At 36.5% G+C, this 52,091-nt stretch overlaps 4 protein-coding genes across 4 annotated transcripts; 3 read left to right on the top strand and 1 right to left on the bottom strand.

Annotated features, from left to right (window-relative positions):
* Window positions 1-12,331: 12,331 nt before the first annotated feature.
* Window positions 12,332-14,480, bottom strand: LOC115974490 (pentatricopeptide repeat-containing protein At4g14050, mitochondrial-like). The gene has a single exon (XM_031094880.1). The coding sequence runs from the start codon at window positions 14,380-14,382 to the stop codon at window positions 12,550-12,552; it is 1,833 nt and encodes a 610-aa protein (XP_030950740.1). The 5' UTR covers window positions 14,383-14,480; the 3' UTR covers window positions 12,332-12,549.
* Window positions 14,481-20,657: 6,177 nt separating this feature from the next.
* On the top strand, window positions 20,658-21,731 carry LOC115959022. The gene has a single exon (XM_031077317.1). It carries the CDS (start codon window positions 20,658-20,660, stop codon window positions 21,729-21,731), a length of 1,074 nt encoding a protein of 357 aa, XP_030933177.1.
* A 2,762-nt stretch (window positions 21,732-24,493) lies between these two features.
* Window positions 24,494-25,582, top strand: LOC115959011. Its single transcript, XM_031077309.1, has 2 exons — window positions 24,494-24,894; window positions 25,126-25,582. Exons 1-2 carry the CDS (start codon window positions 24,494-24,496, stop codon window positions 25,580-25,582), a joined length of 858 nt encoding a protein of 285 aa, XP_030933169.1.
* A 19,840-nt stretch (window positions 25,583-45,422) lies between these two features.
* On the top strand, window positions 45,423-48,990 carry LOC115958998 (MDIS1-interacting receptor like kinase 2-like). The gene is made up of 3 exons (XM_031077284.1): window positions 45,423-46,116; window positions 47,395-47,568; window positions 48,411-48,990. Exons 1-3 carry the CDS (start codon window positions 45,423-45,425, stop codon window positions 48,821-48,823), a joined length of 1,281 nt encoding a protein of 426 aa, XP_030933144.1. The 3' UTR covers window positions 48,824-48,990.
* Window positions 48,991-52,091: the final 3,101 nt, after the last annotated feature.

Below are 52,091 nucleotides of genomic sequence, written 5' to 3'. Positions count from 1 at the left end.
CATCCACTGCTGTGTTAAGCTGTAGTTCAAGCTTTAAACCTATCTACAAAACTGCTCGGTTTTTCACAAATAGTCTTAGAAGCTTTATTTCAGCCATGCAGTTACTATCCGTTTTCCTAGACCATAATTCATAAGCAAAATTGGTTAATCAGTTACTAGACATTGTTGGTTAAAATGTTGAAATTCATTAGTTTTGCGCTTCCTACACAAAGATGCATATATATGTGCAAGCATGACTATGCCTACAAAAGGTATAGTTGCTTTAAAATTGGCAGAACTAAACCTGTACTAAGAATGGCTGCATCCAACATATTAATGTAAATAATATGTTATTCCTAGGAACCACAATGAATTCCATAACTTGGGTGTGGGTATAATCTAATATATCTGTTTTGTTTATCACTACGAGGGTTGTTGTTAATAGATTTTCTCTGTATCATTGCAGCTTTTTCGGGATTGTGTGCTTCTTCTTTTTCTTTTTTTGTTTAGTAATTGAAATTTAGGGTCAAGATTAAGATTCAATGTCCTTTTTATGGGTTATGACTTATGAATTGGTTAGGTTTTAGAATTTTAGATTCCTATCTACTATTTATTATGCATTTTATTTGTTGTAGGTGAAATTCTGTTTTGTTTATATATTGTGGCTTGATTATGCACTACAGCTTTTTCTTTTTTCTTTTACAATTAAAAAGTTTGATTCAATGTCCCTTTTAAGGGTTATATATTGGTTTGGTTTTAGAATTTGAATCCATTTACTATTGATTATGCATTATTATTTGACTAATATTTGCCTAACTTTCAGTTTCATAAACCTGTAGCCATTTTTCTCTTTTAAACTTTTTGGTTGTAAAATTTTCTCTAATCTCATGGTTTAATTCATTGTGGTTCCTAGGAATGGTAGATTTGGTATTTGAAATTGTCTTGCAAGTTTTAGTTCGGTGTGATTCATTGTGGTTCCTAGGAATAGCAGATTTGCTATTTGAAATTGTCATGTAAATTCTTGCTGAATGCTATATTTACAAAAAGCTATATTTAGCTATTAAACTACTTGAGATGTTTCTTAAAATTTTGAGATATAAGTTAATAAGAAACGTCTTTTACGTTATGCTTTCAAATACAATTTTTATTCAACTTTGATGTTGGTTTTCATTCCCTTTTAGTTTTTATAGAGATATAGGAACACAAAATTTGTATATTAATGTTCAAGCTCATTTTTTCATAAATTAAAAAAAATGAAATTGTTGAATATTTTTCTGATTTTTTATTTTCCTTTGTTTATCTGATAATTCTGTCCATTTTGTATTCGTTGTTTGAATTTCCTCTGTTTTTGCATATTTTAGACAACTGTTTTATAAAAAGAAAAAAAAGAAATGCATTCCATGAATTATTTTTCAACTAACCTGTAAAATTGTTATGTTTCTTTTCTTTGGTGTCATGCTTTGAGATCAACTTCCTTATAATGATTACTTCAGCTTCTTTTTGTAGACTTTGTTTCACCTTTTTCCCTATATTTAAAATAAAAATAAAAAATTGTCTGTCCTTTGTTTAGACAGATTTATAATATTCACCAGGTGTTTTGCAAGAAATGTTGCTGGATAAAACTGGCAGGTTAGGACAGCTTGACTATCCCTCTATTTATCTAATATTTTGGATTACATTTTGTCAATTGATGTATTTGGGATCGTTCTCAGCAAAATTAGATTGTTAGAGTTCTCTTTGGTTTATTTTTTAAAAGTAAAAATCCTTTTTTTAAGCTTTACATTTCAGTCTACCTCAAAGATTAAATCTTCTTGATTCTAAGGGATTTCAGTTGCTATTTGTGATGATTCTGTGAATGAAACTTTCAATTTCAAATAGAGCTCTTATATATGATTTGTGATCTCTAGCATTTTTCCCCACCCATGTCTACCTCAAAGATTAAATCTTCTTGATTCTAAGGGATTTCAGTTGCTATTTGTGATGATTCTGTGAATGAAACTTTCAATTTCAAATAGAGCTCTTATATATGATTTGTGATCTCTAGCATTTTTCCCCACCCATGTTTGTAAGATTTGAGTTGCGATAGTAGTAGATTATTTATTACAAGTTTGGGTAGCTTATATTAGTATCTATTTAATTGTTAGCCTCTATCTTTCATACTGTTGAATACTTTGTTTTGTTGAGTTGTTTTGGAACTTTGTGCATCCATCTTAATTTCACTAACTTTTGAATTACACATTTGAAGGAATTCGAGGGAATTATTTCGTTAGGCTCCATTTCTGTCTATTCTCCTTTGGGAATTACAATGTAAATTATTGCAAATTATTGCAGGACACAATAGAGGAAATTGTAAGGAAATCAAGGAAGAGCAAGTCCATCGCCAGTCAAAAAATAGAAATAGGACAAACATCTGTTGAAAGACCTCAATTAATTGCTGCTATAACTATAGAAGTTGAAGAAACTGGTGATAAAAGTATGCTGCTCCAAATGCTTCAAAAACGTCAAAAGGGTACTAAGCAGATTGCATCAAAGAAGAAAAAAATTTGAAGTTTAATGATCTCAATGTATTTTATAAATAACGTACTCTTACAAGAAAGATAAACAAATGGACGTACTAGATTACCCTATGAATTTTAATGTATTTCATTATATTGTTAATTTTTTTTTTTTTTTAGAAGAGTAAACTAAATATATTGTTAAGTTATTGTATGTCATTTTCTTTGTTCATATTGCCATGAATTTTAGTGAAGGATTATGAATTGGTTTAGTTGTGACAGGTGGAATTCTGTATTGATTATATATTGTGGTTGAGGGTTGTTGTTTTGTTTTTAGATTTTGTGTATCATTGCAGCTTTTTTGGAATTGTGGATTCGAGATGAATTGCAGCTTTTTAGTGGTATCATCTTAATATCTTTTGGTAAATTTTTTGTTTATAGTTTGTGAAATTTCTATTGCTAAAGATCTATATGGTAGTAGTATGTTTGGTTTATTGCTTTACCATGAACCTGGAATTCTTTCATATGACTTTTAATTTTACTTCTATATCATGAACTTTCAAATTTTATATATGTAGTTATAGAATACAACTTCTTACTTGAGTATCTATTTTTCCATCTGAGAAATAGTTGCCTTTATATCTACCAATATCTGAAGTTGGAGAACTTTTAAAACTATTTTATATGTCCCAGGCCTTGCAATTAAGTCTCACCCCTTGCAATTAAATTTTGGCAAAAATGCAAAACTGACTCTTTAACTTTCACTGTTTTTCATTTCAGTCTTCTAACTTTCAATTTTTGTCAATTCAAGGCTCTGTTACAACTCAGTTAGTGCTGCCGTTAGATATGCTTGAAACGACGCCGTTTTGCTCTTTTTTTTTTTTTTTTTTTTTTTAAATTCGGAATTAAAAGAAAAATAATAAAAATTTAAAAAAAAAAAGCAAAAGAAAAAAGAAAAAAGAAAACATTAAGGGAACGACATCGTCGTTTCCCTTCCCCTGAAATCAAAACAAAACAAACACCAAACACACAGCAATTCATTGTTCTGCAGATATGAACATAAGGAACCCGTACACAACGATTAGAAAGATGTTTCCGAGAACCGAGGTGGTGCACAGTAAGAACCCATAGGTCTCGTCACATGTTGAAGTCTCGGCGGTGAGAGTGAGGTGGACCCCATCGGAGAGTAGATCCGGCGATGAACGGGGTTTTCATCACTTAACCAAAAAAAACACACTAAAAAAACCGGGTTTTCATCACTTACCCAAATTTTGGCCGGAGCTGGAGTTACGGAGTACACCCATCACCGATTCAGAACCCCATCACCGATTTAGTCAATATAGGGATTCTCGGTCTAACTATCTCGGCCTCAATCTCTGCAAATCGGTCTTCATCAGAACTCAATCACCGATTCAATCAAACCGATTCATAATATCCCTACAAATCGGTCTCGAACAGTCAAACCGAATCAAACGGACTCAGTTTCCTACTTGGTCTCTCTCTCTCAGTCCGACTCAGTTTTTCATGCTCAATCTCTCTCTCTCAGTCCGACTCAATTTCTCTCTCAAACGGACTCAATTTCTCTCTCAAATCGTTTCCCCAATTACTCTAAGTTAGGGATTTGGGTGTGTCTCAAATCGTTCCCCTTAATGTTGTGTGTGTGTGTGTGTGTGTGGATTTTTATTTTTTTTTTCCAGATTTTTCTTATTTTCTTTTAATTCCAAATTATAAAAAAAAGAAAAAAAGAAAAAAAAAAGAAGCAAAATGGCGTCGTTTAAAGCATATCTAACGGCTGCACTAACTAAGTTGTAATGGAGCCTTGAATTGACAAAAATTGAAAGTTAGAGGATTGAATTGACAAAACTGAAAGTTAGAGGACTGAAATGAAAAACAGTGAAAGTTAGAGGGTCAGTTTTGCATTTTTGCCTTAAATTTTTGTTGAATGTTTATGATCTGCACGATCACTTACTTTAATAACGATATCTTAATTGTGGATGCAAGCTAATGATAATTTGGTATTGCATGCTTTCTTGACATTTGGTACCATGATCGCTTTTTTTTTTTTTTTTTTTTTTTTTTTTTTTTTCATAGCAGGGAAGTACACACAAGAAGTGATTTGAAGAAACAAATTTTTAGTTGGTTATGATATTGAAACTTTGCTCCAGACATTAGTTTTGGTGAATGACTTTCATAAACCTGTAGACATTATTTCTATTTAAACATTTTGGTTGTAAAATTGAAATTGTCTTGCAAGTTTTAGTTTGGTGTGATTCATGGGAGTTCCTGGGAATAGTAGATTTGCTATTTGAATTGTCATTTAAGTTTTAATTGCTTAAAGTTAGATTTTTTTTAGTCTCTCATAACAAGAAAGTACACACAAGAAGTGATTTGAAGAAATTAATTTTTAAAATTTTTAGGGGATATTGGACATTATATGCTTAAATATATTACATTATTAAAGTTTGAATATATGTAGTAGAAGTATGATAACTAAGTTCATGTTAGATGCAAAGTTCATTAACATGTAAAACAATACTGCGCATTGCGCGGGTTAAACACTAGTCTATATTATTATATATAATAATAGGTGAAGCTGAGAGAAACTCAAATTAGAGTTCTAATTTTGCGCCATGTGTCCTTAATTATTTATTTTTAAAGAGTTTTATTTCTAAATTTTAGAATCAAATGTGGAATCACATCATAAATATTCATCCAAGTGACTTATTAAGTACAAAAACCAAAGAGTCCAGAATAAATGAATCGTAAAAAAAAAAAAAAGTGCTTCACAATAATAAATAAATAAACATGGACAATTTACATTTTATACTTAATAATATCCTTACAAATTTTTTTAAAGAGTTAACAAAATATAAAAATGACTATCAATACTATTTAAATTATATATATAGGAATTATATTAGGATTTTACTAATATGTGTCCTTAGGGCACACATTAATTTACATTTTTGGAAATAATTTTATCGAGAATTGAAAAAGTAATGACAGCTTTTTCAATTACCGTGAAAATGTTTCTAAAAATAGAAAGTTTAAAGTGTGTCCTACGGACACACATTAACCGGACCCATTATATTATACATCTTATTATATACCTTTAAGTATATTTATATATATGCATGAGGTTATAAGCTAATTGAATATAAACTTTGAAGCTAAGAGAATTGAAATAGACGAAAACAAAATATAAAAATTGAAATGAATTTTGGTAAAACTTAGACGATAAATTTTACATTTTAGCATTTTTATCTGTTTTCTTCCATAGAAAAACTTGGGCTCATCCTTCCATCCCAAACATATTAAAATAAAGAAAGAGATAAATTATTCTTAAAATATTCATCTCAATTCTATTCGTTTACTTTCCTCGCTCTGAAAAGTATTGAAGGGTATGGCGGGTGCGGCGACAGTGGTTAATTGATGGATCTGTAAAATAAAGCCCTTTCGATTCATTGGGATTGTTTTATATTATGGGATCCTGATCCGGGATAGGATTTAATCCAATCATCCGATTTTGTGTGAATGGATTTTAGCTGGAAGTGGAACCTCTGTTACTGTTAGTGCACATGCCTGCTGTTGCGGATATCATCATATTTGCAAAGGATTCGGAATTATTATTATTATAATAATTATATTACTGGGGAGATCAGAGCAAGATTAAGGATTTTTTTTTTTTTTTTTTTTTTTTATGATAAAAATAAGCATTTGATAAATTGGACGTTGTAACTTGGAATTATAAACTAATCTTTCAGATAAGAAGAGGCCGTATAAAGTAACATATATTTTTGATACACAGATATTCTGGCCCGTTTGTTACTGTTGTTAAACAATAGTTTTCAATATTTAAACAACATTACATGTATTTTCACATTTTTTTTATTCACACATATTTCTAAAAAATACAAATAATGTTATTAGAAATCTCTTACCAAATGGACCCTCTATTTTTAAGTGAGACTTCGTGTGTGTGCGTGAACTAGACTTTGAGACCTTATCTATTGAAATTTCTTTGCCATCATAAATATAATTAGGGTTATGCTAACAAGTGCTCTTAGGGTATTGATTAACAATCCAGTTAAAGAAAGTTTTAATGAGAAAAAAAAAAAAACAATTAATGTTTTGACAACTTTTTTCATTTCCTATAAAAGTGATGTCAAAACTTTCTTAAAATAGATTGTTAATCAATGTCCTAAGGACACTCATTAGCATTTCTCATATAATTAATATATAGGAGTGATTTGGCGTATTGAAATCTAAATTTTAATTAATAAGTTGGATAGTGCATCTAAATTATTGGACAGTGCGTCAAAATGAGTTGGACAGTGCATCTAAATTTTGATGCACTGTCCAACATAAGTTGAGACTTCGTGCATCAAAATATGTTGGACAGTGCATCAAAATGAGTGAAGTGGAATTATTAAAATCTATCTTTCACATGGAATTATTAAAGGAAAATACTAACAAATGCCCTTAGATATTGATTAATAATCCATTTTAGGAAAATTTGAACATCACTTTTATAGGGAATGAAAAAGTTGTCAAAACATTAATTGATTTTTCTTTTCTTTTCCCATAAAAAATTTTCTTTAACTAGATATTAACCAATGTCCTAAGGACACTTATTAGCACGACCCATTATTAAAATCTAATATTTCAAATTTTGATGAACTGTCCAACTTATTTGGTGAAATGAGTAAAGTGGTTATCTTTCACATGAAATTTGACACGCAAATTCAGAAAAAAAAAAAGAAAAAAAAAAAAAAAAAAAAAAAAAAAAGAAGACACTGTAACCCTATTTTAAAATTGTTTTGGTGATGTTCTCAAAAAAAAATTGTTTTGGTGATTTAAATACACAAATCGGCGAGTCCCACTAAATGTTATTTTGTTTTGTAAACTGTTTTCACAAAATTGAAAGTTGTTCTCAAAATTACTGTACAAATTAGTTTTTAAAACTTTAAATCTATTTTCTCAACTCAGATACACCATTCAATAATATAATAATTTACCCTTCTCCAAAAAAAAAAAAAAAAAAAAAACTAATATAATAATTTTAGGGTAAATTACAATAACCTACCCTGAAGTTTGGGATAATACCAAACACATCCAAAAATTTTAAAATATGACAAATTTGATCTTAAATACAAACGGCATGTAATGCCATTTATTCATTATCTCCTAAACATTTTTTTAGTTCATTTGTATTCTGCATTTTCTCTCTTCTTCGCCCATAACATAAACACATGTCTCTCACTCACTCTCAAGCTTAAACCGGTATCCAAAGGATATACACAACCATATAGTTAAGAAACATTCAAAAAAAAAAATTCTCATTAAATTAATATCCACTTTCCAAAACCATACACATTCTCATTTGGGATTTTTTATTTTATTTTTTTATTTTTTTTATATAGAACATTAAAAAATAAAAAAATAAAAAAATAAAACTCACTACATCAATAATCAAATCAAAATCAACCCATTTAGATCCAGTATCACACAAGACAATCAAACATAGATCAACTAAACCAAACAACCATCCACCATCAAACCTCAAACATACCCAAATAAAAAATATTTCAAAACAAAAACTAGACCCACAATAGAGACCGACCCAACAACCACCGTTCACCATAACACCATCTATCACTACCCACTCATCCTTCTCAAATCCAAATAGTGCCAACTATCCAACATCATATAATTCACAGCCCAAACCCAAATTAACAATTAAAAAAAAAAAAAAAATCTATACCCATGATGGTGAGCTCCACCAAATTATGATCTTGCAACCGCCGGTCACCACCCATCGCGACACAAGGCCGCAGTCCACCATCCTCCTTGATAGTGACTGAACCACCTAGCTTTAAACGATAGCATATGGCATGAGATTTGTGGGTATATTGGTTCTGAAACCATTCAAGTGGCAGAGTTTGTTGGTCCTTTGTTGAGTTTGAAACCTTATGGCTTGACTTGGCTTGAGAGAGAGAGAGAGAGAGAGAGAGTTTTTCTGGCGTGAAGGAGAGTAAAGAGACAGAGCAAAGGACAGGGAAAACTTAAAAATAAAATAAATAATTTAATAAATGGTGCACAAATGGTGTTAGTGTTTAAGGACCAAATTGGTCATTTTTAAAAACCATTGGATGTGTTTGGTATTATCCCATATCTCAAGGTAGGTTACTGTGATTTACCCATAATTTTATTCTCTCTCTCTCTCTTTGAGTGATGGTTGACAATGTTAATATCGTATTTTGTTTACTATTGTTTTGGGTGCCAAAAATCCCAGTTTGGCTTTTAAAAAAGGAAAATGTTTCTCTGCAAACCATTGAAACTTTGTCGATATAGTTTTATTGGATGCACATTTTGAAAATCTAACAATTAAATTGCATATTCTTATTATATCCTCTATGCTTGCAAAATTTTAAGAAGATAACTATATCATCAATCAAATGTTTAAATTTCAAGTTTTTGTAATCTAAAATTATGCATAAAATATAATTTTATAGATCAAATAGTAAATAACATCTGATTTGAATGAAATTTGATATGCATGTTAAGAACATAAACTACATTAAATCGAATGGTTAGATTTTCAAAATTCGTATCCAATAAAAAGATACATGAGGAGCTTGAAAAGTTTCTCTCTAAACTATTTTAGAGATAAACTATCCTTTAAAAAGTTTTCAAATTACAATTTTGACCTTGGGATCAAGAGAATGTTAAAAATAATTTAATTTTATCTCAATCGAACATCAAATTAACCAATTTCATGAGTGTAATGTTAAAATGACCAAAATGCCCATTGTTGACCCACAATCAATGACTTCAAAAATTCACCCAATGACCAAATTTCATTATTTCACATCAAAAATAATATTTCTAAACATTTGTCAAAAGTTTAACTTAGTTTGTCCATGGTCAACTCGGGTTCGGCCTTAATTTGACCAAAACTCTGACCATTCGATAAGGATTAATTTAACCTCGTGTTATAGAAAATTGAATTCCCTTCAAAATAATAGCTCATGAACCAAATTGGATTTAAAATTAACAAGACATTGCAATAACAATGATGACTTATGCCAAGGATCCAAAACACCATTGTAGAACCAAATAAATAGACATTCTATTTTACTACACTTGCAATGTTATTACACAAGAAAAGTTGATCATCCAACATATCTCCACTAGCAGGATGGTAGTTGATCCACTTACTAAGGTCACTGCTAAATATGTGTTTTTGCTAAATATGTGTTTTAGACTCATCGTAGGAGTTTGGAATTTTGTTGGATTTGATATGTTCTTTTTGATACCTTATAGACATTGTGATTATTCATATCATATGCAATAATAAGGATATTAATTTTAATTCATGTTGTGATGTGATTGATATTGCATAATGAGCACATTATTTGAGAATATGTTACCATGCTTAGATTAATCTACTCACATGAACAATCACCATGGTGCTTGAGTAGTGAGCGGGATGAAACATAGCAATCACTTTGGCATTTTGGTAAGCGAGCAAGTGATCATCTTGAGTAGCGAGTGGGAGCTCTGCCGCAGCATACAAATTATAATATAAATGCTGCAGTCAACAAATTAAGGGAGTGGTTGTATAAATCCCTACATTGTCACTATATGAGGCTTCGTTTACCATTACATGATCTATTTTATTCCCTTTTTGACCTAGAACTATGTCATGAAGGCTTGATGTTGCTACTTAGTATGTCATCTTAAGGCCATGATAAGATACGATCTCACAGAGCATGTCTAGGAAAGTAGTCAAGTATGAATGAATTAGCATGAGTGTCTCTTAAAGATTATTTAGAACACTATTCATTCTATGGCATATAGTCCTAATGATTATGATGAATCTTTGTTTTTCAACATAATCATGAGCATATTATATGCTATAGGATCAAATGTTGCTTTGAGTTTCGAACTCATGGGGTATTAAAGAAACTTGAACTAGTGCGATAAAATAATTTGGGACATAGATGAGATATTATGAGTGATGTACTATTAGATGAAGACTTAATATAGTACTCATACCCTACACAGTCCATTTTCTGTATGAAGAAAGGATTGAATTAGAGATTGAGAGGATCCAGTTCTGACTATAGTTCCTAGTATGGACGGGTGGAAAATATTAGTAATTGGATCAGATTCAACCCGACCCGTAACTCATGGCCTAAGAATTGTCCACATGGGTTATTAAGTGTATTTAACTTAGAGCTCAAATTTAAACTAATCTTATATGAGTTGTCAAAATCAATAGTGAAGTATTAAGATAAGTGATTGAGAGTTTGAAGGACCACTCATCCTAATAGTGGGGTTTATCCCTATCTACTTTTTTTTTTTAAAGAAATTTTCAACTTATGGCATTTGCTTTATTATTAGACTAAGACACTAATAAGTTTTTGGTGTAGGCGGAGATTGAATCTCAGATCTCTTATTCAACCATCAAAGACTTTACCAGTTGAGTTAATTGGAACCCATCTATCTACTTTAAATACTCCTACAACAGTCAGAAAATTGAAGACTAAGGGTGTGTTTGTTTGGAAGTAAAATAGGGTGGATGGAAAACTTTGGAGAGAAAATGGGAAGGAAAATTTTTTTGGAGTGTGTTTGGTTAGGTGAGGAGGAAGGAAAATAAATGATAGGGTCTAGGTGATTTCTCCTCGAGCCCACCAAAATGGAGAGAAAACTAAAGGGAGAAAATGAGGCTGCTTAATGGACGAAAATGCCCATTTTTTTTTTTTTTTTGGGACATAATTTTTATTTTTAATAAATTGGGTAATTACTCTTTTTTTTTTTTTTTTTTGATTGTTTGTCACTTTTTTGTTTTAATTATCATTTTTTAACAAGAGGATATGAGTAAATTTATACAAATTCACTTTTTTCATTCCTCTACTTTTCCACTCTCAACCAAACAAAAATGAGAGAAATTAATTTTTTTTTTATTCTCCCACTTTTCTACCCTCCCACAATTTTAGTTTGGAGGACGAATCATTTTGAACGATTTTACCTTGCGTTTTTTTTATAACTTATTTATTAAAAAGGGAAATAAATTAAATAATTTCTTTAAAAGGCTAATATATCTGTTTATTTGTTGAAAGCCAAGAAAAAAAATGGGGAGAAAAAAGACCTAGCTAAAAAATGCCAAACTGACACTTCGTAAAACCTCAAGTAAGTTGGTATAATTTATGAAATTAAATATTTCTGAGTTTCCAAGTACCTCTCTCTTTTTTTCTTTTTCTTTTTTTTTTTTCCGGTAAATATTAATGGGAAGCAATTTATACTGGGTTGTATAAGAGTGATAATACAATAACGAACAAATTGCTTTTATCTTAATTCTTGAGGTCCTTAAATATCGAGATTTGATCAGTATTACAGCACATTGCTTGGTTATAGACTGATTCAGTTTTGAACAAGATAATTAATGTCTTAGTCAGATCCAAAGGAGCAGCCTCTGTTGAGCCTTTAGCTTTACATTGTAAATGCCTAAATTCCATTAACAAATATGCTCCTTTACTTTGAAGGATCGACTATCCTCTAGGACCTCTAGTGACGTAGAGTTCAAGATCAATTAATAAACAACAAAGCATATGAAATTTCTCACAATGCTTCATATAAATTCTGCTTCATCAAGCCAGTGATACTCAATTCCATTATCGAAAGAGAGCAAAATTTAAAAGAGAAATCTCCCAAAAGCAAAAATAAAAGAAAACAATTCGTCAAGGAATACATATCCCCTAAAGTGGTAATGCAATACCCACAATTATAGGTAAACGTCAACCACTTTCACCGTAAAGCCTGTGTTTTCCTTGGCTTGGAGGTTGAAAATATGAGATCAATGTCATTTAAACCATTGGTGCTGACAACACAGGTTAGGCGATATGTGTTCCAATAAAATTAGCAAGCCTCAGAAATTAAAAAAACCAAAATGAAAGGAAAAGGCTAACTACAAGACGCTTGAATAAGCAGATTCAGACTTGAACCTATAATCAATAGATGGCAGACATATGAAAAACCAAAGGAAAAATTCCGACGCAGAGCTGCAAAATCACCAAAAATCATTGCATGAACACTCCCCATCCTTGAAATGGTGATATCTATTGGCATCTCTGGCAACAATTTCCCTCTTCATAATGGTGCTTATGAATTTTAAAACTGTGTGACAGTCTCCACAAACACGAAGATTCTTCACTACCCGAATAACTGTCCCCGGGACAGCCTTAAGCAACCCGTAGGCCACAGCCAACCTCTCACTATGCCAAAATAGTTGTCTTTCCTTCTCTTGCCACTCCATGTCATGTAAAACAGAACTTATATCTGGAACATAACCCCTTCTCCTCATCTCTGCATCCAACTTCTTAAGCAAACCAAAAATCACATCCTTCATAGAATGAGCGGTCTCCCCAGCATAAAACACTTCACTTTCCTTTCCCAATTCAATACAACTATAGCCTGGTTGCTTTTTAACTTCCATGAATGCCATCAACTTTCTCACCTTTGAAACCTTTTCCCACAATTCAGCTCTAGCATAAATATTAGACAACAGTATATATGTAGATGGATCTTCTGGTTCTAAACTTAATAGATGATCAGCAACCCTAATTCCCATTTCAATATTATTATGGTGCTTGCAGGCACTTAGTAAAGCTGCCCAAGTAGGTTCATCAGGCTTAAATGGCATTACATTAATGAGATTCTCAGCCTCATCTAGCTGTCCTGACCGACTAAGAAGATCCAAGAAGCATGTGTAGTGCTGCAGAGAAGGATTAATCCCATAATCCTCCTTCATAGATTTGAATAGATAACGGCCTTTACTTACTAAGCCAACATGGCTACAAGCATAAATCAATCCAACAAAGGTCACTTCATTTGGCTTTACTCCAGCATAAATCATCTCATCATAAATAGCCAATGCCTCCTTTGCTTGCCCATGCTGAGCTGTCCCAACGATTATAGAAGTCCAAGAAACTACATCTCTTCGTTGCATCCTACCAAAAATTTCCTTTGCAGCCAGAATATCACTACATTTGGCATACATATCTACAAGGGCATTACTTATAAATATGCAAGACTCATAACCAAGAGTGATAACTAGGCCATGAATCTGCTTCCCAAGTTCCAGCACTGCTAGATTAGCACTTGCACCAACAATGCTTGAAAGAACTAGTGGATCAACTATGTTGACTCCTTCTCTTCGCATTTCAATAAATAAATAAAACGCATCAACCCCATTCCCACTCTGTACCAACCCTGAAATAAAGGCTGTCCATGAAAATAAATTCCTGACTGGTACCCTCTGAAACAGGTCACTAGCCTCCGATTTCCTCCCATGTCGAGCATACCCGGATATCATAGCAGTCCAAGAAACTGAATTTTTCAAAGAAATTGAATCGAAAACCCCACGGGCGTTATCAAGCAATCCACACTTGGCATACATATCAACTAAGGATGACTTGACAACATTGTCGTCACGAAATGGGGACAACACAAAGTGGGCATGCACTTGCTTGCCTTTCCTAATATCACCCAAGGTTGTGCATGCCTTAACGAGGCTAGCAAGTACAAAGTGGTCAGGACCTAACTCATCATCCTTGAGCATGGAGGGGAACATGGAAAGAGTTAGGTGGGGGAGGTTGGCCTGGTTGTGGGCAGTGAGAATGGAGGCCCATGAGACATGGTCTCTGTGGGGCATTTCGTCGAACAAGTGAAGGGCATCTTGAATGAGACCACATTTGCCGTACCCGTCTATGAGGGTGTTGGGCAAAGGACCACAGTGCTCTAGTCCAGCTTTGATAATTTGGGCATGAAGGTTTTTGGCAGTAAGTGGGGTATGGCGCCTCCCACAAAGTTGGAGTTGATGGAGATAGTGAGAGATAAGCATTCATCACCGTTTTGGCCTAAATCTATCAGGTAAGGATTTTTGTTTTTGAGACCAACGTTAGTTAGCCAAAGTGGGCGGAGTCTCTGATACACTACTAGCGCCAGTGAGTCTGCCTCTACCCCTTCTGCCTTCCCTTTCATCCAAACGGCCGCCATACAGGTCTATATATCACAATAACAAATGGGTTATACAGGGCCCAGGCTTTATTGACTTAAGTCAAGCCCTTTTTTTTTTTTTTTTTTTTTTTTTTTTTTTTTTTTTTTTTTTTTTTTTTTTCTAACTTTTAATAATTAAAAAAAAAAAAAAAGGTCAAGCCCATGGTTGTCCCACCTATTAAGAATTTTTTTCTTATAATTCTATTTCTTTTTTGCGTATAATTTTATAGTTGAAGTTGAGGATGAATGATTTGAGCTTGGATCATTCTTTTATATACAATACACCGTTGACGCATAAAATTTGAATGCAAACCCTAGCCCAAACCAAGTAAGCATGGGCCTAAAGTGAGCATGGTGGACCCATGGGTCAGTAATAAACCCATGAAAGAACGAACTAGAACTACAGCTGGGAATTGTAGCCTAAAAAAGGGCAATAAATAGAGGGCCTCGAATAAGGTGCAGGAGAGAAGGATTTGAACGAGATTGCTTTGAAGTTCGAAGCATAAGAAGTGGATGCAAAGGTCCATAGGAAGCCAAACCTCCCTATGAAAGAACCTAAGAGAGAAAGGGACGAAACAAAACGATTTCATCAGAGCAAGAATGAGACCCCTCAAGAACGATCCACAGATTCCCAAAATAGGGAAGACATCATCCATGATATAGCACTCCTCAGGTAAGGGTTGACTGTCCAAGGTTTAGGGAGAGGGAGTTTGACTAGAGAAGATACCTTAAGAAACGGCAAACCAATCAGTAACTTTAATGGGTTGTTCAACCAAAGAAGCATCTATACCATTTGCGAATAAGTAGCTCAAGACCTGTTAAGTCACTTTTGCTACCTAGAAGCTTCGCAATGTCATCCTCACGGTTCTACAGACTACAGAGGGACCCATACCCACGACACCCAATAATGTTGTATCACATGTTTAAGGGAAGAGTCTTCTATTGCGGGAAAGGACCAAGATACTTTAAAGGGGTTGGTTTGCTAGGAGAGCAAAACAAGAATGAACGAGGCAAGAGACCGTGTAAAGGCAACCACCCTAAGGAGGAACGGCAGAACCAATTAAGAAGATGATGAAATAGTAATTTCCACCCTTCAAGCATGGGTATAAAAGGAGGTGACCATGCAAGGAAGAGGATCATCAACTCAAACAAAAAAGCAGCTCAGCTCACTCAAATAGAAATCTTAGCCTAGAACCATCAGTTGAGACATCAATCCTTCAGTGTAAGGAGAAGAAAATACTTTTTGTGTACAATTAGATATTTGAGATTCCGAAGTCTGAAACCTCACAAGTTTTGTGGAGCTCTGACCCCAATATACAAGGCTCTGGGAGATAGGGCCTAGGGCTTTATGACTCGATCCCTTCGTAGAAAGTCTGTAAAGTTCTGTGGCTCGAAATAATTGATCTTTGCTGAGTAATGTTGCTTTATAGCCTAACACACTATATTGTTTCTGCATAGCTGGCTGTTGGATTGTTTGCTTGTATATGTGCACAAGTTGGTCCAGTAAAATGGCCTCACTTGGTCGGTGTGGGACTAAGCCCATCTCTCTATACTCTCAGTATCTCTATCTAGGCTCTAACAAGTCCAAGTTTTAGTAGATTCATAACTGGATTTGAGTAAGAGTGTAAATGAGCTGAATTTTGTCAAGTATCGAATGTTCAAGTTCAACTTCTCTCAATTCCCCGGACTGGATGGTATGTCCCCGATTTTCTTTAAACACTATTGGGATATTGTTGGACCCGAGGTTGTCAAATGTGTGCTCACTTCTCTCAATTCGGGCAGTATGCCTAGTGGGCTAAATGAAACACATATATGCTTCATCCCAAAGGTGAAATCCCCCCAAAAAATCACAGAGTACAGGCCAATAAGTCTATGCAACGTTGTATACAAACTAATCTCAAAGGTCCTTGCCAATAGACTGAAAAGAGTTCTTGTAGAGGTGATAGATGATCCTCAGAGTGCTTTTGTCCCGAGTAGACTCATCACAGATAATGTGCTAGTGGCCTTCGAAACTATGCACTGCATTAACCAAAGAAAGAAGGGAAAGGAGGTGCTAATGGCAATAAAGCTTGATATGAGCAAGGCATACGATAGGGTGGAATGGGTGTACTTGGAGGCAATGATGAGAAAGATGGGTTTTCATGAAAGGTGGATTTCCTTAATGATGATGTGCGTCACTTCGGTCTCCTACTCGGTGTTGATCAATGGTGAGCCTAAAGGGAGAATAGTTCCATCGAGGGGGTTGCGCGAAGGGGATCCAATTTCTCCTTACTTGTTCCTTTTGTGTGCCGAAGGCCTATCGGCTATGTTGAAAAAGGAGGACGGCGAGGGGCAGCCAAGGGGGATTGCTATTTGTCGAGGAGCTCCAAGAATTTCCCATTTGCTTTTTGCCGATGATAGCATTGTATTTTGTAGAGCCACAAAGGAAGAATGTGATAGGGTATTAAAGGTGCTTGAAGATTCTGAAGGGGATTTGGGGCAAAAACTCAATAGGGAAAAAACATCCCTATTTTTTAGCAAGAATATGAGTGAGGAGGTCAAAGATTATGTGAAGAGGAAGTTTGGGGCAAGAGTGATTCAACACCATGAACAATACCTAGGGCTGCCTCCGTTGGTAGGGAAAGGGAAAAGAAAAGCTTTTAACCGCATCAAAGACCAAGTAGGAAGGAAAATAGCCGGTTGGAAGGGTAAGCTTCTTTCTCATGCAGGGAGGAAAATACTAATAAAGGCAGTAGCTCAAGCAACACCAACGTATATGATGAGTTGTTTCAAAATGCCGACCACGTTGTGTAAAGAGCTGAACTCAATGATGAGCAAATTTTAGTGGGGCCAAAAGAATAGGGAGAGGAAAATGGCTTGGGTTTCATGGGAAAAGTTATGCACCCCAAAGGAGGACGGGGGTATGGGGTTTAGAGACCTAAAAGCGTTTAATCTAGTGCTTCTTGCCAAACAATGGTGGAGACTGCTACAAAGCCCAACCTCGCTGGTTCATAAAGTGTTCAAAATGAAGTATGTTTGGAATGGTAGTTTCAATGAGGCTGATCTGGGTAGAAGGCCCTCGTACGTGTGGAGGAGCATGTTGGCAGCTAGAAAGGTGGTTGATAGAGGCTCCAAATGGTGCATAAGAAATGGAGAAAGTGTCCATATATGAAAGGATAGATGGATCCCTTCCTCGGAGTCGTTCAAAGTGACAAGCCCAATTGGAGTGCACTCAGGTACGGAAAAAGTGTTGAGCTTGCTGGATACAGACAGAAGGGCATGGGATGTGGTAAAGGTAAAAAACCTTTTTCTTCCACATGAAGCTGAGATGGTGCTGAGCATCCCCATTAGTGGCAGACTTCTCGAAGACGCAATTGTGTAGGCATGGACTACAAATGGTAGATTTTCAGTGAAAAGCAGATATAGAGTGGCACAAAAGGTCTTGAAAGAAGAGTCAAGTAAGGGAGAGGGGGGTAGCAGCTCGGACAACTCTGGAATGAAGTCTATTTGGAAGATCGTATGGAGACTAAATTGCCCAAGTAAGATCAAACACCTACTGTGGAGAGCCTGTAAAAACATACTTCCCACAAAACTTTGTCTACAGGCTCGGGGAATTGATGTAAATGAGAAGTGTGATATATGTGGAAATGCAGAATCCTCGGGACACGCGTTATGGAGCTGCAACTTAGCTGAGGCAGTGTGGAATGCTACAAGATTAAAGTTACCGTTCTTCCAGGAGCCACCTAGGGACTTCATTGACATAATGTGGGAGATTAAAGAAAGGGGCATGAGCTTCAATTGGGAGTTGTTCGCTATCACGGTGTGGTGTTTGTGGAATAATAGGAACTAGGTGAGACATGGGGGCAAAGGAAAAAACCACGAAGTAATAGTGAGGGAAGCTATGGCTTATTTGAAGAATCCCAGCCAGCAGTACAGACTCAAGAACCCCCCCTGCACCTGATACAGCATTGTGGAGACCTCCAAAACCAAGTTGGTACAAAGTGAACACAGATGGAGCAATTTTTGATGAGATGCGGTGCTGCGGTGTTGGAGTAGTTGTAAGAAATGAGAGGGGCGAGATCATGGGAGCTATGAGCAAAAAGTTTGAATTGCCCTTCGGAGTTTTGGAAGTTGAGACTAAGGCTATTGAGGAAGGTGTGGTGTTTGCTGGGGATCTCGGCCTAAAGGATATTATCATTGAAAGCGATGCATAGCTGGTGGTTCAATCGCTAGGGAAACAGAGCATTCCTCCGAGCTCTATCAGGTTGGTTGTGAATGGAATTTGGGAGGGGCTGAAGTTTTTCAATGCATGGGAGTTGTCCCATGTTCAAAGGGGTGGCAACAAAGTTGCTCACATCTTGGCTAGACAAGCCAAATTTTTGAATGATTGTAATATTTGGGTGGAAGATACTCCACCCAAAATTGTTGATCAGATTCAAGCTGATGTAATCCAGTGTAATCTTTATTCAAGTTAATGAAAGTACTGAACTGGTGTTTATCCAAAAAAAAAAAAAAAAAAGTTCAACTTGACAATGCATATAAAATGTTTAAACTAGGCTTGAGCTTGAGCATGATAGATAGTCTAAGAGCTTAAGCTCCGCTTGGCTTAGTTTAATTCATTAGTCAAGCCAAGTTCAAACTCAATATTAAGCTCGAACTTAAACTCAATATTAAGTTTTTGAGCTTGAGATCTAATTCAAGTATATTATCAAGCCTATTTAGTTAGACATATGTTTCTAACCCCAATTAATTGAAGATGTAGTAAGATATAAGTTTATTTTTCAAGCTTTTAAGCTCATAAACTAGCTTAAGCACGACTTATATTTTATCGAGTCATATTGTTCACGAGTCTATTCATGAACAATATTTTTTGCTTTGACTCGGCTCATTTATTACACAATCTTAAAATTAAGGCTCAAGATTAACTCATTTGTAAACAAATAAACATGATCGAGTTTTTTATTAAGTCAAGCTCCAGTTGTTTATGAATGGTTCGGTTCATTTACAATCCTAAACATAGGCTAGGCTAAATCATAAAAAGGACCCACAATATCATGAAATATCAATTGAGGTGCTTGAAGAGTCTAAATCTTTTATCTCATTTTTTCTGTTTAATTTTATACTTCACTATAAAAACATGTCATATGTCTATCTATTTAATTAAATTCTATCGAATTTTCCTATTTCAACTACCTAAAATAAAATAAAAAACCCAACAACTCCTCACCACCCCCACCCCCACCGCCAACCTTTGCCAGCACCGGCAAGTGACAACATGAATATCACGCCAGTCACGGCCAACCATCCGTTGCATCGATTACTTGTCTATTTTCGCTCTTCTATTTCCCCATTTTAATACTATTACCAAAACCCATTTTGGGTTAGTTTCTTTTTTGATTTGTCTTTGGTTGATTTGATGATTTGGTTTCTCTTTGTTGTTATTGATGGTTCCAAAAATATATTCGTCCACCCTAGAGGGATGATAAACAAGGACGATACTGGAATCAGCCAAGCCCGGGAAGAACTGCCTGACAAAGACTCAACCATTGTCCTTCAGTTATGGTGAGGCGTTACATAGACAAATAGTGGTCTTCAGTACCGTTGGAAGATCATTCTGTCCATTTAACACCCTGCATAGGCACTACAACTCCGGCAATGTTTCCACCATTAAAGCAAAGCCAACGGCTAGGAAGAGAGCTCCAATATATGCCCATTGATAAAGCCCGAGAAGAAGGTACACTAAAAAATCTTCTAATACACCCACATTACTTTCTTCAAACTCTAGCTATTCTAACTTTAGCATCGGAGACTCTGTTGCAGGCACCACACCAGTGACCGTATTTTCTTTTCAACTTGTCTCTGGATCAGGATAAGCTGCGGACGACCTCCATCTGGACGAACATCTTTACTAACGATTCAAGCATCATTAGTTTGGCACCGTCTGTGGGGAACGATTACTCTTCAACATGTGATTTGAGAGTACTGTTCCATTCAACTCATAAGTCCAGATGGAATCCAATACTAGTCAAGATTTAGCTGCGTTGGTCCTGCAAATTCAGTCACTCGTAGCCATTGTATGAAGACAATAACGAGAGACGAACCAGCACTCCGGAAGAGGCGAACTCGGATCTCCTCAGGGAGATGAGAAAGGAGATGGACGAATTGAGAAATGCCATCAAAGGAAAGACGGACCAGAGTTTGGACAGGATAGTCAGGAAGACAGATTCACCTTTCATCGTGGTCATCCAGGAGTGCCTGGTGCCTTCCAAGTTCCATCTACCTCAGCTCGAGCCCTTCGACGAGCTGAAAGACCCACTGGATCACCTGAATACATTCAAGACAACTCTGGGTCTTCAGCAACCCCTTGACGAGATTCTGTGCCGCTCCTTTCCCATTACCCTCAAAGGGGCAACTAGGGAGTGGTTCAACAAGTTGCCAACGTCATCCATTGATAACTTTGAGCAGTTAAGCAACTCCTTTGTCCGTCATTTTGATGGCGGGCAACGTCCAAAAAGGATTGCTGACCATGTGCTCACCATCAAACAAGGAGAGAAGGAACCTTTGAGGTCTTATGTAACACACTTCACCCGAGGAATGCTGGAGGTAGACGAAGCAGATGATAAGGTGCAGCTTACGACCTTCAAGGCAGGGTTGAAGTCCAGAGATTTTGTGGCTTCCCTGGCTAAAAATCCCCCCAAGACGATGATAGAGGCGTTATTGAAAGCACAGAAGTATATGAATGCTGAAGAAGCTCTAGCAGCCATAGATGGAGCAGAAAAAAACAAGGAAAGGAAGAAGGAAAATGAGGACGATCGAAGAGGACAAAAAAGAGATCGGGCTGATCGACGGAACGACGAAGGGAATAGACGAAGAGAGGATAAGAACCCTCGTCTAATGAAGTTCACATCATTAGTGATGCCTGTTGACCAAATTTTGACAGAAATAAGAGATGAACCATCTCTTAAATGGCCCAGGCCACTCCACTTATCACCTAGTGTGCGCAACAAGAGAAAGTACTGCCATTTTCATAAAGACCACGGGCATTACACAGAGGATTGCAGGGATCTGAAGGAGCAGATAGAAGAACTTATACAAAAAGGGAAACTACAACAGTATGTGAAAAGGGGAGATTCCAGCAAATACGGCAAGAAGGATCAGCACGAGGGTTCAAGAAAAGACGAGGACCACCCCTACCTCGTCAACAGAATGCACTAGGGGAGATAAAAACTATCACGGGGGGACCAACCGCAAGGGCATCGTTCAGATCTCTCAGGAAGTCACACCAAAGGCAGATAGAAGAACTTATACGAAAAGGGAAACTACAACAATATGTGAAAAGGGGAGATTCCAGCAAATACGGCAAGAAGGATCAGCACGGGGGTTCAAGAAAAGACGAGGACCACCCCTACCTCGTCAACAGAATTCACTAGGGGAGATAAAAACTATCGCGGGGGGACCAACCGCAAGGGCGTCGTTCAGATCCCTTAGGAAGTCACACCAAAGGCAGGTAAATAGTGTTCAAAGCCTACCTCCTCTAAAACAAAGACGGACAAAACAAAGACGGACAAACCAAGACATGTACTTCTCAGAAGAAGATGCCAGGGGAGTAAAGCAACTTCATGATGACCCACTAGTCATTATGGTCATGATCGAGGGGTTCAATACAAGGAGAGTTCTGGTAGACAATGGGAGCTCGGCTGACATTATCTACCTTCCCACCTTCCAGCAATTAAAAGTATACCCTAAAAGGCTTCTTCCTTTCTAGTCACCCCTCGTCAGTTTCAACGAACACAAGGTGTACCCCAGGGGAATAGTGACGTTGACAGTCACGGCCAGTTCATACCCCCTTCAGGTAACCAACCAACACAATTTTTTGGTGGTAGATTCACCCTCATCCTACAATGTGATCATAGGATGACTTACTCTCAATCACTAGAAAGCTGCTATTTCTACATACTGTTTGAAGGTAAAATTTCCAACAAAACAGGGGGTCGGAGAGATAAAAGGAGACCAGGTGTTGGAAGGGAGTGTTACTAGGCCGTCCTGGCCTCAAAAGAGAACCACATGTGGATAATCAAGGAAAAAACATCAGAGATCGTCGAGAAGCTAGAAAAAATAGAGTTGGTTGAGGGAAGTTCAAGAAAGACGACCAAAGTAGGGACGAATCTAAGTCTAAAGATGAAGGAAGGTATCATCAACTTCCTGAAAGATAACCTCGATGTATTTGCTTGGAGCCATGAGGATATGCCAGGGATCCCTGCAAACATCATCCAGCACTGCCTGAATGTAGATCCAAAGAAGAAGCCCGTCTAGCAGAGAATAAGAGTCTTTGCCCCTAAACGAAACAAAGCAGTAATGGACAAAGTAAATAAGCTACTTGCTGCAAATTTCATTCGAGAAGTCCACTATCCTGAGTGGTTGGCCAATGTGGTCATGGCCAAAAAAGCAAATGGGAAGTAGAGAATGTGTGTCGATTTCACAGATCTAAATCAAGCCTGCCCGAATGATAGTTTTCCCTTACCTAGAATTGATCAGTTGGTGGATTCTACCACCAGACATAAACTTCTCACTTTCATGGACGCATTTTCTGGATATAACTAGATACAGATGGTCGAGGAAGATCAAGAAAAAACCACTTTTGTCACTAGTCAAGGACTCTACTGCTACAGGGTCATGCCCTTTAGATTAAAGAATGCAAGGGCCACGTACCAAAGATTAGTAAACTAGATGTTCAAAAAACAGATTGGGAGAAATGTGGAGGTATACGTTGATGATATGCTCGTCAAGAGCAAAGAGGAGAAGGATTAACTGGACGATCTCAAGGAGACGTTCAAAACACTCAGACAATATAGCATGAAATTAAACCTGTCCAAATGTGCTTTTGGGGTTTTCTCGGGGAAATTCCTCGGGTTTACGGTGTCGTGAAGAGGAATTGAAGCAAATCCTGAAAAGGTGAGAGCTATCCTTGAGATGTCCTCACCAAAGACGATCAAAGAAGTACAATTCCTCACAGGAAAAGTGGCAGCCCTCAATAGGTTCATCTCCAAGGCAACAAACAAATGCCTTCCTTTCTTTAAGACCTTGAAGAAAGCGTTTGCTTGGACGGAGGAATGCGAAACAGCGTTTCAAGAGTTGAAGCGCTACTTGAGCAAACCCCCACTCTTAAGCCCGTCTAAAGAAGGCGAAGACTTATTCTTGTACTTGGCAGTATTTGTCACGGCAGTCAATGCAGCTTTGATCAGAGAAGAAAACAAGGTTTAACTCCCTGTATACTATGTCAGCCAGGCTTTCTAGGGTGCTGAGGCACGATATCCGCGCATAGAGAAGATCACATTCGCTCTAATAGTGGCGTCAAGAAAACTTCGTCCGTACTTCCAAGCTAACCCTATCATAGTAATAATGGACCAACCCATCAAAAAAGCAATGAATAAACTTGAGGCTGCAGGACGAATGGTACAATGGCCATCGAGCTCAGCCAGCTTGATATAGAATACTGCCCACGAACGGCCATAAAAGCTCAGGCATTTGTCGATTTCACAGCAAAATTCACCACCCTTGAGAAGGCAGGCGACCAAGAAGATCTTTGGACTATAAACACTGATGGATAGTCCACTCAGAAAGGAGGCGGAGCGGGTGTTGTTATCACTTCCCCTGAAAAGGATACTTTCAAGTATGGGGTCCAGCTTAAATTCCCTATAACTAATAATGAAGCGGAGTATGAGGCCTTGTTGACAGGGCTAAGAATAGCTAGAGCACTTGGAGCTGAAAATATCGTGCTTAAGAGCAACTCATAGCTCGTCATAGGGCAAGTAAGAGGAAATTTTGAAGCAAAAGAGATGATAATGCAGAAATACCTCAAGCTGACAAACCAACTGGTGAGTACCTTTCATTGTGCAGAGTTTGTTCAGATCCTATGAGATCAGAATGCAGAAGCAGATGAGGTAGCATGGAGTGCCTCAGCAAATGACCGGGATAAGATGAATGATTGGAGGCTGGAAGAACAAAACACCCCTAGCATCAAAGAGCTTCAAACTTTCCCTGTGCACACCCGCTCAGGATGGATGAGTCCAATTTTGTCGTTCCTCCGAGAGGGACGATTACCACCAAGCCTTGAAGAAGCCAAAAAGATCCAGAAGCGTGCTGCCCGGTTTACAGTACTAAATGACGAGCTTTACAAAAGAGGCATCTCCCAGCCTTACTTGAGGTGTATAGAAGAGGAAGAGGCCAGATATGTCATGGAAGAAGTACATAGGGGGATTTGCAGAGATCACATGGGGTCAAAGTCCCTTGTCAGGAAGATCATGAGGGCAGGTTACTTCTGGCCCACAATGCAGCAAGACGTAGCAGATTTCGTGAAGATGTGTGATAGTTGCCAAAGGTATGGGAATGTTCAACGAGTCCCAGGGGAAAAAATGACGACCATTTCCTCACCCTGGCCATTCGCACAGTGGGGGATCGACATTATGGGCCCCCTACCACAGGGAAAGAGACAAATGAAGTTCCTACTCGTCGTAATTGACTATTTCACGAAGTGGGTCGAAGCGGAAGCTCTTGCAATGACCATAGAAGCAAAGGTACAGAATTTTGTATGAAAAAATATTGTTTCCAGGTTCGGGATACCAAGGATGATCATCTCAGATATTGGTCGTCAGTTCGACAGTAATGGGTTCAGATCATTTTGTTCGAGCCTAGGCATAAAAAACAAGTACTCATCACCAGGACATCCTCAGGCCAACGGGCAGACAGAAGTAACCAACCAAACCTTGCTTAGGATTATCAAGTCCCGGTTAGTGGGGGCAAAGGGAGCATGGCTCGAGGAATTACCAAGTGTCCTGTGGGCTTACAGGACGATGACACGAACACCAACAGGAGAAACACCATTCAACCTAACGTACGGCAGAGAAACAGTCATCCCAGTCGAAGTGGGGCTCACTAGCCTCAGGAGGGAGTTCTTTGACGAACAAAACAATGACGATCAATTGAAGCAGAACCTGGACTGTCTGGACGAAGTCAGAGACCAAGCCTCCCAAAGAATGGCCAAGTACCAGCAGAAGATGGCCGCATAATACAATCAGAGAGTAAAACTAAAAAGATTTAGCATTGGGGATCTGGTCCTCCGGAAGGTGACTTTTGCAACAAAAGATCCAGTATAAGACAAACTTGGTCTAACCTGGGAAGGACCCTACAGAGTCGTCCACTATTCATGACAGGGAAGTTACCACCTAGAAGACTTAGGAGGAAAAAGGCTACCTCGTCCATGGAATGTCGAACATCTAAAGAGAATTTCGTAAGTTGTTATTCAGCATTTCACAAGTATTATCCAGCAGTTCATGCGCTCTAATTATTTCTTCCTCAAAAGACCAAAAAGGTCGTCCAAACTAGAAAGACGATAAGATTCCTTAAAAAGGATGTACATCATCCTGACAAAAAAAAAAAAAAAAAAAAAAAAAAGACGATAAGATTCCTTAAATGGATGTACATCGTCTAAATCAAAAAGACGATAAGATTCCTTGAATGAATGTACATCGTCCCGCTCAAAAAGATGATAAGATTCCTTAAATGGATGTACATCGTTCTGTTCAAAAAGACGATAAGATTCCTTAAATGGATGTTCATCGTCCAAACCAGAAAAATGATAAGATTCCTCAAATGGATAAACATCGTCCAGATAAGGACGAAGAAAATACTTCAACAAAAATTCTCTAAGTCCCCATAAGGATGAAAAGAGTATTTTAACAAAAATTCTCTAAGTCCCCATAAGGACGAAAAGAGTATTGTAACAACAATTCTCTAAGTCCCCATAAGGACGAAAAGAGTATTTTAACAAAAATTCTCTAAGTCCCTGAAACTTCGCTCCAGACATTAGTTTTGGTGAATGACTTTCATAAACCTGTAGACATTATTTCCATTTAAACATTTTGGTTGTAAAATTGAAATTGTCTTGCAAGTTTTAGTTTGGTGTGATTCATGGGAATTCCTAGGAATAGCAGATTTGCTATTTGAATTGTCATGTAAGTTTTAATTGCTTAAAGTCAGATTTTTTTTTAGTCTCTCATAATAGGAAAGTACACACAAGAAGTGATCTGAAGAAATTAATTTTTAAAATTTTTAGGGGATATTGGACATTATATGCTTAAATATACTACATTATTAAGGTTTGAACATATGTAGTAGAAGTAAGATAACTAAGTTTATGTTAGATGCAAAGTTCATTAATATGTAAAACGATCCCGCGCATTGCGTGGGTTAAACACTAGTCTATATTATCTATATATATCTAAAAGCTGAAGTGTAGCATTTATTGTTGCTACGCTCCAGTTGAGCCACATCAGCGTCCACCTCACTATCATTTTCTTTCCAATTTTCCTATAATTGTTTTTAACATTTACTTTTCATTTTATTTTAATATTTACACTTTTTTCAACATTTCTCCACCCTTACCTTTTCATCTCTCCACTACCCTCTACATAAATATTATTATTCTTCTTTCTCTTCATATTCCTTTATTTTTGTCTCTTCTTATTCACACTCTCGTACTATAAATCTGTAACTATCTATTCCATTCTATGCATGGTTTTCTCTCACAAAAAAGGTTCTCTCTCTGTCTCTCTCTCTCTCTCTCCCTCAATTTTTCGACGAATTTTTTATACATTCTTCTATTTATGCCAAATTACTAATCTTTGGGAATCCTTTTTTTTTTTTTTTTTTCTACACTAGAATCATTATGCTCATTTTTTCACTTAATTTAATCGGGTAGTTTGCCGGAATTCAAAAAAAGGTTCTCTCTCTCTCTCTCTCAATTTTTCAATGAATGTTTTTTATAGATTATTCTATTTATGCCAAATTACTAATCTTTGGGAATTCTTTATTTTTTTTTTTGCTTTTTTCTTTTTCTACACTAGAATCATTATGCTCATTTTCTCACTTAATTTAATCGGGTAGTTTGCCGGAATTCAAGTAAAACCAGACAATAAGGAATTTTACGGCATTGGAGAACACCTAAATATATACCAGCCAAAAGTCGAAAGTCAGCAAATTAGTGGAGCTATGATTAAGCTTCAAACGGGATTGATGGTATTGCCAATGTTCTTTAATTAGCATCCTTATTTCTATTTCTCTATATATGTTTCCTAGAATTAGTATTAGTCTCATTTTTTATTTTCTCTATTATATTCTAGGTAAACCAAGAGTTCTTTAAAACTCCACATTGGTTAATGCCTTTTAGATTTGTTTTTTAATTTTTTTTTCTCTTTAATTGTTAAATGTTATCCTATTTTTGTTCTTTCTTATAACTCTAATTAATGTTGATGGTTCTTTTTTTTTTTTTGGTTAGTTAAGGTTGATGGTTCTTTCTTAGAGAGAAAAGAAAAAATTGAAAACAATTGAATTCCGTATAAACCTGTACCTAAAGGGGATAGGAGCTTTTGTTTATTTGATTAGAGACAATATATTAAAGGGGCATATCATTTGGCCATTGCATTGCATTTTTAGAGGTAAAAAGATAGAGCTTGTCATTATAGGAAAACATTTTGGGTGGGGATAAGGGCGTCTCTAAGAGTAACAAAAGATCCTATTATAAAGGAAGCCCACAATCATATCACATGCTTATTACACTAACCATGAACACAACCCATTATTCTCTCTCACCATGTTTCTACTACATTTGCATTTTAGCAACCTAAGATTAGAATTTATTCCCAATAGAAGACTTGTAGAATCATTTAGTTTTTATAGGAAACTAGCCGTAGACTCGCGTAATGCGTAGGATATAAATGTTATGCAATGCAGTATAATATATAAAAAGTAACAATTACTTCAAGCATTGTCTTTTTTTCAAAAAAAAAAAAAAAGAAAGAAAGATTTTTACACTTATTTTTTTTAATCTTTTTATCTCTACAAATATATCATTTTAATATTTTTTTTTTGTGTATTTCATTAATATTTTTTAAGGTGAACCATATTCTTCTAACTTTGTTGTAGTGTGTTACATTTGCTTAATATACAACTCATCTCTTAAGGAATAAGGAAATTATCATAATAATAAAAAATCATCACAAAATTATGATGTTAACTTAACCAAAATTAAAATAAAACTAAAGAAATAAAAAATAGATTTTATAATAATTTATTAGTCAAAAAACTGGTAGGCATATTCAAATTCCTATTTCCAAAAACAACTAAGTATTAATTCAAACCAAAATTCAGTCAAAATTATAAAAGGGAAATAAAAGACTTTCTAATGGGAAATTAAAAAAACACAATACAAAAACATATATTAAAAAAAAAAACCATCAATCTTAATTAGAGTAATAAGAAAAAACAAAAATCTTTTATGTGCAATTGTTCTCTTTATTGGTATTTATTGTTATATATTTTATTTTTACTTTTTTTCTTCTTCTCATCTTATGTTATTCAACATTTAAATTTAGTCACATCTTTCACATCATTAAATTATTTATATTTTCTATCTTTTTTTATTTTTAATAATTAAACATGGAATATTTTATTTAAATTCAAATCAATAAAATTATCCTTAAAAAATTGTACTTTTTATTTTTTATTTTTTTTACATTTACACTTTGTCCAAGCTTTTTCCTTACCTTTATCTTTTCATCTCCCCACTGCCTTCTACCTTAATATCACTATTCATCTCCCCACATCTTCCATATCATTAAATTATTTATATTTTTCTCTCATTTTTATTTAAAAAAATTAAAATTTTAAAATTTTACTTAAATTCAATAAATATAAGTGTCCTCATAAAGTGGAGTAATATTAGGGACACACTCATTCTCAAACCCAATACATCAAAGAAAAAATATAATACAAAACAAATGCCAATTGGGGAACACTAAATTAAAAAAAAAAAATAATAATAAGGGTATTTTTTTTTAGAGTTTCAACCTATGGCGTCTGCTCCTGATGATAGCTCTTTATCATCAGACCAATTAGTTTTTTGGTGTAGGCGGGGATTGAACCTCAGATCTCTTATACAACCATCAGAGACTTTACCAGTTGAGTTAACTGGAACCCACATAATAAGGGTATCAAACCAAATATAATATAAGGAATAATTATGGATATACTAACTTAAGGGTAGCAAAACTAAATGAAAAAAAAGCTACAATGCATATTTAATGCAATAAAATCATCACCAAATTTTGGAAAACAGTAGGTTGCCTGTGAGAGAGAGAGAGAGAGAGAGAGAGAGAGAGAGAGAGAGAGAGAGAGAGAGATGGTAAAGAAAAAAAAAATCAAATGTCAATTAGTAACTATTAATTGGAAAACAAAGAGGTTGTAATGAGAAGTAAAAATAAAAAGTAAATATGACTAATATGGAGAACATTAAAAACTTTACAGTGCAATAAAATTAACTGTTACATTCACTTAAAAAATTGAATCAATAATCAATAATTAAACACAATCATAGCAATATATTTAAACTTAAAACTAATCAAACTCTAATTCATAACTAAAAGGAGATGTTCTCATGTAATAATAGAAATTACATAAGAAATAAAGTTAGAAAATTTTAAAATCCTTTTTTTAAAAATCTAATAAACGATGCTACAACTCATTTAACACATCTGTTATGAAAATCATTAGCCAGTAAATATATGATAAAAGTAAAAAACGTTATAAATGAAAATATGAAAAAAATGTGATAAAACTAATTAGCTACTATCATTATGAAGTAGAGTCTATGATTTTACACATCTAAAGAAGTGGAATATATAGAGTTTTCTTAAGGTATATGTAAAGATTCACATTAAAAAAAAGATATGTAAAGGTTAAAAAAATGTATATTCTATAAATAAATAAAAAGGTATATCTAAGGTTTTTATTAACTTAAAAGAAAATGAAAAATCAATTATTAATAACAGCAACAACAAGAATAATAGTAATAATAATATAGGGGCAATTACATTTCCCTTCCTTGAGGTTTAAGGAAATGACACTTTACCCCAAACTTGAAAGGAAAAAATATTTTCATCCTTACATTTGTTTGACCAAACTTTTTTAAATTAATATTAAAATATTGTGTACTAACCTGCTTGTGCTTAAGGTAGGTTCCAAAATTATCCTTAATTTTAAAATTAAATTCTCTTATTTTAAAATTTTAAATTAAAGTGTATTTCAAAATATTAAGGAATGTCTTTTGCTTCTTCTTTTTTTTCCCCTTTTCTTTTCCCAATGAGTTATGGAGAAAATTGTCATTTAAAATGTTTTGGTATTTTATAAATTTGTATTTTAATTCTAAAGTTATGAGTAGTGTCTTTACTAACCATGTTTAAACATTTATAAACAGATTCTTAAATAAATTTAAAATATTTTGTTATTAATATAAACAGAATGGGAAAGTGTTATTACTTATTACCCCAAATATATTTAATAATATCACCCTAAAAAAAAATTATCTCGCGCAATACGCGGGTCTACGACTAGTATATAATAATAGGTGAAGCTGAGAGAAACTTAAATTAGAGTTCCAATTTTGCACCATGTGTCCTAAAGTCTTAAAAAGTGAAGCCTAGTTAAGCCAGAGGTGCATTGTCACCACCCTTGTCTGTCTTAGGAGGATCCTCGCCAGGAGCCTGAACAACTTGGGCCGCCTCGTCCACCTCAATTTTCTTATCCATGGCTTCGAAATCCAAGTCTTCCAGATCGATTCCAGGTTTGTGCTTCATCAAATACTTCCTCAGTAGTTCAAAGCTTTTAAAGTACCACTGGAACAAAATGGTGTTGTATTCCTTTGTCGTTTGGAAAGAAAGGACGGCCGTAGCGACTGCAGCTTTCATCCTCTGGCCGGTTGATGCGAGAAGTTCGTCCTTTTGCTTCGTCAACAACTTCTCAGCTCCAAGTTGCTCGGTCAGAACTTTAACTTGCTCCTTGGAGGTATTATGAGCGTCCATGGCAGCAATCAAGTCCCTCCGCAACCCCGAAGCCTCAGCCTCCAAAGCCTTCACTTTCAAAGTAGCCATAACTACCTTCTCTTCATTCGCCAAAAATTGAGTAGTAAGATGCATCGTCTCTCCCAACACCTAACAGTAAAGAGTACCATCAAAACTTGAATCAACAAAGAAAGGAATAATAGGGCAAGAGGAAAATTACCTAGACGAGCTTGTGAACATGCTGGCTCCATCTCGTGGGAAGGTACCAGGGAAATCTCCTTCATTTCTTCAGGAGTTAAGAACTCATTCGACTGAGTCATGGTTGCCTCAGCATCAGCCCAAACAGTGGAGCCCACTTTTTCCTTGCCCTTGTACCTCGTCTTCTGCCTCTTTGGGGTAAGGACCTACTCAATAGAAATTGCAGGAGAAGCTATCCGTCCTTCGTCCAAGATGGGGGTGGACGAACCTCTCTCAGCCGCCTCCTTCTCTTTTTCTTTCTCTTTGTCAGTTATCCTTAACATTTTCTGGCCAATATTGGAAAGAGGTTCATTCTTCTTTGCCTTAATTTTGGCGTACATATCCTTGTTAAATTTGCTTGTCATCTATGCACCAAAAAAGAAGGAAAATCCAAGAATTAAAGTAAGGAAGAAAGAAAAAAAGGATGATCGTGCATGTCATGACGACTCATGTTTTCTCTGTTCTCAGTCGATTGCTTGAAGGACGTAGAGTGAAGGCTCAGGACCCAAACAGTGACAAGCCAATGTACGTGGATCAACCAGCTCGTCAAAATCGTCGATCGTCCTTGCGTACTTAATCGCCTCCTGAACTCTTTCTTTAAACTGGCTCTCAAGATCAGGATTTTCCTTCACTACATAAAAAAACACGTTGTAAGAAGGTCGATCAAAATCAGCCAAAGTACCGGAAAAAAGAGACATAAAAGGCAAACGCACCAATATGAGGGGTCTCCCATCGGCGCAGCAACCTAGGGACATTCCCCCAAAAGTCATCGGACAAAGTCTCCCAACCGTCGCCTGACACAAAGAAATATCTGGACTTCCAGTAACAGAAGGACGAAGGAAGGTCAACTACGAGATGGGATCTCCTATCCCAGGGAACAAATTCATAATATCCGAACTCCTTGGACTCTTTTAAGCGATAGAGATGAGTAAACTCGTTGAGAGTGATCATGTCTCCATGCGCTATGGTCGTCCAAATCACCATACAACTTATGACGATCCTCCAGGAGTTCGGCATAAGCTGCCCGGGGGCAATATGTAGGTGATGTAGGAGTTCTATAATGAATGGGTGAACAAGAAACCTTAGACCACACGAAAAAGCAACTTCGTAGAAACAAACCTCAACATGGGCAAAGGCACAAGCCTTCTCGCCCTTCCTAGGAAGACGGGCCCTAAACTTATTAAGACATCTAGCTTCAAGGTACACTTTTCCTTGAGGGCATGAAAGGGACGGGGAGTTGCAGAGGTAGAAGGAAGGACAGACAAAGGAGGAGGAACGGAGGTAGCTGTGTCCCTCAAAGCCTTGTCTACGACCACATCAGAAGACGAACCCCTCTCCTGACCATTCGATCCCGACTCGGACCCCATATCTTCCCTCCTAAGGACCCCACGAACTGATTCAAACCAAGACAAAGATTGATGCAACAAAGGGTACAAGTCACCTAATGCTAAATCAAGGCCACTACCCCCTACAACGAAACCCCCAATTTGTGGGTATAGGTCTCCAGAAGAATCTAACAGCCCCCCTAAGCGAGCAAAAAGAAAGGCGATAGAGGGAGAAATATGCCTAAATTCAGTATAATCCACCATTAAGGAAAGATACGCAATCCCAAAAAGGAAAATAAGAATGCGAAAGAGAAGAATACAGTACATCCAAAAAGAGAAAGAGCATAGAAATAGGCAAATGTACCTGGAAATAAGAAGGAAAACTGAAAAGGTTGGGAGCGAAATACACAGCAGCAACAGTAAACTCAGAGAAATCAGATGCAGAGAGAGTGGAGAGAAAGGATAGAAGTCAGAGAAATCAAACGCAAAAGGAAAGTGAAAAGATGAAAAATGAAAGGCAAAGAGTTAAAAAGTTTGCCTTGAAAAATGCAGGAAAAACTGAAAAGGCAGTCACCAGAAACAAGAATTGCTCACTGATCAAAAAAAGACATGTGGCCACGATGCGTGCCACGCCGCCATAAGGCCATTAATGCGGAGAACATAACCCCAAGTGTTAGAAAACTTTTCAAAAAAAAAAAAAAAAAAACCTCTCATATTCCTGAGACCGTCCAAATTATGGACGACCACGGAATAGGGGGCAGTTGATGGTTCCGAAAATATATTTGTCCACCCTAGAGGGACGATAAACAAGGACGGTACTGGAATCAGCCAAGCCCGGGAAGAACTGCCTGACAAAGACTCAACCATCGTCCCTCAGTTATGGCGAGGCGTTACATAGACAAATAGTGGTCTTCAGTACCGTTGGAAGATCATTTTGTCCATTTAACACCCTGCATAGGCGTTACAACTCCGGCAATGATTCCACTATTAAAGCAAAGCCAACGGCTAGGAAGAGAGCTCCTATATGTGCCCATTGATAAAGCCCGAGAAAAAGGTACACTAAAAAGTCTTCTAATACACCCACATTACTTTCTTCAAACTCTAGCTATTCTAACTTTGGCATCGGAGACTCTGTGGCAGGTACCACACCGGTGACTGTATTTTCTTTTCAACTTGTCTCTAGATTAGGATAAGCTGCGGACGACCTCCATCTGGACGAATATCTTTATTGACGATTTAAGCATCATCAGTTATGATTTAAGATTTTGGCTTGAGTTTGAAACTTTGAAACATAGGTTTCGGCGAGGCTGGGTAATCTCTCAAATAGATTCTCTGTCTATACTCGACCTCTATATTTTAATTCTTTCTAGTGAAATATCGTAACTTTTTCTCTCGTTTGACTATTGTTTTGATAACTGGTTTCTCGAGGAAAAGATGGTAAAAATTGATTGATATAATGTGTAATTAAGCAGTTACAGAATAGCTCTTAGAATTGGTGGGGTTACCCCATGCCAAGGTTCTTTCATTAATCATTATCAATACTTAAAAAGATAGTTTTGTCAAGAAAGACACAGGCTCCCTTCTTCGTTCTTTGCAGCAGCTATGCTTCATTCCAGGCTGGAGGAATAGAGTCGTGGAGGTTAAGGCCTGAAAATAATGGCGTCGGTGGCTGGCCGTGACCAGCAATATTGATCGCATTAGTGGCCAGCGCCGGGGAAGGTTGATGGTGGGGGAGGTATTGGATTTTTTATTTTATTTTGGGTAGTTGAAGTAGATTTAATTAAAGAGATGGTCTTGTTTTTATTTGACAGAGCATAAAATACAACACAAAAAATTATGAGAAAAGATTTGGACTGTAGTTAGAGGTGCAAGTTCTTAACAATTGCCTGATAATTTTTTATATTTTTTTGACTACTTTTTTTAAAGTTAATGGTACAACTTATAAGGTTCCTAACAACCGCAGACCGCCTGATAATTTTTTATATTTTTTTGACTATTTTTTTTAATGCTTGCGTTTTATTGACTTTTTTTTTTGGGTCTTCAAAGATGCCACTATGATACATAAGTTATTCCATAATTTGTGGCTGTCTCTGATACAGCAAATTATGAGTAATTAGTCATTATTTACATATAAATTTATTATTTGTTTTTACTAATCACACTTTACTATGTCACAATTATGTTAAAAAATTGTGAAAAATTATGTCATTTTAGACTTTTCTTGACATTATTGACTTGAGAATACAATTAGTTTAGTATAGAATCAATATTCATAACTTTTGTCACAACTTGTGTATGTGGCAAGTTAAAAGTGATGTAAAATTTGGTGGATCTATATAAGTCTACAATTTTACCACGTCATGTGAAAAGATTGTGGCAAAGTTGAAAAAACTAGTTGTAGTATCATACTTACTCATAAGTCTCTAACAACTATATACTCCCTCAAAAAAAAAAAAAAGTAGTCTATGTATGTATGTATGTATATATATATATATTGACTACTTGTTCAATGCTTGCGGTTTTAATGTTTTATTGACTTAAATTAAGAAACACTAATATGAGAAATTATTAGATCACTTGGCAGACACTAGCTATAAATGCAACAAAAACATAGGCTTTATTGGCTACATTACCATACTACATAACCATAATGCCATTCGTTCTCTGATCTCCCAATTCGTTTCTGCATGGTCTCAAGCAACATTTTACATCCTCCCAACTTATAAAAGCCATGGTGTCCTTAGTAGAGAAACCGGTTCCCAATTGCAGCAGTGTTCTAATTCGAGTGTTGCTCACCACTATCATTATCATTCTTGTGTTGGCTCCTTCTTCCCAATTTGCTATTTCTTCTTCCTTTGCAACTTCACCTCCCAATATGGCGACAATGATGGGGACAGAAGCAGAGGCTCTTCTGGAATGAGCCTTGACAACCAAAGCCAATTTCATTTATCTTCATGGGTTGGAAACATCACTTGCCATTGGGTTGGAATAGCTTGCAACAACTCTAGCAGCATCTCTCATATCAACCTCCCAGATTCTGCTTTAAAAGGTACCCTCCACACTTTGAGCATCTCATCCTTGGACAGTCTCATAAGTCTTAATCTCAGCGACAACTTACTCTACAGTAACATTCCTTCATACTTGGGCAACCTTTCTAAGCTAATCTACCTTGATTTATCTGGCAATCATCTCTCAGGAAGAATTTCATCTGAATTATGCCAACTAAAAAGCCTTCACATATTAAATCTCCAAGATAATAACATCACTGGATCCATTCCTTATCAACTTGGAAAGCTACATTTGCTCAATGAGCTAATTTTGTCTAGTAACGGTCTCACGGCTTCAATCCGTGTCAATTGGAAACTTGAGCAACTTAATCATTCTATTTATTTATGATAACAATCTTTCCGGGTCCATTCCTCATCAACTCGGAAATCTAACATCTCTTAGGATGCTTTTTTGTACAATAACATCCTCACGGGCTATAGTACGAACAGAATAGAAAAACGTTGGGTAGAAACGACATGAAACCACGCACGCTCTGAAGGGAGGAAGAAGCAAAGTTGGCCCGAAGCAACAAGAAGGTTAAGGACATCCACCATGCCGAGTTTAATGAGGGTCCAAGGGAGAGCTCTCCAACACCGGGTTACGAAAACAATGATTCTTTCGCCAGAGCCTCTTTCAAGGATAAGCTCATGGGTGAAATGCCAGGGGCTTATGTTAAAGCTTTTGACTTTGACAACCTTATGGAGGAGGAGGATGAATCTGACGGTGAAGCAAGGGAGGAGAACGGTCAAACTCGGAAAGGTTGGGTCACTGTCAAGCTGACCAAGGATACCAAACGGCGCATTAGTGGTCCCTGGTCTAAATCTATTATTGTCAAGCTTGTTGGTAGAACAACTAGCTTCATCTACATGCGGACCAAACTGAACCAAATATGGAGGCCGACGAGTAGGGTGGATTGTGTGGATCTTGGGTATGGTTTTTTTCTAGTCAGGTTCTATTCCAAGGAGGACCTTGACAATGTTTTAATGAAAGGTCCATGGTTTATAGGTGGTCAGTTTGTATCTATAAGGCCATGGGAAGCCCTCTTTAAACCATCAACGGCGAATGTCTCATTGATTGCAGTTTGGATCCGTCTCTGTGAACTTCCCATTGAGCTTTATGAAGCAGAGGTGTTAAAGGAGATTGGAGAATCCATTGGTAAGGTTCTGAGGATTGATTCTCACACAGCCATGGAGGCTCGTGGAAGATATGCTAGACTATACATCCAAATAGATATCAATGAACCTTTAGTTAACACCATCCTTATTGGTCGATTTGAGCAAGCTGTGTGCTATGAAGGCATCCAAAACCTCTGCTTCTCTTGTGGAAGGCTTGGACATTTATTGGAGACTTGCCCTTACACCATACGCAAGGGAAAGGAGCAGGTGGCATCGGATGAGGAAGGGCTGGCCAGTCAAGGAGTACCTCCACGTGAAGGTCATGCTGGTCACTGTGCACAGTCCAGCACCGCCATGGCTGAGAAGGGTGAGACAACGGAGGTGGACGGACAATATGGTCCATGGATGGTTATGAGCAGAAGGACAAACGGACGAAATGGTACGAAATAAAAGTTCAGTACAGAGAGTACTACCAAAGCAACTCGGATTGCTACGCGTCAACTACCTCCAAAAAATCCAGAGTGGAGGAGCAGGTCGCCTACTGGCTCTGCTTCGTTTCAGAGCATGCCACGCAAGGATAATCTACATGGCATTGGGGACCACAACAGGAGGTTTGATTAGGCTTGGGCTCCTACTGGTGTTGGCCTCGACAACATGGACCGCGGAGACAGCTCCTTGGGCCCAATGGGTAGCGACTTGTTGACTAAAGGGGCTAACACTTTTGATACTAGCAGTGTGCTTCTCCCAAACCTGACTACACTAGCCCAACCCCACAGGAAGCATCCATCGTCCATTAAAAGTAAAAAAGCCCTCGCCAGGAGTTTAAGGCAACTTTCTCAACCAAACAATGACCATACCCCTGTGGAGAAGCTTCCTTCCGCTAGCTCTAGTTCTCTGCCTCACCACCATGCCACCCCACCTAACTGTACACCTATTGATGACTTGCATAATTGAGTGTAATTTATCACTTCTCAACGTTAAACTTTGGTCTAATTTTATTTATTTTGTTGATTTTAGACTTGATTTTTGTTATTTAAATTTTATTCCAGATTTGAAGAAAATAAAGATTTACTCAAATAAAAGAGATGTGAAGCAGCTAGAGAGAATATTGGGTCTTGGATAAACGGAACCAAAGGAAGATATCTTTATGGCCTTAGAAGTTGTAAGGAACAGAGAAGGAGGCATGCACAAAAGAAAAGAGGGGCTGAACTAAAAGGGCAACACGTTGAAAAGAAAAAAAAGCACTGAAAAGGAAGAAAAGAAGGAGGTGCTGAACCACAAACAGGGAAAAACGTTTTGGGCTGAAAAAGTATTTTGGGCTGAAAAAAGGGCAACACATCAAAAAGAAAAGAAAAAGAGGGCTGGAGAAAAGAAAAGGAGGGCTGAAGCAGAAAAGAAACTGAAGCAGAAAGAAGAGCACCGTAACTGAAAAGAAAAAGAGGGCTAGAACAGAGAAGGGGCGCTGAATAGAGAGGGCTGAACAGATAATTTTTCAGCATTTATTTTCCTTCAATCTTCTTAGAAAAATGATGGTGAATTCGTTTATGTTGAATTTGATTTTTAGCATGAACTAAATTTTCTTTATTCTAGGAAAACTATGTAATCTAGTTCCGAACTATGCTTGCTTTTCTATGTTAATTTGAACAATTTCTCTTCATGTTTGTTTGATTTATTCTAAGCTTATTGCTTCTAATTAACCGGTCATTAATTAGATGATTTTAATCTTGTGATTTGCTGTCGAAAGAGGGAATTATAGGATAGATCTTGAATATTTCAGCATAGGTAAATATAGAGATCGAAAGCCTTGTATGAACCTATGTAGTATTAAAATCGTTGGTCTTAATGCTTTCTTGCTTTATTAAATTGCATACTCTTGTATAAATTGATGAACAAGAATGTTTCCAATTGACTGTCGAAAGAGGCTTTTGGAAGAGTTTAGAGATTGCTAACAAACAGAGAGAATTAAATTCAATTACCTAGATGAGTAAAGCATATTGAGGTATTAGGTGAAATCGATTTCCTAGAAGTTTCTTTCTCATTAAGTTGATTTTCAAGCAACATCTTTCTTTTCCTCTATGTATCTTTTATTTAAATTGATTTTATTTTGAATTCCAATTACAAAAACCTTAGTGACTTCTCTAGATAAAATCGAGATTAGCATAATTTTGGTATTTGTCAAAAGTAAGTTACTAATCCCTGAGAAAGATACTCTTCTTATCACTTTACTATAAAACTACGATACTGTGCACTTGCAGTTTTGCACCGATCACTTATCCCTCCTTTTGACCCGACCTTCAAGTTTGGGGCATCATCTTATGGTGAGGTGGATCATCCAAGTGGTCGGAGTGAGCCACTCTATTCAGGGGATCGGCAGGCTGTCCTCTCTCTGACTGTAGCGAAAGCCGTCAACAGTGGTGGAAAAATAGGTGAGTCCCTCAATCTTAAAGACAATCCTATTGAGCACGATCAGTCTATTTGTGTGGGTAATGGGGATGTCATTACTGTGGAGCAATCTAGTCCTCGGTCTAGAGATGGGTCAATTTATGAAGATAGGGGTTTTGATGGTATGGTATTAGAGGAGGGGGATGGAGCCTCTCCTTCTGTTTGATTTGGTTTCTCCAACTCTCTTTTGTTTAATAATGAATATTCTTATTTGGAATAGCAGAGGAGCTTTGAAACCCTCATTCCAAGATCACATTCATGAGTTATCTCGGTGGCATGATCCGGCTATTCTCGTAGTTATGGAGACTGAATTAGGTGGTAGCAAAGCCAAGGAAGTCACCGATAGGTTGCCTTTTAATGGAGTGATCCATACAGAGATGATTGGCTACTTTGGTGGGTTGTGGTTACAGTGGAATGAAGATAAAGTGGTGATTGAAGAGCTAGCTATAACAAAACAGGAAATTCATGTAGAAGTTAAGGTGGGTGCGTGCCTTAAATCTCTCTTGGATTTTTTCTGCTATTTATGCTAGCCCGAGGATTGTAGAGAGGTGCGTTCTATGGATAAATTTAGCTAAGGTTGCTGAGCTGCACAATAAGCCTTGGATTATGGCAGGGGATTTTAATGAACCTCTAGTGCAAGAGGATAAATTTGGTGGTAGGGGTGTTAGTGTGAAATGATCTCTGGCCTTCAAAGATTGCCTAGATTTATGCAATATGGTTGATATGGGCTTCTTTGGTCCAAGGTTCACTTGGACAAATAAGCGGGATGTCAATAACCTTATTTTGGAAAGGATTGATAGATTTTTCATGAATTTGGATTGGTGTGTTCTATATCTTGAGGCAAAAGTAACTCATCTCCCCCGTTGTCACTTCGATCATTGTCTAGTTCTTATGGAGACTCTTCCTTTTAGAACTGTTCATCTTAACAGACCCTTCAGATTTTAAGAATTCTGGCTGTTGAATTTGTCTTTTCCTAATGTTGTCTCTAGTGCTTGGTGTCGTAACAGGAAATTAGTTGAGTCCATTGAAGCTTTTTCTAAAGAAGCAACCCTTTGGAATAGGAATCATTTTGGAAATATCCACCAGAAGAAGAGGAAGATTATGGCTAGAATCTATGGTGTTCAAAAAGCTATCTCCAATTGGCCAAGCTCTTCCCTCCTTAATCTCGAGAATCAGTTGCATCAGGAGATGAAGGGGGTTCTTGATCAGGAGAGGGATCTCTAGATGCTTAAGTCCAGAATTAACTGGCTGGTTTAAAGGGACCGAAATACTGCTTTTTATCATGTGTCTGCCCTAGCTAGGAGGAAAAGAAATCATATTGCCTCGGTTAAAGACGAGAGGGGAGTGTGGTTAACTGATGAGAGAGAGGTAATGGAGCATTTTAGAAGTGGTTTTGTCTCTTTGTACACCACTTCTTTTCAGGAGACTTCTTGGTTTCCAAGGCATGATGTGCGTGGCCAGGTGCATCTGTCTGAGGAAGCTAAGGACTCTATTGGTGCCATGTTTACCTTGAAAGAAATCAAAGATGCTCTATGGTCTATGAAACCATACAAGGCACTGGGTCCGGATGGTCTTCATGCCGGGTTCTTTCAACACTTTTGGCTTGTGGTTGGAGATTCAGTTGTGGAGGGAGTTCGAAGAGTCTTTATTGAAAGGAAGGTTCCCAAGTATCTTAATAGAACCCTCATTGTTCTCATTCCAAAAATCCAAGGCCCAGTAACCATTGGTAATTACAGACCTATCAGCCTACGCAAAACTATTTATAAGATCATCTCCAAGGTTATTGTGGCTCGGCTCAGACCGCATTTGGAGTATCTAGTCTCGCCTTACCAAACGGCTTTTGTTCTGGGTAGAAGAGGAGCTGATAATGTCATTATTGTTCAAGAGTTGATCCATTCTATAGGCAGAGCCAAAGGCAGCAAGGGGTATATGGCTATTAAGATTGACCTTGAAAAAGCTTATGACAAGATCGAGTGGAGCTTTATTAGGGAAATGCTTGTCTTTTTCAACTTCCCTACCAATCTTATTGAGCTCATTATGATTTGTGTATCTTCAGTTTTGACTTCCCTTCTCTTTAATGGTAGCTGCCTTGATTCCTTTTGCCCATCTAGAGGGATTAGACAAAGGGACCCCCTGTCTCCCTACCTTTTTATCCTTTGTGTGGAATTCTTGGGTCATTTGATTGAAGAGAAGTGTGACGCCAAGCTTTGGACTCCAGTGAAAGCTTCTAGGAGTGGTCCTGCCTTTTCGCATTTATTTTTTGCAGATGACCTTGTGCTATTCGCAAATGCGGACCAGGATAATTGTCATACCATTAAGGCGATGCTGTAGGAGTTTTGCTTAAGATCCAGGCAAAGGGTGAGTGAAGCCAAGTCTCGTGTCTTCTTTTCTCCCAAAGTGGGGCCGGGCCAAAGAGAGCTTCTTTCTGGTATTCTCAAGTTTAATTCGACTCCTAACCTTGGCAAGTATCTTGGGTTTCCTCTAAAGCATACATGAGACCATAAACATGATTTCGATTTTGTGCTAGATAGAGTCAAGAAAAAGCTGGCAGGATGGAAAGCAAACTTGCTCTCTATGGCTGGCCGAGTGGTTCTTATCCAAGCTTCCTCCTCAACCATCCTGAATTATGTGATGCAATATGCTTCTCTTCCGAATAAAATCCTTAATGGTATTGACAGGTTCAATAGGAATTTTTTATGGGGTACGACGGATCATGCAAAGAAAATGCATTGGGTTAATTGGGATAAGGTGACCAAGCCGAAGGAGGCAGGTGGTTTGGGGTTACAATCTGCTAAAGGAAGGAATACGGCGCTCCTCGCCAAGCTCAATTGGAGGTTTCATACTGAGAAGAATGCTCCTTGGGCGAAGGTTCTGAAGTTCAAGTACTGCAACAGGCAACGACTCAGTTCAAGGAATGAAGCGAAACTTCCAAGCTCTTCGGTCTAGAAAGGGTTGAAAAGAGGTGAAGGAATTTTCAAAAAAGGGGTTAAATGGATTCCTGGTAATGATAGTAGTTTGAATTTTTGGTCTAATTGCTGGTCCAACCTTGGTCCCATCAGGTCTCAAATACAAGGCCTACTCCCACAAGCCTCGGATAATTTGCAAGTTAAAAATGTGCTATCCCCCATTGGTTGGAATTGGTCTATTATTCCTTTTGAGCTTCCCTCTGAAGTTAAAGCTGACATTCAAGATGTTCCCATTCTGCTTATGGCAAGGTGTAGTGATAAATTAGCTAGGAAGCTTTCTTCAAAAGGGGATTTTGATATGCGAAGTGCCTATCTCCTTACCACTAACTCTTCAGGTACTAATTCCTTCTTTGGCTCTTGGATCTGGAAGTTACCATCTCTCCCTAGAATTCAAATGTTTATTTGGAAGTGCATGCATCAAAGCATTGGTGTTAAAGAGTGTCTGGCCAGTAAAGGGATTCCTCTAGATACCACCTACCCGTTATGTCACTTAGAGCCTGAATCTATCATGCATGCCCTTAGGGATTGTAGCTTGGTTAAATCCATATGGCATCAATTGGGAACTCACTATATGTACTCTACCTTCTTCTCTCAGAATACCAGGGATTGGATTTCCACCAATGGTGGTCTCAAGTCCTCTCAAAATGCTGTGGGAATTCCATGGAATGTTACCTTTTCCTTTTCTCTCTGGTTGATTTAGAAACAGCGGAACCAAGTTGTCTTCAATAACAAGGGTGTCAATCCGAACCTTGGTAAGATTATTACTTCTCAAGCCTCGGAGTTCTTCCTGTGTGCCTCCCAGCCAAGACGCAACAACTGGATGGTGCTTAAACCAATTAAGTGGGAGAAGCCAGAGCAGGGGTGGTTAAAACTGAACACTGATGGGTCTTGGAATGCAAAGTTGGGTCAGGCAACAGGGGAAGGATTGATTAGAGATGGATTGGGTAACTGGGTGGGTGGTTTTATAAGGAAAATGGGCAGTGTTAACAGCTTTACTGCGGAAGTCTGGGCTCTTCGTGATGGTTTGATACTTTGTCACCAGATGAAGCTCCCTGCTATTTATGTTGAGCTTGACGCTAAGTCCCTTGTTGATGCGTTAAGTAATCCCAGCTATAATAACTTAGTGATCTCTCCTATTTTTGAAGACTGTAAGCTTCTCATTTCCAAAATTCCCCTTGTCCGTATCAAGCATATCTTTCGAGAGGCCAATATTTGTGCAAATTGCTTAGCTAATTCTGGCCATTCCCAAGCTTTAGACTTTGTTATCCTTTCTGCTCCTCCCGTGGAATTGTCCTCCTGTGTTGAGGCTGACCGCATTGGAGTTTCTTGTAACAGGCTTTGTCCTGAGTTTTCTCCTTCTTTTTAGTTGAATAAAGTTTCCAGTTTACCAGAAAAAAAAAATAAAAAATAAAAAATAAAAAAATAAAAAAAAAATAAAAAAAAAAACCTCACGGGCTTGACACCTGCATCTATTGGAAATTTGGGCAACTTAACCCTTTTAGAGCTTAGTGCAAACAAACATTCTGGATCCATTTGTCATGAAATTAGGATGTCAGGATCTCTTGCTTGGCTTAATCTTGCTGAAAACAATCTCTCAGGTTTAATCTTAGGCAACTATAGTTTTTTCTACCGCAGCAACAACAAACTTTCTGGACCCATATCTCAAGAAATTGGAAAGTTGGAATCTCTTCTTGACTTGGGTCTGTTTAGTACCAATCTTTCTGGCCCAATCCCTACTTCTATAGGAAACCTGACCAACCTATCTATATTATCCCTTGCTGAAAACAATCTTTGGGGACCTATCACATCCTCTATAGGGAGCATGAAGGATCTCACAATCTTGGAACTTTTTACGAATCAATTATTGGGCAATATCCCATTAGAAATAGGAAAGCTCAAACTTCTTACCAGTCTAATTAATGTTGTTCACAAATGAGCTTAATGGCTCCCTCCCTTTCGAATTTAATAATCTTACATATCTAGAGCATTTGGGATTGGAGGAAAACTTGTTGTCAGGCTATCTTCCACGAAATATTTGTAATGGTGGATCCCTTCAAAACTTCACAGCTTATGACAATTATTTCATAGGTTCTATTCCAATAAGTTTGAGAAATTGCACTAGCTTAGTACGAGTGAGGCTTGAGGGAAACCAGTTAACAGGAAATTTATCAGAAGACCTTGGCATTTACCCAAATTTGATGTATATCGATTTGAGCTTGGAAGATCCACCAAGCTACACTTGATTTCTCCTTCGATCATCTAGTTGGGCTGATTCCAAAGGAATTAGGAAAGTTGACGTCATTGTTTCTCCTTAATCTGGGTGATAATCAACTTTCAGGCAGTATTCCATTGGAAATTGGAATGCTATCTAATCTGCAATTTCTTATTCTCTCAGCCAACGATTTAACAGGATCGATTCCCGAACAAATACAAGGGTGCATAAAATTATCGAACTTGAACTTGAGTAAAAATAAAATTAAGGGGTGTGTTCCCACTGAGATAGGCAACATGCAGTTTATTCAAATGCTTGATTTAAGTGAGAATTTGTTGATCGGAAAAATACCACCACAACTTGGAGAATTGTGAAGCTTAGAAACATTGAATCTTTCCCATAATGAGCTATCTGGTTCCATTCCAACCACTTTCGGGGAAATGTCAAGATTGACCAATGTTGATATATCATACAATTTCTTGGAAGGTCCTTTACCCAATAATAAAGCCTTCAATGAGGCCCCATTTGGAGCATTAAGAAATAATAAAGATTTGTGTGGTAATGCCTCTAGCTTGAAGGCCTGCTCATCTTCCACTACTCGGAGCAGGAATCTTGGTGAGAAAAGGCGAAATAAAGTTGATTTTCTTTATTGTTCCTATCTTGGGCACAATGGTTCTCTCATTGATTGTAGTTGGGATTCTCTATGCTTTTCTTAAGCACTTGAGGTTGAGGAACAAGCTCAACAATCCAAGAGAAGCACAAAATGGTAATTCAATCTGGAGCTATGATGGGAAAATGGTGTATGAAAGAATCATTGAAGCAACAGAGGAATTTGACTCCAAATATTGTGTTGGAGTGGGAGGGTGTGGAAGTGTTTATAAAGCTGAGCTACAGCCAAGTAAAGTTGTTGTTGTGAAAAAACTTAATTCAATACAGGATAACGGGATTGCCAATGCAAAGGCTTTCGAAAATGAGATTCATGCTCTGCTAGAAACCAAGCATCGCAATTTGGTAAAGCTTTATGGTTTTTGCTCACATCCACGACACTCATTCTTGGTTTATGAGTTCTTAGAAGGGGGAAGCCTAAAAGAGTTCTTGTGCATTAAAGAAGAGGTTGTTAATTTTGAATGGATTAAAAGGGAAATATTGTCAAAGGAGTGGTTGATGCTTTATCCTATATGCATCACGAATATGCATCACGATTGCTCACCTCCCACAGTTCATCAAGACATATTTAGCAAGTACATCTTGTTGGATTTAGAATATGTTGCTCACATCTTAGATTTTGGCATAACTAGGCTTTTGAAGCTTGACTCGTCCAATTTGACTGCATTTGTTGGAACATTTGGTTACACAGTTCCAGGTATTTTTTTTTTCCTTTATCGGCATGCTTATCCTTCTTTGAAATACCTTTTCTAGTTCACTTGATGTAGTGCCAATCATAATGCATAGTGGTAACATTGGATTTTTTATTATTTTAATTTCACTATAATCTATGTCGTAGCCATTTCATTATCCTTTTTTTTTTGGTTGACTAACGTGAGGGAAAATATAAGGATCATGGTTCGCCTTAAATATTTCAATGTTTCGATTATAGCTTAGTGATCAATTTATGAATACCTTACAACATTTTCGATATGAAATGATATATCAAACTAGATTGAAAAATTAATCTAGTGAAAGAAAAAAGATTGAAAAATTAATAATTCACTGAAACAATAGGGAAGTCTCAAAATTTTTCAGAGGGGCAAGTTAAATTGTCACACACAATATATGTGCATGGGGTAATTATTGGGTATTCTCGGAGTACCATAAATGCATACTCCCTCTTCTCACATAACTGTGGATCCTACTAATTAAATTTATGGTGGGACTCACAATTCATATGAGAGAAGGAAGTACGCATTTATGGTATTCCCGGAGTATTCAATAATTTTCCATGTGCATGTATGTGTGTGTAATTAATACTTATTATTATTATTTGGGTAAATTATAAAATTGGTTCTTATCTTTTACATCATATTTCAATTTGATCCCCTAACCTTTCAATTGTGTCAATTTGGTTTCTAACATTTTTAATGTCGTGTCAATTTAATACTTGCCATTATTCCTTGGATGAAAAAAGATGATGTGTCAAACGGAACAATAAAAAATTATTTTTCATGCCACATCAGTTGTAAAAAAAAAAAAAAAAAAGAATGAAAAAAAAAAACCAAATTAAAACTGAGACACAGGATCTCTCTCTCTCTCTCCACCACCAACCAAGGACTAACCTTAAAGTATATATTTCATTAAAGCTTGTTTTTGTCCTCATTCTCCCAGTTAGACAGAGAGTAGAGGCAAGCCAAGGACTCCTTGGTAAGCCACGAACTATTAAACCCCTTTTCTATTTCATATGAACCAATTGCTTTTCCTCTCTAAAACTTAGATTTTAACTACAACTGCTTTACAAATCAAGGAGAAATTTTTTTCTTTAAATCTTTAACCTTTATATGTAAAACCTAATACAGCCCTCATAAAAGATAAACCAAATCAAACCCATATGCAGATATGCTAACCTTATCAAAATCCCATCTAAAAAATGATACACAACCCAGATGTGGGCATAATAAGATAAATACCAAGTAGGCCTAACACGAAGCCCAATACCATGGTGGACTGAATTGGGAGCTACCATTGGGAAGAAGGGACTTAAAGACAGCAAGCTTAACTACCTCAAACACTAATATTCCCCCACCAAACTCTACTCTCCCAAACCTTGTAACTTTGTTCAAGCGTCAAGGACTCGATGAAGTTGATCTCGTTGCACTCTTAGGTAAGTTTGGCCTTTTAAATGTAACACACTAATGTGGCGTTTGGTACGGGGTAATATTTTAGGATTCTCAGGAATGTTTAAAGATTTCCATATTTGGTTGCAAATCACACTAGAGAATCAGATGCCAGAGAAACCTAAAATCCCTTTATAACCCCCTTTCAGTAAGAATGTGGATTCCCTTTAAAACAGGTGGGTATCTAGGTTTCCAAGTTTAAAGGAAATTATATTTTTTTATAAATTGACAATTTTAACCATTTTTCCTTATTACTTAAGCAATTGAGATAAAATATAAAACAAATTATTAATATCTTTTCCTTTATCTTTATCTTTTCCTGCCAAAACAACATAAATAGGATAAACAACTCTATTGATATATTCATTTTTTCTTCTTTTAGACTATAGTTTTAATGAATTTGTCATAATTTATAGTTTATATTTTTTTTTTCATTATTTATTTAGAGGAAGATTATTATTTTTTTAAAAAGACTTATATTAGATTTATAAATCTAATGATAGAATGGGAAAAATAAATAATTCAGTTAAGATTCCTGGGAATAAACCAAATATTATAATCTCACATTCCTAGGAATCTTATTAGATTCCCAATTAAACCAAAAATAAGAATAGTTACATTCCTAGGTATCCAGATTACAAGACATCACATTTCCAGGAATCTGTATGCCAGGAGTAATCTGGATTCCCCCGTACCAAACATCACCTAACATCTATCATAATAAATTATCAATTGTTTCAAAAACTTAATCATTGAACGATTACTCAGCTTTCACATTTTTGTTGTTGTTGTTGTTGCTAAGTACACATTACCTATTATCACATTGCAGGGGGGCATACAATTGGTATGGCAAGGTGTGTGACATTCAAGCAAAGGTTGTACAACCAAAATGGAAACAATCAACCTGATCAGACTCTTGACAAGGGCTACTACTATAATTTGAAATCAGTTTGTCCTAAATCAGGTGGTGACAATAACATCTCTCCCTTGGAATTTGCCTCCCCAGCAAAATTCGACAACACATATTTCAAGCTCATCCTGTGGGGAAAAGGGCTCCTCACTTCAGATGAAGTGCTTTTCACAGGAAGTGCTGGGACTACTATGCAATTGGTTAAGAGATATGCTGAGGATGGGAGCCTATTCTTCGACCAGTTTGCTAAGTCTATGGTTAAGATGGGAAACATAAGCCCTCTCACTGGTTTTAAGGGTGAAGATAGGAAGAACTGTCACCGAGTTGATTGAGCAACTAATTATCTACTTAAACAGTTAAAACTGTTTGATTTATAATGCTTTTATGTTGTGTTGATTGACATCTAATTCTGGTGAAGCTATGTGATGATTGATTATTGTTTGTAATATGAGCGAGAGCTTTTTAATAGTACAACGCTGGGGAACTTTGTGTAGGTCCACTTTGCTCTCTCTCTCGACATTGTTTTTCCGACCAAGCTTCTAACTTTTGTTTAATTGGGTTAGGATAGTTCAAGATGTTGGGATATTTAGACTCGGTTAATTTAACTTATTTAGCCAACTTGTTTTGATTAATTCAGTTATGCAAAAGTCTAATTTAGCATGTGATGGGAATAAACCATATCGCAAAAATTTAAAGTGCGAAAAGAGAGAATCCCAAATACAATCATTTTAAAGTATACAACAAAATGTTAACAACACATGTTCAGGAGATTTTTTTTGCATGTCCGCATATATATAACCTTGATATTAATCACTTTGTAAATGCCTTCCAACTTATTTAATAAGGCTCCTCATCCCCACCCACCCTGTATCCAATACCCGCAAGAAAAACGAAGACCATCTCAAAGGGAGGGAGAGACAGAGAGAGAGAGAGAGAGAGAGCACTGAAGTGATATAAACAGGTTAACATCCGAAAAACTAACAAAGAAAATGGGAAACAAAATCAGAGAGAATGGGAGGGTTTTAAATGGGAAATGAGCCGGACCCCTTTTAAATATACAAATCAATACAGACCTGGAACCTTTATAAATGGACATTAACACTTACGAAATCTTTTACAATTTCAAATTTTGTAAAACATGTTGTTTCACCAAAATTTGAATTTTAACCAGTACAAATATATTTTGGTGTCTATGTTTATTTATTTCAGCCTGAGATATTTTGATTTCTTTACTATTTTAATAGGTTGGAAACTCTTAAGAAATGCCTATACCAATGATATGCTCAAATGGTTTTGAGATGTTGATTTTTACATAATAGAAATGATCTTTTCTTAAGTCTGTAGTCTCCCTCTATTAAACATATTTTAGACACATGGATTGAAGAATAACATATGACATATTTATGATGCCTTGAAATCAAATACAAAATGTAGTAAAATTTATTTAAATGAGAACTTGTACATGTATGATATGCCTTGAGACATATTGTAAAGATTTGAAACTTTACTTGTTTTTAAATGCTTTTATCTTTCCTAAAAGTGAATATATATATATATATATATATATATATATATATATATATATATTTTATTAAACTATTTCGTGCATTGCAATATTAGTGACTAGTTTTTTGCTAAAAAGTGGATAGCTTAGGTGGTGGTATTTGGTTCTAAAAATATGGTATGTTCACTTTTATTTTCACTTTTCTGTATTTATTTTTAGAATTTAAATATAGAAAAAAAATATTCATTTTCACATTTGTATTTATTTGGGAACTTGTTCTGAATACAAAATTAGAGTACAAAATATACCCTTGTATGGTTGGGTTCTTGTTCCCTATTTTAGGAGAAAGACACATTTTTCACTAGAGTAGAACATATCAGTTAGTGAATTCCAACCGTTTTCAACAATATAACAAAAATGTCATCGTATCCATTTTCATTGAAAGCCAAATTGTGTATTCATTTTAAGTATTCAAAAACACTTTTGTGGATATTAAAAATGAAAATTGAGTACAAATCACAAAATCAAATCAATTTTTCAGTGGTGAGTCTCACAAAAAACTAAAAATTGTTGGTTTTTAGACCCCTTAAACAATTGATTAAACCTAGGTAATTAGCCAAGTAGTTACTTAGTCCAATTAAACAAGTCTAGGTTATCACAATATAAAAGATCAAATCATGCAAAGCAGCGGAAAATAAATAAGACAATGATATGATCACCCAGGAAACCAAACCGGTAAAAACTTGGGGAGGATTTGACCTAGCTATCCTCAAGGTAAACTTGAATCCACTATCTTGAAAGAATCGAAGTTTATACAATAAGACTTACAAGCCCCCACGCTCGACTTCTTATTGCTACCAACCAGTAAAACTTACTGACACGATCATGTGCAAGCTCCGAATCCACAGACTCCTTCTTTCTTGGATTCACCACCAGCTACAAGCACACTTGCTTGTGTTTTCTTTTAGCTTCAATGGCAGCAACTAAATTGATCATCAAGGCATAGATAAATCTTTTCCTTGAAAACCCTAAGTTTGTGTAAAGGAAAGCTCCTCTAGATCTTACAAGAGATTTACACAAACCACAAATATGAGCAACCTTTAGAGAGCCTTTGGGTACAAAACCCTAAAAAAATAAAAAGAGGCATAACAGGCACTCTAATCTCTCTAAAAACAACTTCAAAAAACGTTCTAGGGTTTCCCTTATATATAGGAGAGTTTTACTTGAACCCTAATACGTTTAAGTAGAGTTTGGGCTGAACTGGAACTCTGTAGAAAAATAAATCTGCACGTGGTTCGATCGATCGAGTCTAATTTTAAATCGATTGAGCCTTGCAGATTTAGTCCAATAAATTCTGCAATCACTCGATTCCAATTTCACAAATAAACATACTTTGAGCAAGCCTAAACCTAGACTCTAAGTTTTGATCATGGTTTGCCAACATAATACAAATTGAAGTTCTAATACATTAGTTCCTAATTTCTTAGAACCTAACAAAAATGAATACAAAGTACACCAATTTTTTTCTCAAACCAAACAACCTCTAAGCCTATTAGGAATATGATAATAATTGTTGTAATCCCTTTACTGAGTTGAGATTATGATGAGTTACTTTACTTAGGATTTGATCTCATGTAACTCGTTTAACACAGATTAATTCTTAGAGCACATGTTGAAATAACTAGCTAATTATCTTAAGCTATGTTGGCCAATGAGATTAGAGCTAATCTCCTATAAATACATGATTATAATTCACATTAGATATTGAAAAATAAACAAATTCATTGCTTAGTGCATTTTCTCTCTGCCTTTCTATTTCTCTATGGAGGGTAACTACCTCGTATTTAATCAATTTCTCTACAATTCCCATATATTCCCCTACAATTCCTACCTATCCCCATTAGGAACCACTAGGTACATAACAAAGCCACTCAATTATTTCTATGGTCAGAAATCATGTCAAAGTTCATCTACATATAGTGCATGCACATTCATATAAGCTCATGCAAAAGTTTTTGTCTAACTTAGTATAAGAACATACATTTTTTCTATTTTACATACTCACTTTTCAAAAAACCTCACATTGGATTTTCTAT

This window comes from Quercus lobata, chromosome 2 (assembly GCF_001633185.2).
Source record: "Quercus lobata isolate SW786 chromosome 2, ValleyOak3.0 Primary Assembly, whole genome shotgun sequence".
NCBI classification, from domain to species: Eukaryota; Viridiplantae; Streptophyta; class Magnoliopsida; order Fagales; family Fagaceae; genus Quercus; species Quercus lobata.
Note: the sequence above shows the minus strand (reverse complement) of the source record. Positions and strands in the feature narration are given on the sequence as shown.

Coding starts and splice junctions, on each gene's coding strand:
- LOC115974490 (XM_031094880.1), bottom strand. CDS start 14,382: ATGCTTATCTCTCACTATCTCCATCAACTCCAACTTTGTGGGAGGCGC.
- LOC115959022 (XM_031077317.1), top strand. CDS start 20,658: ATGAGAAAGGAGATGGACGAATTGAGAAATGCCATCAAAGGAAAGACG.
- LOC115959011 (XM_031077309.1), top strand. CDS start 24,494: ATGAATGATTGGAGGCTGGAAGAACAAAACACCCCTAGCATCAAAGAG. Junction 24,895..25,125: donor ATGTGTGATAGTTGCCAAAG/GTATGGGAATGT, acceptor TATTGTTTCCAG/GTTCGGGATACCAAGGATGA.
- LOC115958998 (XM_031077284.1), top strand. CDS start 45,423: ATGGTTCTCTCATTGATTGTAGTTGGGATTCTCTATGCTTTTCTTAAG. Junction 46,117..47,394: donor ATTTGGTTACACAGTTCCAG/GTATTTTTTTTT, acceptor CCTAACACGAAG/CCCAATACCATGGTGGACTG. Junction 47,569..48,410: donor TGATCTCGTTGCACTCTTAG/GTAAGTTTGGCC, acceptor ATCACATTGCAG/GGGGGCATACAATTGGTATG.